General features: G+C 35.1%; 4 protein-coding genes across 15 annotated transcripts in view; all 4 read left to right on the top strand.

Annotated features, from left to right (window-relative positions):
• The first annotated feature begins 6,171 nt into the window (after nucleotides 1-6,171).
• LOC105338455 (leucine-rich repeat, immunoglobulin-like domain and transmembrane domain-containing protein 3) lies at nucleotides 6,172-7,522 on the top strand. The gene has a single exon (XM_066076667.1). The coding sequence runs from the start codon at nucleotides 6,172-6,174 to the stop codon at nucleotides 7,321-7,323; it is 1,152 nt and encodes a 383-aa protein (XP_065932739.1). The 3' UTR covers nucleotides 7,324-7,522.
• Nucleotides 7,523-14,164: 6,642 nt separating this feature from the next.
• On the top strand, nucleotides 14,165-24,305 carry LOC105338461 (peroxidasin). Its single transcript, XM_066076636.1, has 3 exons — nucleotides 14,165-15,035; nucleotides 23,383-23,497; nucleotides 23,801-24,305. Exons 1-3 carry the CDS (start codon nucleotides 14,165-14,167, stop codon nucleotides 24,303-24,305), a joined length of 1,491 nt encoding a protein of 496 aa, XP_065932708.1.
• Nucleotides 24,306-33,300: 8,995 nt separating this feature from the next.
• Nucleotides 33,301-48,670, top strand: LOC105338457 (protocadherin-11 X-linked). Of its 3 annotated transcripts, none has more exons than XM_011443588.4 (5): nucleotides 33,301-33,622; nucleotides 39,483-42,474; nucleotides 47,141-47,291; nucleotides 47,561-48,032; nucleotides 48,259-48,670. In XM_011443588.4, exons 2-4 carry the CDS (start codon nucleotides 39,781-39,783, stop codon nucleotides 47,851-47,853), a joined length of 3,138 nt encoding a protein of 1,045 aa, XP_011441890.3. In that variant the 5' UTR covers nucleotides 33,301-33,622; nucleotides 39,483-39,780; the 3' UTR covers nucleotides 47,854-48,032; nucleotides 48,259-48,670. The 3 variants fall into 3 exon arrangements, with proteins under 3 accessions (XP_011441890.3, XP_011441889.3, XP_034303886.2); XM_011443587.4 differs by lacking the exon at nucleotides 33,301-33,622 and adding an exon at nucleotides 39,123-39,281; XM_034447995.2 differs by lacking the exon at nucleotides 33,301-33,622 and adding an exon at nucleotides 39,166-39,255.
• Nucleotides 48,671-56,785: 8,115 nt separating this feature from the next.
• LOC105338458 (protocadherin-9) overlaps nucleotides 56,786-72,089 on the top strand; it is a 29,076-nt gene continuing 13,772 nt past the window's right edge. For 3 of the 10 annotated variants that reach the window (XM_011443599.4, XM_011443589.4, XM_011443600.4), the window contains exon 1: nucleotides 69,064-69,196. The gene's annotated coding sequence lies outside the window, so the exon portion shown is untranslated. Of the gene's footprint in view, nucleotides 56,963-57,141; nucleotides 57,239-57,664; nucleotides 57,714-58,281; nucleotides 58,471-65,737; nucleotides 65,757-68,933; nucleotides 69,197-69,419; nucleotides 69,782-70,360; nucleotides 70,382-70,957; nucleotides 71,373-72,089 lie in introns of those variants that run through there. The other 7 variants (XM_011443590.4, XM_020071499.3, XM_034447993.2 and 4 more) reach the window with 7 other exon arrangements.

Here is a 72,089-nt window from a genome sequence, read left to right as displayed (position 1 = left end):
AGAATTCATACTTGGGGCCCGCTTGCCTTATATGCAATTGAATAGTGAACTGCGTTCTATAGAACGCCCTTCGCAATTCAAAATTTAGTGCGATTAAATAGTGAACTGCGTTCTATCTAGAACGCAGTTCGCAATTCAAAATTTAGAATTCATATTTGAGGCCCGCTTTCCTTATATGCAATTGAATAGTGAACTGCGTTCTATAGAACGCAGTTCGCAATTCAAAATTTAGTGCGATTAAATAGTGAACTGCGTTCTATCTAGAACGCAGTTCGCAATTCAAAATTTAGAATTCATATTTGAGGCCCGCTTTCCTTATATGCAATTGAATAGTGAACTGCGTTCTATCTAGAACGCAGTTCGCAATTCAAAATTTAGAATTCATATTTGAGGCCCGCTTGCCTTATATGCAATTGAATAGTGAACTGCGTTCTATCTAGAACGCAGTTTGCAATTCAAATTTAGAATTCATATTTGGGTAGTTTTTAGCTCACCGAAACGAAGTCGGGGGGAGCTTATGCTATACCCTCGGCGTCGGCGTCCGAACCTGGTTAAAGTTTTTGTTGCAGGTCCTGTATCTAAGTTATTACTTGTCCTATCTTCACCAAACTTGCATGGATGATGCATCTTGACCTACTCATGGACTTGAAAGACCTGAATGCTGAATCAGGGCCATGAGTTTCAGATGCTGGAGGAGGTTAAGGTTTTTGGAGCAAGTTAGAGTTTTTGGTGCAGGTGCCCTTTGATAGCAATTTATAGGTTACTACTGGTCCTAACTTTACCAAACTTGCATGGATGGTGCATCTTATGATACTGATGCATCAGACATGCTTTAATGCTGAATCTGAGCCTTAGGTTTCAGATGCTGGATGAGGTTAAGGTTTTTAGAGCTGGTTAACGTTTTTGGAGCAGGTGCCCTTTGATGATTATATCTTAGGTATTACTGGTCCTAACTTCACTAAATTTGCATAGATGGTGCGTCTTATGATACTGATATACCTGGCAGGCTTGAATGCTGAATCTGGGCCATAGGTTTCAGATGATGGATGAGGTTAAGGTTTTAAGAGCTGGTTAAAGTTTTTGGAGCAGGTGCCCTTTGATGATTATATCTTAGTTATTACTGGTCCTAACTTCACCAAACTTGCATAGATGGTGTGTCGTATGATACTGATGCCTCTGACAGGAAGGAATGCCGAATCTGAGCCATAAGTTTCGGATGCTGGATGAGGTTAAGGTTTTTAGAGCTGGTTAAAGTTTTGGAGCAGGTGCCCTTTGATGATTATAACTTAGTTATCACTGGTCTTAACTTCACCAAACTTATATGGATGGTGCGTCTTATAATACTGATGCACCTGACAGGCATGAATGCTGAATCTGAGCCATAGGTTTCGGATGCTGAAGGAGGTTAAGGTTTTAAGAGTTTGTTAAAGTTTTTGGAGCAGGTGCCCTCTGATGATTATATCTTAGTTATTACTGGTCCCAACTTCATAAAACTTGCATGGATGATACGTCTTATGATACTGATGCACCTGGCAGGCTTGAATGCTGAATCTGAGGCGTATGTTTCGGATGCTGGATGAGATTTGTTTTTTTGGAACAGGTCACAAATTTTATAGATAATAGCTTGCAAAGTTGATTTAACTATAATATTAATGAACTGCAGAGGTAGCTTCAGATGCAGATCTCCATTATCAAAGTTGCTAAAAAAAATTATCCTATCTAAAACCTGCTTGATAGATGTGTTCGTTGTTAAATGATATAATATGATTCCTATGATATAGTATTGTATGATATGATACACTATTGTTTTATATGATACAATATTATATCATATATTATATTGTAAAAAGTTATATGATACGATATGATATTGTATCAATTTTTTTTGTACATAAGATATGATATTGTATTGTGATATTGTTATGTATAGTATTGTTTATTATGATACAATATTGTATAATATGATATTGTATAATATGACATATATTATATTTTATCACATGCTATTTCATATGATATTGCATCATAATATAGTATCATATGATATGATATTGTATAATATATATCATATCATATGATACGATATTGTATAAAATGAGATTGGTTTATATAATATATAATTATATCAATATATGAAAATGTATTATATGATATTGTATAATGTGATATTGTATCATATCATACAATAAAGTATACTATGATATTGTATGATATAATATAGTACTATATCACATGATATTGTATCAATTGATATGATACAATGTTGTAGCTAATTTTGTTGTATCATATGATACAATATCCTACATTGTATTAAATATGATACAATATCATACAATGCAATATCATGCTATAATATTATACAGTATAATATTGTGATGCATTATGTGATATGATATTGTATCATATATTATTATAATGTATCATATCATATCAATATCATAATATATTATGATAGTGTATTATGTGATCAAATACAATAATGTATAACAAGATACAATGTCATATCATATGTTACAATATCATATTTCATCATTATTTATTACAGTATATATTTTATTGTAATATATGATATATATTGTACTGGTATCATAGGATGCAATATAGTATTTTATATTATCGTATTGATAAACATTGTATCATATAATACCCTATGAAATGAACATATGATTATTATACAATTTTTATTTATATGATATTGTTATACGATATTTTGTCAAAACAGTATCCATGTATATCCAAGATCATTAACTATGATTTTCAAATAATATGATAAAGGTGGTCTCATAAAGGTGATTCCTCAAAAAGGTGATCCCTCGTCTCGGTGAGCTTTGTAATCTGTTATTACCTATGTTTAAGAATCGGACTTATATGCAATTGAATAGTGAACTGCGTTCTATTTAGAAAGCAATTTGCAAATCAAAATTTAGAATTCATATTCGGGACCTGAATTTTTCAGGGGCATCTACTAGTGGTATTTCACTACCACAGTGAAAATATGGTGATGCAGTTATCTATAGTTTCTGAGAATCGAGCTTATATGCAATTGAATACTGTAGTTTCATTGATATTCAAGGGCATCAATTTTCGTGGATAAAGTGAAAATCACAATATCAAGTATACGTAAATTAGTGGCCAATGAACCTATCAATACAAAATGTTAATTAAAATTGCACTTCAATGAATATTTAATTTCGTGGATCAACTAAACAATGATCCACGAAATTCATATCCTTATCTAGTGACACACTAGTAACTATATCTTTATTCATATGCACTGATAATAAATGAAAATAATATATATATTTCAAAGTACATTTTATTTATTTTTTATCCATGCTTGCGTGCATGCATATTTCAGCATGCGCAGTCTAATATTTCCGGACACGACTTCCTACTAGACTGTGAAACTTGCAAAGTTGCGTTAGCGCGACGGCGTGTTAAGCAAAGTTGTGTTAGCGCGACGGCGTGTTGTGCAAAGTTGTGTTAGCGCGACGGCGTGTTGTGCAAAGTTGCGTTAGCGCGACGGTGTGTTGTGTACATGTGTTAGCGCAATGTCTCGTTTATCTGAACGCGATGTCGCGCTAATGCAAATGGCCCTATCCGGACACCATACAGATCTCAAAAACTATAGATTACTGCATCACCAAATTTCACAGTGGTAGTGAAATACCACTAGTAGATGCCCCTGAAAATTTCGGGCCCCAAAAATGAATTGCGAACTGCGTTCTAGAACTATTCAATTGCATATAAGGCAAGCGGGCCCCAAGTATGAATTCTAAATTTTGAATTGCGAACTGCGTTCTATAGAACGCAGTTCACTATTCAATTGCATATAAGGCAAGCGGGCCCCAAGTATGAATTCTAAATTTTGAATTGCGAACTGCGTTCTATAGAACGCAGTTCACTATTCAATTGCATATAAGGCAAGCGGGCCCCAAGTATGAATTCTAAATTTTGAATTGCAAACTGCGTTCTATAGAACGCAGTTCACTATTCAATTGCAAATAAGGCAAGCGGGCCCCAAATATGAATTCTAAATTTTGAATTGCGAACTGCGTTCTATAGAACGCAGTTCACTATTCAATTGCAAATAAGGCAAGCGGGCCCCAAGTATGAATTCTAAATTTTGAATTGCGAACTGCGTTCTATAGAACGCAGTTCACTATTCAATTGCATATAAGGCAAGCGGGCCCCAAGTATGAATTCTAAATTTTGAATTGCGAACTGCGTTCTATAGAACGCAGTTCACCATTCAATTGCAAATAAGGCAAGCGGGCCCCAAATATGAATTCTAAATTTTGAATTGCGAACTGCGTTCTATAGAACGCAGTTCACTATTCAATTGCATATAAGGCAAGCGGGCCCCAAGTATGAATTCTAAATTTTGAATTGCGAACTGCGTTCTATAGAACGCAGTTCACTATTCAATTGCATATAAGGCAAGCGGGCCCCAAGTATGAATTCTAAATTTTGAATTGCGAACTGCGTTCTATAGAACGCAGTTCACTATTCAATTGCAAATAAGGCAAGCGGGCCTCAAATATGAATTCTAAATTTTGAATTGCGAACTGCGTTCTATAGAACGCAGTTCACTATTCAATTGCATATAAGGCAAGCGGGCCCCAAGTATGAATTCTAAATTTTGAATTGCGAACTGCGTTCTAGATAGAACGCAGTTCACTATTCAACAATTTGAATTGCGAACTGCGTTCTAGATAGAACGCAGTTCACTATTCAATTGCATATAAGGCAAGCGGGCCCCAAATATGAATTCTAAATTTTGAATTGCGAACTGCGTTCTATAGAACGCAGTTCACTATTCAATTGCATATAAGGCAAGCGGGCCCCAAGTATGAATTCTAAATTTTGAATTGCGAACTGCGTTCTATAGAACGCAGTTCACTATTCAATTGCATATAAGGAAAGCGGGCCCCGAGTATGAATTCTAAATTTTGAATTGCGAACTGCGTTCTATAGAACGCAGTTCACTATTCAATTGCATATAAGGAAAGCGGGCCCCAAGTATGAATTCTAAATTTTGAATTGCGAACTGCGTTCTATAGAACGCAGTTCACTATTCAATTGCAAATAAGGCAAGCGGGCCCCAAGTATGAATTCTAAATTTTGAATTGCGAACTGCGTTCTATAGAACGCAGTTCACTATTCAATTGCAAATAAGGCAAGCGGGCCCCAAGTATGAATTCTAAATTTTGAATTGCGAACTGCGTTCTATAGAACGCAGTTCACTATTCAATTGCATATAAGGCAAGCGGGCCCCAAGTATGAATTCTAAATTTTGAATTGCGAACTGCGTTCTATAGAACGCAGTGCACTATTCAATTGCAAATAAGGCAAGCGGGCCCCAAATATGAATTCTAAATTTTGAATTGCGAACTGCGTTCTATAGAACGCAGTTCACTATTCAATTGCATATAAGGCAAGCGGGCCCCAAGTATGAATTCTAAATTTTGAATTGCGAACTGCGTTCTATAGAACGCAGTTCACTATTCAATTGCATATAAGGCAAGCGGGCCCCAAGTATGAATTCTAAATTTTGAATTGCGAACTGCGTTCTATAGAACGCAGTTCACTATTCAATTGCATATAAGGCAAGCGGGCCCCAAATATGAATTCTAAATTTTGAATTGCGAACTGCGTTCTATAGAACGCAGTTCACTATTCAATTGCGAACTGCGAACTGCGAACTGCGTTCTAAAAACCGATTGCCTACTTATTGTTGTGAGTTTTGGGAATGTTGAAACTTCTTGTCCAACACAGTGCCAATGTTCCAATGTCTCTGCTATTTGCAGACCAGGATTAACCAGCTTTCCGTCCGGATTCCCAAGTCATTTCACTGCATTACAACTGAGTGGTACCTTTTCCTCTCGAAACCAGATTCCGTCGATTGAAAGTAAAAATCTTAATTCCTTCCAGAAACTGGAGAGACTTTATATGGCTTTCAGTAATGTGGAATCCATAGCAAGCGCTTCATTGCCACCAACGTTGATCACGCTGGATCTTTCTTTCAACAAAATTGGCGAAATAGCACAAAACACGTTAAAGGGGTTAACAAGACTCAAAGTTTTGAATTTGTCTGGAAATAATGACACTGAATTACAATTGTCTGCTTTCAACGATTTAAGCAAATTGACAGAATTATACCTTGCAGAGATGGGCTTAAAGAAACTGGACAAGCGCTTATTAGACAATCTTCCAATATTGAAGGTCTTAGACCTTCATGGAAACAAACTAAAGCAGTTGGACTGGAGCTTCACTAAGACACTTACAAATCTGGCTTATATCGACATTTCCGGAAACATTCTTACAGAACTTTCCAATTCATCAATAATGACATTACCACACATAAAGAGTGTCCACTTAAATGACAATAATTGGAAATGCACCTGTGCCTTGGAGTGGGTAAAAGTGCTTCCTAGTCCTATACCGGAATCTGTGACGTGTAGTACACCAGAATATCTCCAATACATGTCCATTGTAAATGTCCCATCCTCCCAGCTAACCTGTGTACCGGCATCTGTAAGTTGCACTTCAACTTCAAGTACCGGCAAGTATCACTCCAGCCTCAATATTTCATGTACATTCGGAGGAGACCCTTTCCCTGACGTCATATGGACAAAGCCTGACAAGACGGAGTTGAGGTATTATAACTATGATTATCCAAATTACGAAGTATCTGAGACAGGTGTCCTTACCATAAAGTCATTGGACGTTGATGACGACGGTCAGTGGACGGTTCAGGCCAACAACGTGAAGAAACATAATGTGGTCAACATGCAAGTGACCGTGACCGATATTCCAACCACCACTACAACGACTACCACCACCACTACTACCACTACCCCTACCACTACGACGACCACAACCACCACCCCGACAACAACAACCAGTACCCCCATCACGACTACCACCCCTCCTACCACCACGACTACCACCACTCCTACCACTACCACTGAAAAACCTACTACAACATCTACCACCAAACCCACCACCACAACCACTGTTAAGCAGACGACAATTAAAAATACCACTCCAGTTCCACCTGCAGGAAACCAGAAGATGCCTAAGCCGGCGGAAGGGATGTTCTCCATGAATACGATTTACATGATGGTGGCGGCTGCCGGTGGGAGCGCGTTTATTACCTCCATGATTTGTCTGGTCATTCATTGCTGTACACGGAAGAAGAAACCTCCTCCAATGTCGGAAAAGAAACCGAAGCAAGACCTTTTCGATACGGTCCGGAACCTCACTCCGAGACGAACACGAAGAGTGCATACTATTGGGAGTTATGAATTTTACGAATAGCGGGAAATTTTGTAGAGTATAAGAGAACGGAATCTCATGGGAAAAAAACTACCTTGTAATTTATGGCTATTTTTTTCGTGATTCAAACACAGACATCAATTTGACTTCTCAATTTTCTAGGTATTTGATTCACGAACGTGTCATTAACGACTATCAAAGACTGCATGTATTTCTTGTTGCTTTGTTTTGTTAAAACAGTATTTATCATATCGCAATGTTTTTGAATATATTATTTAATGCTTTTATCAAACATATCCTTCTGTAGTTTGTTTGTATCATATTGATTTGTTATTTATTACGATTTATGTTTGTTTGATTTACATCGATTTATGTTGATAATGTCATATTATGGAATAAAATCTCCCTAAATCAGATTGATTATTGTGTGAAATCACAATATTAAGAAGAGGGGGTTGTCGCGAGATAAACCATCAATAGCACAGTAAAAATTAGCCGAGAATATAAGTTTATCTCTTATTATTGGAAAATATACAGTTTTATGGTGGGCTTTGGCCACAGGCACTGTTGTCTTATTTGAAATCCACCAACCAACAATAAAGGGACAATATCGAGTTTTTATCTCTTGAAACATGTTTACGATGATGAGATGGGGGTGGATGGGTTTAGAAAAATGCTACTGATTTATAGGCATAATTGCAATTCAAAATTATATTTTGTTTAGAATACTAAATGGAATATTTTTCCAACGGGTTTTACATTGTATGTTAAGCTAGCGTGAAATTGAATTGCTTTTAGTTTCACATTAAATATATAATTATTGATTGTGTCAATTATTTCTAGATTAGTCGCTATTCATTATGTTTAAAATATAAAAGAATCTTTGAGTAATTTATTTGTTAACGAAACATGGCGCAAACATTTTTGTTATACTTTCATGTTAAATACTGAAATCTGATTGGTTAAGACGCAGTTCATAATCTGTTCTATTACCCTCAGCGTTAGCAACGCACTTAGCAACGGGTAACATTATAAATTGTTACATGCGCAAAAATTATGCGCGTACGGTTTGCTGTAGAATTCATGTTATTCCTTTATAAAAACAGTAAAATTTTCTTAAATATTAAGACATTCAGTATAACAAAATAAATAGTGCCTATTTCGGAGGATAACAGTTGAAATTGACACCCCTCGAAAACCATTGTCAACCTTCGATTCGCGTCGGTTGACAATGGTTTTCGAGGGGTGTCAATTTCAACTGTTACCCTCCCAAACAGGCACTATTAATATAATACCATAACAAAGAATTATTATTTGGCAACTCAACGATCAACATTCTAAAGTTAATAATACAATTTGTTATACTTTCATGTTAAATACTGAAATCTGATTGGTTAAGACGCAGTTAATAATATTTACTATTGCCCTCAGCGTTAGCAACGCACTTGGCAACGGGTAATATTAAAAAATGTTACATGCGCGAAAATTATGCGCGTACGGTTCGCTGTCGAATTCACGTGATTCCTATATAAAAGCAGTAAAATTATCTTTAAAATTTTAAAAAAGACATTCAGTATAACAAAATAAATAGTGCCTGTTTGGGAGGATAACAGTTGAAATTGACACCCCTCGAAAACCATTGTCAACCTCCGCTTCGCGTCGGTTGACAATGGTTTTCTCGGGGTGTCAATTTCAACTGTTACCCTCCCAAACAGGCACTTTTTATATAATATTAGTAATACTTGGATAAGCATTGCAAGTTGTAAACACAAAGATAAAGTAAAATAAAATTTGAGAAATTCAAGACCAGTTCGTGACAAAGACACAACCTATTTATTTCCTATAAGAACCATTTTGAAATCTTTCTTTTTTGTTAAGATATCTTCTAGAGAGATTGATTTCATTAACTGATATCATATTTTACTCTATTGAATCCCTAAATATGCTAATTATAAGTTATTCACGAAAGGGGGGGGGTTGATATTTTCCTCTTTTCAACATGCCCTGTATGAACATACAACTCTGTATAACATAAAAACACAATTCCAATGCTATCAATCAACATGTGTTAGGACTCCTTTATTTTAACATAGTCTCATATCACATGTAGAGCATATTCTGAAATTTGCTTGAAGTAAAATTATCATCATGTCTATGTTAACATATGCACGAAAACTGAGAAATCGCGTCCATAGCAAATTCAGAATTTCAGAACCGATTTTCCAGAAATGAAAACAAGGATATAACTCAAGTTGCATCATACTTAATAAAACACAATTAAACTTTCGTCACACTTACCACTGAACATTTTATTTCAAATGAAATCAAGGAAAAATTCCCTAAAACTTGAGCTTGAAAAGTGCAAGGAGAACAAGTTATTGCGTGTACGTACGTTCTCGATTTGCCTTTAAACGTCAGTTAAAAGGCGATTCATCAGACGTTTATCTACGTTAACAACGCATGTAATAAGTGATAGAATACAGGAAAAAGAATATTAAATGTGTGTCAACTCTCTCTCTCTCTCTCTCTCTCTCTCTCTCAGAGAATTAATAGTGTGTAGGATGTATAACATGTTGGCTGTGCCAAATTAAGTTGTACGTGTGTATATATGTACATTAGCAATACATTAATTAAAGACAATCATTTATTGATGAGAGTTTCAGCTATTTGTTTTTTTAATCTATAAACTCATTTACGTGATACCAATGAAACATGTGCTCATTTTGAAACCAACCTTGCTCAGATTTTCAACCAATTTGAATGAATTTCTCTATAGGTATGCAATATAGGTATGCAATGCAAAGGTATGCAAAGCCTACAAAATAATAATTACATTTTGATCAGGAATTCAAAATAAATCATTCATGATTTTGTTTTTGTCGTACTTACTGTTATATTATTTTTAAAAACACCATTGTTTTATGTCGATGATATCAATAAATAAAGGTCTTGGTAGATAAATAACATTTCTTAGCTTACTTCTTATAGATAGTTTGAATTAAGATAATGTCTCAGTCATATGTAAAACGTTATTCTTCAGAACTTAATAATTGAGTGGGGCCATTTTCCAGACAAATTAGATTCAAGTTGCATCTTGTTTATAAAAAAAACCCCCAAAAATATTGTTTGGATTGTTTAAATGTTGATAATTTATGATAAATGTTATTCAGATTTAAGGATATGGGTGAAAAAGGTCATAGCTTTCGGAACTAGAACAGGATTTTTTGTCAATTTTGTGAATTTGAACTTCTTTCTAAACTTTAAAGAATGCTCTTAACAAGAACTTTAAGTGAAAGGGAAATAATTCAACCCAAATTTTACTTAGTTTAAATATTCGTAAATATCTCGAAAGAAAACACGAAGCTAAAACTAATGAAATATTGCATCTCTCTCTCTCTTTCTCTCTCTCTCTCATGATCTTTCAGTGGTAAAAAATTAATAGAAATTGTAACCTAGAAATGCATACTTAATTTGAACCACGTCTCGTGTGTCCTATGTGTTTTAAAGGAATATCTTTATACTGAACGACCTAAATATACAAATCTCTAGCATCACAAACTACCATCCAAGCTGTTTCTTTTAAAATGTTAAATGTTCTTGTAGTTCCATTGCATTATCGACGTTTTCTGGTAAAATATTTATCATGGATCAAATAACTTTAAACGGAAAACTATGAATGGATCAACAAATTGAAAATATGATTACGTGAAATACAATCATATTATTAGCTCATATTATGAACTTTTTTATCGTTCCTTGATTTCCTGAATAAATGGTCTTTACTATGTGTATAATAAGAGACGGATAGAAAATTGATATTCCAATAGAAGAGCCGAATGAGAAAAGTTATAAAGAACGAAAACATGTTGATAATTCAGTATCAGTTTAAAGGGGCATTGTCACGATTTGGGTCAAAAATTATTTTTTCGATTTAAATGTTTACAATGCTTTGCTTCAGTAAGGTATTTTTAATAGGCAACCATAATTTGAGTGTCATTTGATGAGTTATAAACGAGTTACAGAGCTTACAATTCTTCGCTATGTAAACAACGCGTTTGTTTACATTTTGAATGTTGAAGTGAAAATTCCAGTTTTAGACCTAAAATGAATGTGTTAATCGTGAGGAACCGTTTATTTATGCTTAAAATCAATAATAAGATAGACAAACCATCTTTAAAAAGATTTTTACTGGTATATTGAACATATATAAACAAAAACAGGGCACGAGCCTTGTTTACATGACGAAGAATTGTAAGCCCTGTATCTTTCTTAAAACTCAACGACTGGCACCCAATTTTCATTTGATCATTAGAAATGCATTTCTAAAGCACTGCAAATCATAAAAACAGAAAAATAAAATTTGACGAAAATCGTGACCATGCCCCTTTAATTTCAATTATTCATCGAAACAATATATATTACATATGATACATGTATAAACATACACATCGTTACATTTAGACAATAGATACTACTGTATCACATTGCATTTATTGTACACTTATCTTTATTTTACGCTTATATAAGTTAAAATAAAAATACGGAGCATATTTTTTTTTGGGGGGGGGGGGGGGGTGGGGTGAAGATATAAATGAACTACTCTATACAAATTAGAAGTTCCGTAAATGAAGTGTTAAGATGCCTAATTTTATCATTGTAAACACAAATATACAATTAAAATTCAGGTAAGCTTCAGGAGGAGCATTATTTCCACGTTGGGACGTCTATTATGTAATGAACCGAAATCAAACAATTCTAATCATTGTTTTCTTTTTTAATTTCTATCATTGTTAATACATCCGTATATGGACTCTTGCTGCAAAGAGGTAGGCATTGTCGTAAATCTAATTGAAATAATGAATTTTCTTAGTTTAACCTCTGCATGTAAAAATGATTATGCATTACAATTGGGTAAGCATTAAATTACAAAATGGATTTTATAATAGTATTAATTTTTTTATTAAAACATTATTACAATTTCACATGTATGGTAAAAATAAATAAATTAAAAAATAATGTAATAATAGTTTTGTTTTATCTTATCTTTTCTTATGCTACCTAAAATAATTCACATATTGTTTTCCAATCTTTTACTTATCATGAGTATTTGCATTTGTTTTAAACATCATCAATTTCTTAACAAGGATTTTGTCAACTATTATTTGACTGAAACTGAAAACATTCAAATTATTGGACAAATTTGAATCTACAAGAAAAATATATTGTTTTACGGTAAGTATCAACATATTTGGAACTCTGTTTAAGTGTTTATTGTTTTATTTACCAATTAATATGCTACTTTTGAGAAATAACATCTGGAACATTAGTAGATTTATGCCGACATATTCATACTTTAAGCAGAGAGTGTATTGTGGAAAGAAACTATAGCTAGACACATTGCTGGTTTTAAAAATAACTTTTTCGATGCACGTGCGATTTTAACAATTACACATAATCTACAAGTAACCTTAACCCAAACACCCAAAATCGTTCTTTTCCTTATTAAAACAACAGCCAATGAACAGCGGCTCTTAGAACAGTTTTTTAAAGGGGATTCACACCTTTTCATATAGTAAGTACATGAAATCATTCTTGATTTAGCATAGCCTTTAAAATTGTTGGTTTTAAAGTTTATTGCATCTAAAAGCAAGGCATAGGTTTTTGTGCCTAACGTATAAAGCCCCCTTCTCTCTCTCTCTCTCTCTCTCTCTCTCTCTCTCTCTCTCTCTCTCTCTCTCTCTCTCTCTGAAACTGGTTGTTTTATTCTTATTAACGCATGTAATAAGTGTATATTTCAATAAATTGATCAAAATTTTAGTTAACAAGCGCCGTAAATTTTTTAAAAGAATGAGGAAGAATAAAACAACCATCAAATATATCTATTTGGATGTGTTTATTTTGTTATTTATTTGTATTTGAAAAAAAAAAGACATAAATAAACATTCAATGTACATATATGAATTTGAATACTACATGTATATATCACAACAATATTACTATATCATTTATCATTTATTATATACTTGATTATATTTCTAAATGCATCACCAGTAGAGGACTAGGATATTGAAAATTGTGTCCAATCCATTTGACATATGCAAGTAAAATGTGTTTAAATCAATGCCCTTTAATTGATAGAAATGTTAAATATCTAAAATGTCTCGTTACCTGTGGTGATCTTGTGCATATTACATGAATTTATGAGCTTTTTGTTTTTTAAACATGTCCTGGTCAGGTGATCAAATGTTTTGAATAAATCCTCGAACCGTATTATCACTCCCCATATCAACCCTTAACAGGACATGCCGTCACACTGAAGCCGCAACACTCAGTGAAAGGCACCGGTTAAAACAGTTGACATAATTTGGGAATTAATGAGCCTTCGAATTTTTTCTTAACAAAGATGGAAAATAAAAGAAAAATAACAGCGATTTCATGTGTACTTAATGTTGTGAGTTTTGGGAATGTTGAATCTTCTTGTCCAACATCGTGCCAATGCTCCAATGTGTTTGGTATTTGCAGACCAGGATTAACCAGCTTTCCGTCAGCCTTCCCAAGTCATTTCACTTCATTACAACTCAGTGGCACCTTTTCCTCTCGAAACCAGATTCCATCGATTGAGAGCAGCCATCTAAATTCCTTCCAGAAACTGGAGAGACTTTATATGGCTTTCAGCAATGTAGAATCCATAACAAGCTGCTCTTTGCCACCAACGTTGATCACACTGGAACTTTCTTTCAACAAAATTGGCGAAATAGCACAAAACACGTTAAAGGGGTTAACAAGACTCAACGTTTTGAATTTGTCTGGAAATAATGGCACTGAATTACAATTGTCTGCTTTCAACGATTTAGGAAGATTGACAGAATTATATCTGGCAGAGATGGGCTTAAAGAAACTGGACAAACGCTTATTAAACCGTCTTCCAATATTGAAGGTCTTAGACCTTCATGGAAACAAACTAAAGCAGTTGGACTGGAGCTTCACCAAGACCCCTACAAATCTGGCTTATATCGACATTTCCGGAAACATTTTTACGGAACTTTCCAATTCATCAATAATGACATTACCTCACATAAATAGTATCCACTTAAATGACAATGATTGGAAATGCACCTGTGCCTTGGAGTGGGTAAAAGTGCTTCCTAGTCCTATACCGGAATCTGTCACGTGTAGTACACCAGAATCTCTCCAATACATGTCCATTGTAAATGTCCCATCCTCCCAGCTAACCTGTGTACCGGCATCTGTAAGTTGCACTTCAACTTCAAGTACCGGCAAGTATCACTCCAGCCTCAATATTTCATGTACATTCGGAGGAGACCCTTTCCCTGACGTCATATGGACAAAGCCTGACAAGACGGAGTTGAGGCATTATAACTATGATTATCCAAATTACGAAGTATCTGAGACAGGTGTCCTTACCATAAAGTCATTGGACGTTGATGACAACGGCCAGTGGACGATTCAGGCTAACAATGTAAAAAAGCAGAATAAGGTCAACATGCAATTGATTGTGACTGATGTTCCAACTACAACTACCATCACCACAACCAGTACCACTACCATGAGTACTATCTCAACCACAACAAACAATAATACCACCAGGAAAACCATTCCTCCTACAACCAAGACCACCACTCCGACTACAACCACCGAAAAAACTACCATCGTTAAGCAGACGCCAGCGAAAAAGATCGCTCCAGTACTATCTACAGGAAACAATTTGAAAATGACATCAAAGACGGTGGAAGGTATATTCTCCATAAATACGATTTACATGATGGTTGCTGCTGCAGGTGGGGGCGTTTTCATTACCTCAATGATTTGCCTGGTAATTCATTGCTGTACATGGAAAAAGAAAACCTTCTCCAAAGTCGGTAACGAAACCGATGCAAGATCGTTTCGACACGGTCCGTAGCCTGATTCCGAGAAAAACACGAAGAATGCATAATATTGGGAGTTATGAACATAACAAATATCAGGCAGCTTTAAAGAGGATATAGATTAAGAGACCGGAATCTCATATTGAATTTACAATATGTACGGTATATGATTAACAAACGCTTAATCAACAACTGCAAAAGAATGCATGTAATCCTTATTGCTTTGTTTTGATCAAACAGTCATAATTGTTTTATGATGTTTTTGAAAATGCCTACAACTTAATCTTTGGTCGTTTTGTGTAAATATTTACATATTTATTACGATTTATATTGTTTTTGGTTTAATTTGATTTTTGATGAAAATTTAATTTTATGAAATCTAAAATCTCCTGAAATCAGAAAAAGGGGTTTGTTGCAATATAAAACATCCCTAATACAATAAATGATAACCGATAATTTAGGATTGTATGTGTTATTGTTTTATTGTGGGCTACGGCCACATACACTGACGAAAACACCTTTGCTTGTTGGTGTTTTTTTTTCGGTTTTCTACCATCCTACAATAAAATGATGGAACCAAATGATTGGTATTTCTCATGGATTTTAAACTACATACTATGCTTACCTGGCATAAATATCGGTGTTAGTTTCACTTAATCAAGTTTTGATTAATTATGTCAATCAGTATTGTGCTAGTTGCTATTAACTTTGTTTAAATTAAAAAAAAATCTATATAAAAATTAAATAGTACATAAAATTTGAGGGTTTTGTATCTACTCCACCTGAGGATGCTTCTGAGAGAGCTTCAGGTCCCTATGGTTTTTGAGAAGAAGAATTTTGAAAAATATCAACAAATGTTTATCTTGTTCTTTATCATCCCCATTTTAAAGAGTGTGTGGCAATTCATTTGAACAAATTTGAAATTTCCTTCACTCAATATTGCTTTGTGCAAAATTTGGTTAAAATTGGCTTAGTTGTTTTGATATAGTAGATGAAAATGTGACTAGTTTATGCAACGACAACAACGCCGACGACAGACAATGGACAAATTTTGATGAGAAAAGCTCACTTGAGTCTTTGGTTTGGGTGAGGAGACATTAAAATAGTAATACCTTTTAAAAAATCATTGCAATTTGTAAAAACAAAGATAAAATACAAAAATAAAAGATAAAATAAAATATAACAATTTCGTGACTCCTATGCAGCTAGACTTGTTTTTAGCCGAAAACAGAGTCCTGACTGTAGGCAGACATATCGCCAATGTTACTATAAATAGCACAACTTCAAAAGTAAACAAAAAACCAAACAGCGTCGAAGCAAAAGTTTCCGCTATACCAAATAGTTTTGTCAAAAGTGTTGGCATTTTGTTTCTTTTTTTTATTTTCCTATTAATAATGTGTTTTAAAAAACAAGACTGCATTTTGGACACATACAATGCGCATGAATTTCCATGAACTACTTTGCTGCGCGATGAAGAAATGGGGATTGAATATATATCACTTGTTGCAAAATTGAAAGCAGCAACTGTTGAACTTTTTTCTACTAGACAGACTTATTTTTGTTTATAGCCGCTTACAAAATTTGGTCGCTCTCTGACGCTTTGCCGACATTTAAATGCATGAGAGAGAGAGAGAGAGAGAGAGAGAGAGAGAGAGAGAGAGAGATTTTAAGTCTTTACTACACAATATGCATGAAGACACACCAAAAGAGCCCGGCTTTCAGTACTTCAGTACTTTGGTTATTATATGTATCTTGATACCAAGCTCCACATATGTCTGTCGCCAACATGTTTCTTTCCCATTTTTGGATAGAATATTTCTATCAAAATCCTCTTCTTGACAGATTGTTTCATGAACTGATACCCTGTTTTACTCTAGTGAATCTCTTGATACGCCGACAATAAGTTATTTACGTAGGAAAGAGAATCCGTATTATCTTTTCCTAGCATGCACTGTATGAACATGAACCTTTATTCAACAGTTCCAATACTATACATTAACACGTGCATAAAATTCCCTATTTTTAAAGAATCAACAGTCTTATTTTCTGTAATTTGTTTGAAGTAAAATTATCACCATGTCTCTATATGACGTATGCACCTGTAAAACGGAGAAATTGTGTTCATAGCTATTTCAGACTGAACGCTTCAACTGACAATATTTTCCAGAAATGAAAACACAAGGGTATAATTCAAGTTGCATTGTACTTATAAAAAAAAACCTTCTTATTTGTCATACTTACAAACAAAACTTGATTTTTATTTCAAATGAAATCGTGGGAAATTCCATAAAAATGCACTCAGAGCACAAGGGAAGCAATCAAAACAAACTTTACCCATCTTGAAGTAAATGCATGTATATACGTTCTTGCACTGGCTTTAAACGTCAGTTAAATCATCCACTTGTTAATTAGGTCTTGCAGCTGCAAGTGCAGATAGCAAATTAAAAATAAAGAAACTAATAAAAAGATAAGATATATTTTTCTTTACACACGTAAAATTTACTTAGTGATTTCAAGTATACTTCAGCCAAGGTAGAAAGCAATCGATTGATTTTACAACTAAATGTAAGGAGGTCGGGTAAAGATTAATAATAAAACATTTTATTATTTGAATATAATTCTTATGCAACCTAAAAAGCTCATGATATATGCTTCCATAGAGAAAAGAACTGTTATACAATTAAATTAAAACAATGCTGGAAAAACTGACGAATCTATTTATAATTACTAGTATTCTTTCAAATTCAAATTAAAACATCCTTGAATTTACGTCAATGTTGATTTATCCCTCCTTATCAATCCAACATGTATCTACTTTAACGACGTTTGCAACAAGTGATAGAATATAGGATACAGCAAGAAAATGAAAATGTGGCTTAAGTTTAGTAAAGTTAATTTGGAAGAATAAAAAATTTATTACATTTATCTACATGTATTTGAATTTGGGGTTTTTTTTTTCATTTATTTACATATTTTACAAAAATGACATTATTAAACATTTATTCTACGGATATTAATTTGAATACTAATTGTAAATATGACAATATTATACCATATTTCATTTACTATATACTTGTACTTGATTATGTTTTTGAATGTATCACTAGTAGAGGACTAGGGTATTGAAAATTGTGTCAACTCCCTTTGACATCTGTAATGAGCATGGAGAATAAATAGCATACATAACATGTTGCCTGTTCCCAAGTTATCTGTGTATGTATGTACCCGAGTAATACATTCATGAGAGAAAGATATTTCATTTTTGAGAGTTTCAGATATTTATTTTTAAAAAAATTCCGTGATGCTGTTATGGTTTTGGTAATTATATAATCCAGTGGGTTAAAATATTAAACATAAATTTTAAGGCTTCAGTGTTGCAAAGTGGCTTTTTATCTAATTACTTCTCTATTGAAAGAGGTTGTAGACAGGGAGACCCTTTTGCACCCTATTTATTCCTCCTTTGTGCTGAAATACTTTCAATTCTTATTAAATAAAACAATAAAATAAAGGGTATTACAATAAACAGTAAAGAACATTAAATAAGTCAATATGCAGATGACACAGCTCTTATTTTGGATGGTTAACCTACTTCACTATTTGCATCTTTAGATACTCTAGACTTTTATTCAAACATTTCTGGGTTGAAAATAAATAGTTCAAAAACAAATATTATATGGATTGGCTAAAAAAAATTCTCAAATCAGGTCTTTCACCACACGAGATGGAAACTAGATTGGGGCTCAACAACGTTTAGTTTACTGGGTATTAACTTTTCTGACGATCTTGAAAAAGTTACTGAGTTAAACTATTCTATACAAGTTCCAAAAATTAAAAGCATGCTTCAACAATGGAAAAGAAGAAACCTTACACCAATTGGACGTGTGACGGTAGTGAAATATCTAGTTTTTCCAAAAATCAATCATTTATTTATGTATTTACCTACTCCTAAAGAGGTAATCACCACATTGAACAAAGATATTTTTGAATTTTTTTTGGAATGCCAAATGTGATAAAATAAAACGTGCAGTGGTTATTCAAGTATATCAAAGAGGCGGTTTAAAAAAGTTGTATATTAACAAGTTTATTCTGTCATTAAAATGTTCATGGATTAAAAGATTAATTGTTGGACATAGGTCATGGACTTCCATATTGAAGGCCATTAATGGTGAAGACTTTGTCAACTTGTTACTTGATTTTGGTGATGCATTTATTACTGAATGTGTTATTCCCAAAAATAATAATTTTTGGAAAGATGTATTTAAATCAATGCTCTATGTTATAAAATCTTTTGATGATAATTATATTGAAGAAAACTTTTTATTTATGCCTATTTGGTATAATAGTCATATTAGAGTTGGTATGAAAACATTGTTTATAAAAAGTTGGTACAAAAAAGGTGTAAAGGTCATCAATGACCTTCTAGATGATATTGGAAATTTTTTGTCACATGTATGTTTTATAAAAAAAATTGATTAGCATATTTGTACAATGCAATACAACAGTATAGTTAGTGCTATATCAACATATCTAAAATCCTCTCTACCAGTATATATCAAATGTTTATTTAAGAGATCCTTTACTCCATATATTCCATTATATTACAAACCTTTTCTTTTGCAAGACAAATGTACAAAACCCATCTACAAACAACTAATTGCCTGTAAAATAACCCCAACTGCAATGCTTAAGTGGAATTCAGAGTTGGTACAATATGGGGTAGAAATTTGTGTTTATGATGCTTTTAATGTATGTTTTAAGACAACCATGACTCATCTTTTCAATGGTTACAATACAGATTACTTCATAGAATTCTTCCTGTAAATTACTATTTGAAAAAAATCAATGTTGTATCTTCTGATTGCTGTTCCTTCTGTGAACGGGATGTTGAGACAATCCAACATGTTTTTGTAAGCTGTGAAAAAATATCAACAATTTGGAGCAACCTAAGCATGCATATTTACCAATATACTTCTATACGAATTGATTTCAATGTTATCAATATTTTATTTGGTGAACTCCCATTGTCAAAAGACAATAAAGTTGTAAACTTTATAATTTTGTATACAAAACAATATTTATTTTGCTGTCTGAAAAAAGATATACTGCCTAGTCTATCAGGGCTGTTATTTTATCTATATAACAAATACAAAATTGAAAAATATAATTCCGTGATGCTAGTTAGATATATGATTTTGAAACAAACTTTGTTCAGATTTCCAAGTGATTTGAATATATCTCTGTATAGATATGCAATGGAAAGGTATGCAAACCTACATAATAATAAATACATTTTTTATCAGGAATTCAAAGTAAATCATTTGTGATTTTGTTTTTGTCTTAAAACAATAAAAAGTTACTTAAATTACTGTTAATTCAATTTTAAAGACATTATTTAAGCATTGAATGCTTATTTTTGGATGTCCTCGGTCCTATAACACACTAAGCGCGGCAGACAAATTGAATACCGCGCGATATTGAAAATTGTTGCGAATAGCTAGTACTAGTAATTGGCTAAATTCAGTTTCCCTGGTTTAAGATAACGAATCTTCACATGTTTACTTCCGCATGTAAAAGCTATTATGTTATACAATTTGATGTGCATAAAATTACAAAAAGGGTGTTTATAATAATACTGATTTTATTAAGACCATTTTCACGTACTTTTTTATCATTATGAAAATATCTTTTAAACATGTACAATTCCTTTTTATTCATTCTTTTCATAAGTTTCAAAATGATATTTTGATATTTTTTAAACCGTTCACTAGTATCCAGTTATCAATTTTTGGTGTCGTTTTTTTAATTAATGCGAATTTCAATTTAATTGCATTAAAACAACCATTCCCAGGTAATTATTTCAATGTGAAAATCACTTTTTTTGGCTTGATGAAAATAAAAAAATATCGAATTTCTTTTGTCGGTTAAAATAAACTTTGTGATACGTCGAACACGTTTGTGTCGTAGATTTATGTTGAAATATTTCAAACCATTATTGATTTTTAAGATTGATTTTTTAAAGGAATTTCGAATTTAACGATTGTATGTAATTTACTAGTAACATTAAGGTTCCTTGCACCCAGTCAAAATCCTTCTTTTTCTACCACCCTCACCAAACTTCCTCAAATAAATTGCGGCTTTCGAGTAGGTTTAAAAGAGGATTCACACTTCTTCACATATATTAAGTAATTGAAACCATTCCTGATTTATCACATTTATCAGAATTGTTGCCTTTTAAGTTTACTGCATTTAAAAGCAAGGCAATTCGGAACATTTCCTGACTGAACCAGTCTTTGTTTAGATGTATAATCAAAAGTAACACATAGGCGTCGGAACCGGGGGGAGGGGGGTTAGCCCCCAACTTTTTTCAAAGTTAGACCCAACCATTAGGCACATAGCATCATAGAGGGTTCAGCCCCCCCCCCCCCCCCGCTTTTTTCGCAGAAATCATAATTGTTACTAAATTTACCTTGAAAAGATTGAAATATTGAGTTCTTTTTGGAGTCATAATTATACTAGCCCCCCCCCCCCCCCTCTCCACGGATTAGGAATTTCATGATTTGGAAAAAGATTTTTTGGGGTTTTGGTATGGTAATAATTTTTGGGGAACTATGAGTACCCTCCCCCCCCTCCCCCCCCCCCCGGGATTAAGATTTTCATGATTTTGGGAATAATTTTTTTATTTGTTCCTTGCTTTAAAGATTTCTGAGGATTAGTCTAGCCCCCCCCCCCTCACTTTCAGTTTGCTTCCGACGCCACTGTTACAAATAAACCATTTGAAATGTGCCTTGTAATTGAATGAGGAAGTTTTTTATCATGTGTTTAAATTAGAGAAAGTTGCAGATTAATATAATATAACGTCCAAAGTATATTTTATTTGGTTGACCATCATGCATATTTACATTCAAAACTGAGATAGAACAGGAATTCTTATGTTTTTTTCTGTAAAATATTAGGTAATACACGTTATTAGTTACATGTTTTAATTTCATAAACAATTTTATAGCAAGACACTTATTAAATTAAGAGCATACTTTTGTTGTTTTTATTAACGTAATAATGTATTCGAAAATTTGGTGTAGTTGTTTCTTTTTGTGGGTCAAATTGCTAAAGATAGTAAACCAGTTCAAATTTTCTTAAAAGAATGTGAAAAATTGAAAAAGCATATCAGAATTTTATTGCTAATATTATTCAGCTCCTTTGTAAATATTTCCTTGCTTATTTATTTGTTCGTCCTAGTTGTTTATGTATACTTTTCATTTCCTTTTTAAAAATTTAATTGTGTATTTAAAACTACTATTTGTTTATTTGTTCTGAATATTAAACATGTAGGGTGCAAATGTAAGGTTAAATAATAGTTGTAAATATTAAATTAACATTCATGTGTATCACTAAGAGAGTTTTTGAAAATTGTGTCCAATCCCTTTATTAGCTGTACATAAAATATGTTCGAGGTAATGATCTTTGATACTAGTAAATAAATTTAAGCGATTTGAAAAAATCTCATTATCTCGGGGGACCTTGTGGATGATATTTGTAAAATTTGGGGAGATTTTTCTCTTCAACACATGTCCTGGTCAGGTGATCAAGTGTTTCGAATGAATCCCAGAAACGTATTGCTAACATAAGTATGTGTATATCAACCTTTAGCGGGACATGTCATTGAAGCCGCAATAGCAGGTGAAAGGCACAGGTAAACATCGCTATCCAGGACAGTTGACCAAATCTAAAGGAAAATTTCAGACGCCTTTGAATAATCATACAATGCAGGGAAGTAAAAGCCCCATAACAGTGATTTCATATGTACTTATTGTTGTGAGTTTTGGAGATGTTGAATCTTCTTGTCCAACAAAGTGCCAATGTTCCAATGATTCTGCTATTTGCAGACCAGGATTAACCAACTTTCCGTCAGCATTCCCAAGTCATTTCACTTCATTACAACTCAGTGGCACCTTTTCCTCTCGAAACCAGATTCCGTTGATTGAAAGTAAAAATCTTAATTCCTTCCAGAAACTGGAGAGACTTTATATGGCTTTCAGCAATGTAGAATCCATAACAAGCGGTTCTTTGCCAACAACATTGATTACACTGGATTTTTCTTTCAACAAAATTGGCGAAATAGCACAAAACACGTTAAAGGGGTTAACAAGACTCAGAGTTCTGAATTTATCTGGAAATAATGGTACTGAATTACAATTGTCTGCTTTCAACGATTTAGGAAGATTGACAGAATTATATCTGGCAGAGATGAGCTTAAAGAAACTGGACAAACGCTTATTAGACCATCTTCCAATATTGAAGGTCTTAGACCTTCATGGAAACAAACTTAAACGGTTGGACTGGAGCTTCACGAAGACCCTTACAAATATGGCTTATATTGATATAGCTGGAAACCTATTTACAGAACTTTCCAATTCATCAATAATGACATTACCACACATAAAGAGTATCCACTTAAATGACAACGATTGGAAATGCACTTGTGCCTTGGAGTGGGTAAACGTGCTTCTTAGTCCTATACCGGAATCTGTTACGTGTAGTACACCAAAATCTCTCCAATACATGTCCATTGTAAATGTCCCATCCTCCCAGCTAACCTGTGTACCGGCATCTGTAAGTTGTTCTTCAACTTCAAGTACCGGCAAGTATCACTCCAGCCTCAATATTTCATGTACATTTGGAGGAGACCCATTCCCTGACGTCATTTGGACAAAGCCTGATGGGACGGAGTTGAAGTACTATAATTATGACAATCCAAATTACGAGGTATCTGAGACAGGTGTCCTAACCATAAAGTCATTGGACGTTGATGACGACGGTCAGTGGACAGTCCAGGCTAACAATGTGAAGAAACAAAATGTGGTGAACATTCAAGTGACCGTAACCGATATTCCAACTACCACTACCCCCATCACCCCGACAACAACCATGACTGCCACACAGACAACAGCCCCAGCAGAAAACCAGACAACGTCCAAGCCTATGGGAGGGATGTCCATTTACATCACTGTGGCAGTGGTAGTGGGCATAGCTCTTATTATCCTCATGATTTGTCTGATCATATACTGCATAAAGCCCGCTTTCTGGAAACAAAACCGTTGCCATGCCTTTCCGAAACGGTCCGAGAGGATCGGAACCTAATTCGAAGGTGATCATGCAAACTGAATGGGATAAGTTTTTTCTATCGTAGCAGTAGCCGGTTTTATAAAGGAAAAAAGAGTAAAACAAATTAATATGTGGTGATAATTGCGTGAATCAAAGAAATGCATGCATCTTAAACGAAATTTCTGTTGATTGTGTGATTCATGTTTTATTAGATTATGTATTGAATAAATATATCTTCTCACTCAAAATCGAATTATTGGGTTAAAGAAGAAAACTATTATCTCATATTTATTCCGAAATTTATATTTTTTCTCATATCAAAATCATCCATTTCAATTGTGACCAAAAATTGGGTTACACACCTTTGTCAGTTGTATTAGCTAAAAAGAAATTTGGATACTACATGTTTATTTCTAAATCAAAAACACAGTTACATGTATAGTCTCATTCCAGTAACAGTGATAAGGGTTTCGGTTTCGTACGATATCTATGTTTATAATGCATATAAACATGTACTATATGATATTTATTGGTAAATCCTGTCTAAAAGTCGAACATACGCATACTTTAGAACTGATGTATCAAATCCCAATTTTTCAGCAATTTAAATACAGTTCAAGATCAATTGTACAAATAAAAACCAAAATATGTTTTTTTTTTCTACAGTGTAAATGAATTATATAGTAAAATGTGCACGAGTTCTCAATATTTCAATGCAATATATATATTCTTCACCTTTTAGATTAAATCATAATAAAAATCAGTACTTTTATTTATTCATTGATGGCTTTGATATCATAAATGAACACTTCATTTAGGATAAAGTGAATTCGTAATAAGCATTTTTTTAAATACATAATCTAATTTGAGGGAAATTATCACGATTTGATATGAAAATTTTCCTTTTCCATCATAGAGCTTTTTAATGGTTAACTTTGTATTCCGGCAATTTTAACACAATATCTGTGTCAGGTGTCAATTTATAGGTGAGGTACATAGCTTAGAATTCTTTGTAAATTAAGCAAGCTCTTGTCAGGTTTTTGTTAAAAAGGTTATATATATTGGTAAAGGTTTTAATCTTTATCTCTTTTTCTATTTTTACATTTAATCACAAGAACAATTAATCAGTTTCTGGCGTTTGCAGTTTGTCGTTTTCTTTTTCTTTTTAAGATCTATTTGTCAAATAAAATGGGGCACGAAACCGTAAAACTTGTTACTATATAACGGTATAAGCACTTTTGCTTTTGCAATCAAAGTGCTAAATACCAATACAAATGCGCAAGGTTTGGCGCGCGAAGACATTATTCTTTTTACAACACAAACATTGCAATAACTCTCAAACTGCATGACGTATACCTGCCCATAGTGAATGATGTAGATATAGATAAAGCACAGATAAATTCACCTTATTGGAGCTCCACCTCTGGCTCGGCCGGGATTTGAACTCATAACCCTGGAACCCATTCTCCTAGCAGTGAGGGGCCACTGCGCTAACCACAATCGTAACCTTTAAATCATCACACATTCCTAATTTATGAAAATCTTTTAACCTTTGAAAAACATAAAACAAAAAATTAATGCTTATGCTAAACAAACAAAAATTCAGCCATTAGGTGACCTAAAACAACGACATAAAAATGACAACTTGGAGTCGAAATAAAATTTACATAGATGTAGCAAGTAGTCCAAAAATCATTAATGGAACTATAACAGTTTAATGTCTTCTTGGAAAACTTTTAACCCCTTTTTGATTAAGAATTTAGCGCATTTGGTGAAGGTAGTGAAGTAATAGGAAAATTAACAACATAGACTCATTTTGTGCAAATCGAGGTGTTCTTTATACATTTAAACCCCAACCCCAAAAGTGGAGAGAAAACTGACATGTATAATTTTTATCCATTTGATTTGTTTCCCTTCGTACAATTTTCTTTCCATATTGTACATGTATATTGCTCTATATTGTGTATTTATTTCGTACTTTATAGTTTTTATTTGTATTGTATTTTTTTTAAATTAGAGTTATTTGTTTAAATTCAAAACTGTATTGGTTGATTTTCATTTGTATTATTAATTGAAAAAACTCGCATATAGTTTACTTTTCATTTGTATGTTAAGGTTTATGTAGTATCATGCATTTACATGTGTAGGATTTTTTTTACTAGTATTAGACTGCCTAACACCAATATGTGTTTTTAAATTTTCATTGCCTTTTTTTAGAGATTTTTTTAAATAATGGTTTGTTATATTGAAAGGATTTCATTGGTATAATTTAGTCCTACATGTAAAACAAACTGGGTTCAAACCAAAGTTTTTAGATGATTTGAAAGAGATGGTAAGTCGCCAGTATGAAGATTTCCAAAAGAAAAAAAAGTTGTGAATGGATCAAAATGCCTCTAAAACAATGAGTAGAATTAAGATTACAGATGCGCGGTGATTCATAACTATTGGTTTCATCGGTTTGTATTTAAATTTGAATTATTTGATATCTGTATTATACTTTGTATTAGTACAAAGAGAAAAAAATAAAGGTTCTTTTTCATTATCATTAGTCATAAGCAACAAGCTGGTTTCTAAAACCCTTTCAGCAAAACACATTTACTTCTGGCGAAAAAAAATGATTTTAAGGATCAGTACAATCGTATTTTTTCCAATACAAATAAAAATTTATATATTACAAGTGGAAAAACCCAAATATTGCGATATGTGACGTGCCATTAAAAACCACATTAACATAAAATAGACTTAGTGTCAACTTAATTTATTTGACAAGATAATTTTCTTTTGATTTGAACTTGTCGTTTTTCAAATAACCCTGTAGTATACTTGTAGTAAGTGAACCTTAAACTTCTTCTAAAACTACAACTTGATTTCTATTATTACAAGCCAATTATCTGAAATGTTGTTGCTTAACAATCTTTAATTTTTTTTTTAATTTATATGGTATTTCAAAAACTTTGAAATATGTATGTTACAGTATGTTATGGTTAAGATTTTGATTATGTTGACTATCATTTATAATATCTGTTTATCTTAAATAAACGTGTTTATATTCAATATTATCCAGTGTAAGACAAATGGCATTCTTATTTGGTAAATACATGTTTACGAGTTAAAAATTTGAAAGATTTATCCCTACAGTAGTTCTAAAACGTATCTTCAAAATAACGATGACAAATACAGACGTTTGAACAAGCACAGCGTATAAACTCTAAATATTTCAGAACAACGCGGTAGAATTTTCTGACACATCCGTATATTTGGTTTAATTTTTCGATCTTGAAATATTTTAACATGTTCAAAAGTGCAGGGAAGGAAATAAAAACAAGTTGAACTTAGCGAGAACTGATGTATATCAATAAGTACATTGTTGTAACTGTCTTCTGTACGTCAGCCTAATCATCTTCTTGTATATAAAACCTTGCTGTTGTAAGTGAAGACAGCTAATGAAAATGAATTCGAAACTAATAACTCATAAAAAGATACTTCCTTGTAAATGTAAACAATATATTTTGTAGATTTTCTGATTAGCCAAGCACGTAAGGCAGTCGATTAAAATAGAGTGGCGCCTGAATGAATAGATTTTCAGAGATTGGGGGTAGATTCATCATAAAACTGTTCAAGCTATTTTGAGCAAAATCATCTTGTAGTAACAATCTCTTGTTGAATCGAAACTATATTTCCCCCTTACGTTAAATGTGTTCTTGCTATATCATTGACTGTTTAAGACAATCAAACTATATCAACCACCTTTGAGACAATTGAATTTTTTTTATCATTTTCCCTTTTTTAATCTTTAAAACTCTCAAAACTGGGTCTTTAAAAACGAGTTACTTCTCTTTAAATATGAAAAATGTAAAAAATAATAATCAATTTACAACAATAATCAATTTGCGCGATACTCTCTCTCTCTCTCTCTCATATTATCTCTTAAGGATTAAATTATTATATGTCAACCCTTCTCTCTCTCTCTCTCTCTCTCTCTCTCTCTCTCTCTCTCTCTCTCTCTCTCTCTCTCTCTGAGAGAATGTCTATCGCATGTATAACTGTAATAAACATAAAAGTGTTTAAGTAATTCGTACCTGTGCATACCTCAGCAATACATTCATAAAAAGACGAAACACATGTATTTCATTGATGAGAAATATAAAATATCTGTTTCAGTTGAAAAATAAGACTCTCTTGATCTTATAGATGATATCCGTGAAATATATGCTCATTTTGAAACAAGTCTTGCTCAGGTGTTCCCATGTCCTGAATGAATCTCTGTAGGTAACGACCTTGATTTGCAAGTTCGTTGAACATTTGAAAAACTTCCCTACCCCCTGCCACCCCCCTCTCCCATCGGCTATATAATTACGTGATTAATAAAATTCCAAGGCATTATCAACATTTACAAATCAGAAATACATATTACATACAACTTGGGTTAAACATTGTAATATGCAGAAATGGTTTTATTTAACCAAGAGCAAATATTATGGTATTTGTTATAAATTTCAAATCTCAATGCTGTTCTGCATATCTGATTTATCTAAATGCAACTTATATAATAGAAATTTACAAGTACAGATCTTAATCATGAAATTGTCCGGACTGCAAATTAAGATATAATATAAATTGAATATTAGTCATGTATTATGATAGTATTATGTTCTTAGAAGTTTTTTACCCGGTTATATAACCGGGATGTTAATTGGAAGTCGACGAGGTAGATAAGGTACTGTATATATATCTACCCGATTAAAAGGATATTACCAAAAAGTTTCATTTGACGCCTGTCAAAATCTCCGCTAATTTTGCCTATTAGTACTCAGTACCCCCTTACTGCATGTGTATCCACTGGTATAGAGTATATTTGTTGAAATATAGTATTATCTATTAGTGCAGACATACATGTAATTGTTATCCCTTGAAGCTCAAAATCGGTGTATATATACACATATCAAATTGTTAGCCCATAACAAAAAATATTTAAAAAGCCGCAATTTTTTTATCTTTTCGTGTCAAACAAATTTCACAAGAAAAAGTGATAAACCCAAAATCCCCTTTCGTGATCTATCAGGCACAGTGTAGATTATTTTCCACTAAGATTTAATGAAAACGGTGTTACTGTTTACTGAATATTGTATGATTATACTCGAGACCGTCAGGCGATTACGAAACGGTGTCAGTTCTCCGAATAAATCATTTTTGTCTGGACAATATGAAACTTTAGAGCCTACAAAGAAATGATGTGGACGTCGATTGTTTTCTGGTCATAGCGTATTTATAAAAGAGATCTGCACTCACGTTATGCCTAATTTAATTGTAATGTCTTCCACAGTATCACAGATTATTAACATATTCAATAGCCAAGGGAGACAATCTTCTCGGTTTGGTCAAAACCAGATCGTCGCCTTCGGATGTCGTTTCCCATATCTTTCCATACAGTCAAATTAAATGAACATTTTCATGGAAAAGTTACTTAGCATCGGCATATATGTCTCTTTGGTGACGTATGATTATAATTATGTGCAGCCTCATTATTTCAATGGTGTAGTCATGTTGTAAATTTTGAATTTACTCGGTGGGTGTAAATACAAAATTTACAACATACAACTAGATGTCATGTGTATTTACACCCACCTAGTAAATTCAAAATTTACAAGACAGTGTGTTCGAATAGATTTCGAGCCACATTATTAGAATGACTCGCTAGTGAAAAAAAATTAAGGAAACTCTCCTCTGCTCAATAATTCAGCACCGATACCTTTGAAAATCACACCTTTAAGCCCTTAATTAAACTTGACAATTTTACACCACAAGCACGATGTTTTATATTTCAGACACTATATAAACATGTACATATAGTCTGTCATCTCCCATCCATCTACTTTTCATTCTATTTTACTCCGACCCTCGTCTGTACATGTAACTTGCAGTCTTATTGCGTTATATCAGGCCCATAGTAAGTTCTGCATCTGACTCAAAACTGAAGTATATGTGTTGCTTACCGATTTCGACAACAGATATTCCTCTTTCTTTTACTTAACATTTTAATCATACTCAAGAAAACATAACCAACACTTGTCTTCAAATAGGCAACTCTCATTTCTACTTTATTAACCGTGCCCTTTATCCAAATAGTATCTTACTATCCAGATATGAAAAGACGATGAGTTAAGCACAATATAATAGGGGCACCAATCAAATGAAACTTTCAGTATCAAATAGATGAAAATAGCGTTAAAAAATCTTGGTTTTCTTTTTAAAGTTCATTTAAAAGCAGGCAATGTGCTCCTTCTTCTATTTTTGAGTGATGCAAAAAGAACAAGAATGAAATCAACGACAACGAATCAATCAACTGATCACGTGATCACCGGTCTAAGATACTGGAGATAAGTACATGTCTGATTTAGACGATCATGAAGAGTTACACACAGAATCTCAGTCAATGAAACTCTGAGTCTGATGAAACAGTCTCAAGGAGTTCCTGTCTAAAAACATCAGTACCATTTCAACAGAATTATAACAAACGACGGGGAGAGTGCGTCTGATTGTGTACTAAAAACAGAACTAAGTCACTGATAACATTAGACAAACAAGCATTTCAATTTCTTTGCAGACTGACACTTCTGGTGAGACAGAATCTGGAACGGTTTTGAAAAAAAGTAAAAAGATAAAGGTTTTCCAAGTCGACGAGAAACAAACTGTTGAAGGACTTATACGATACCAGCCCGATTATAGAATATAAAATAGAGCTTTTCCAGTGTGTAGCTTCACGGTTAGGAAAGATCAAAGCAAGAAGTCAGGTGTGACGCAAGGGATGAAATGTGTGAGAAAAACAATGCACAGCAATCAGTCACCAAAACACCCAAGGAGACAGAAAGCAGAGAGGAAGTGAGAATGTTCGAAGTTTCCACAGATTCTTTATAAAAAACAAAACATTCCAGATATATAGACTGTCGGATGCCAAACAATCAAACCACGAAAGCAACGCAACGAGTGTCAAAGAACTGTTGAGGATCGTTAGTGAGGCAAACGGACACCTAACCCCTAACCTCTGGGTATGAAGCTGAAGTTTCCTCCATCTCCAACAAAAAGGGCTGTATTGACATCAAAGTCGCCGAGTATGCGTAAACGTCTTGAATATCTATAATGAAGCATGACTTTATGAAACTAGAACCTTAGTGCCCTAAGACACGATAGAAAATCCAATCATCTTTTATTTATGTTTTCTCAAAGCAGTCGACATGGCGTAGATTTTTAATATCGTTGCATTCAGACGACAGACTCTTTGGACGTATTTTACCTTCCGGTTAGGGTTTTGCGTGTGTCGAATTTGTTTCTTGCAATTATATGAAATATGGTTGATTTTTTCGCGCGGCGAGATGAAGAGTTCGGTTTAGTTTGATGCGTGTCCAGCGGGTCGATCGTTTGGACAGTTCTTACAAGGACACGCCTCAATGTTAGGTCAGCTGTAGACGGGCCTAACCAAGCGTGACGATCACAGCAGACGACAAGTACAGGTATCAGCCCCACCTGCTGAAACTGCCCCGTCATCGACAGCTCAAATCTAAATTGTTCAAACTACAAAAGTATAATCAATTTCAAATCTAGTATAATCCCCTTAGACCCACTGATCAGGGATTTAACAATTACAAAAAGATGATATCACATTCGACGAAAAACAAAATTCAAAAGACTCGGATGACCTGTCATTAATAGATATCGATACAATGGAAGACATCTTTATCTTGATGTTTGTAAACAAATATTATCCAGAATAAATGAAAAGGGGGGTTTAAGATTTAAATAGTGTCTTAACTTGTTGCGAAGTTTTTGTTACTAAATTCACAACTTTCGTAGTTTGTGTAAATGTTGTCAAAATAGAACCCGCTTTGAAAAGAATGATTAGTCAGAATTTCGGTTTTCATACTACAGAGCATTCATAAATTTTCTTTCCATACAATAGTTTTCAGTAACCTAGGAACATGATTTAAACTATTTCAAAAACAGATGTTATCCGACTCGATTACATCATTTGAAAAATTGTATGGATTTGACGTAAACTAGATAGACAGTATTTCAGCGAAAATAAGATGGGCTTTAGATAGAATCTGATATCGTTCCTGAATTGAGAGGGGGCTGTCAGGTTCCGATACACGCAGAAGATTAAGATGGATTGAATTGGTGAAGCTGGGATTTCGTTCGCAATTTACTTATAAATCCAAAGATATTAAAGTTTTTTTTCTTCTTTTGTTCTCTTGTAAAAATAAGTGAATCCGTCGATTTTATCGAAGCTCGTACCGAACTGCAGGGTAACATGTAAAAGTGCTGTTTCATTTTGTTGAATGACAAAGACCACGTGATATAAAAATTCAGCTCGCGTATACAGTTTCTTAATACTGTTTTCTTTAATTGAAATATCTGACTGATTATTTTCTCTCATTTTATTTATTTTTAGTCGTGTAATCGGTTTTTAATCTAGCTTGATTACAGAATCATTCGTAACACACGCGAAGAGTCAGGAATCAAAATTCCTTCCACGTCGAAAAAATGGCAGAACTCAGCATTAAACATAAGATTCCATTCCATCACATACGATAGAGAAAGAATAAAGGCATTGTTTGTGAAATGTCAAATTTGAACTAGATTATTTTACGATTAAAAAAACCCCATCCTTGTATTTTAACAGTTGTTTACCGATATCTGCGCCATATCATTATTTCATTTTTACCCCCCCCCCCCCGCTTCTTTTTCTATCCCCCCCCCACCCCTGCCAAATCCTTCTGAGCCGAGTACATGTAAGTATGAATCAGGGGTCCCGGCGCCAGTTCCTGTCCATCCCCTGGGTACAAAACAACCTTGCTTACGTACAAGATCGGGGGTGCACTTGTTTTCCTAGGTTCCTTATTCATACACATATATATGTATTCGGTAAACAGATAATGATTATGTGCCTATTAAGCTGTGTTATAGAGAGATTGATGTCCGTGTCAGCGCATCAATACTGTACTGTCAATCAAGCGTACACCGATCGCTCCCCCTGGGGCGCCCGACCAGCTCTGTACAGCCAGGACCACTGAGGCCCCGGGACAACCATATAGTTGTCTTACACTGCTGGGGTCTACTAACAGAGTTGTCTTAGTTTTTAAATCGACTTTTTTTACGGGTGTAAAAGTTATCGTTTGACAAATGGGGGTGTGACAATTGACACCCTCTGCGCGACCCGGGAAGATAAGATCATTGTGGGGTGACACGGGTGATTAGTGGACTCTGTTTTAATCAGTGACTTCTTGTAACTGACCAGGAAGCTGGTCTATAAGGATTCTTAAAGAAAGAGAACGAAAGAAAAAGCCCTGTTCTAAAAAGTAAGTACAAATTAACTTTGTAAATGAAGTCGAATTTTATCCGCAACTCGCTTAAATGCTTTTGCAAAGTTTTAAGTATGATTTTTTAAAAGACCTCTTTAGTGTAGTTTGTCTTCGTTGTAGAATTTCTTGGAGAATTTGTTGTATTTTTCATTTCCAAAAGATTTTGTGGGATGTGAAGGGAAAATTATAATTTTCATATGTAAAGTAGGTCCAGTATGATCATATGATATCGGAATAGAAAGTATTCTATGGGCCTCTGCTCCACTAAATACCATGGAACAGTGTATTCTTCATGCTCATTTATTAAATGTATAGTCTTTCTCAAGGATCCCATATAAATATACTAAGATTATCAAGCCAAACAAGTAGGATTTGTGTGTAGATGGGGAGAGTCGTGTCGTATGTCTCAACCATTTTGGTTTATTTTTGCGTTTATGGCCAACGTTTACCAGTAAGCCACAGTCTTCCCGCCAAAATCGCCTCGTTTATGTCGGCGATTCATTAATTTTATGGATCGACAACCCAAACCAGTAAAAAAAACTCTCATTATGTGGTATTGCGTTCAGTCAACAGACGAACATGTATCATCGCTTTATGTTTTCGATTCTTATAAGAATCTTCAGGTTTATTTCGAGTTGGCAAATGATGCGCTTTTTCTATATCTGCAAAGGTTTAGGTTAGCAACCTGCATAGACAAGACTGTGTTATCTGGAGTAATTTGCGTTTTGTCACTTTTAATGTTAACCAATGATGACATAACACGATATAGCATTTTCTCGATATATAGTACATGCATGTGTGCGTATCATGTGCAAGAAATATTTGCACATCTGTCCCCTTGGTGAAGGTAATAATCGATGGACAGACCTTTCTGCATGTTGACGGGTTTTATGAGCAGCACATCATGTAAATTACGACCCAGGCGTCAAGTAAATCTTGTCTTCCCCCTCAAGTCTTGTAGAAGACATGGCGAGGTGACACCTATAGTCCTACACCGTGTACGAGCTGCGACCACCATTATTTCCTTCAAACGACATGACAGCAGAAAAATCAGAGACACTGACCAACAGATTGATCTGTTTTATTTTGTATTTATCTTCTTTTTCTTTGGGGAATAGGGTTCCTTCTATTTCATTTTATCAAGAGGGCTGAAAGGTTGTGGCCATTATTAGACATTAATATGAAATCTCTTTGAGGTGAAGAGCCCTATATACAGTTATAGGAAAATGAAAATTTTAAGGCAGATATGATTTGCAATTTGTTATCCACCCAACTTCCTGAAATATGACAGACATTACTTTTCGTATTTGCATAATCATTTATGATTTTTTCATGCAATGGCATTTAAGTGATGCCATATTTTAGCGCTGTTCTTATATTCTTATACAAAAGAGATTCAAATGAGAGAGAAAGATATACAAAAACGTATAAAGGTCAATAATAGACCAGTCTGCATGTACAATGTACATCAAAATGTGGATTTCATTAATACCAATTTGAAACTTATTGGAATTCTCTGGGGATTCTGGCATTTGAAGGTTGTTGGACAGTGTAAGGAGAAGCCTTGTAGTGGATAAATTCTACTGGAGATTAGTGGCTAACGAATCAAACATGACATAGGAATGACTGAAATGAAGAACTCACATAATTAACTGGAGCTATCTAAACAAACTGATGAATTGCTTGTACTGCTGTTACGGTAGACATGAATTGGAAATCAGACTCGGTTTAAATCTATAGGCTCGTTGACACGGATTTAAGATGGAGGGGAATATTGGCGACTTAGAAGGCTCCGTCGCGAGTTAAGAAAGCCTCATCAAATAGATAACATCCGCCATAATTTCAAACATTTATAGAAAACGCCTTTGTTTTGAATGGTAACAGGGTCTATGGGTTAGCGGTTTACAACAAACGGGAACCGTATGAAAATATTTATGACTTCAGAAATGTACCACTGATCCCTTTATTGTTCTTCATTGATGTTTCAATGAAGTTAAATCTGATAAAGGTGTTAAGAATTGCACCTGATTTAATCAGTGTGCATCGCGTCCTGCTGCTCGGAACTGCCTCGGGGTTTTTCGACAAATTAGACAACTCTTTTGCCTCAGGTACTATTGTACAATGATCACCACTTTTTTTTTTATTTGTAATCAGTATATCAGATCATCAGATGATGGGTTTTTAGGAAAACAATCATAACAAATCGGTAGAGCTGACAACCATTCTTTTGTTATGTGTGACTCACAGAAAGCATGTTATGTAACATATTTTTGTTTCTTAGACAATCGCTTTATCAATATTTTTATATGATAAGAGAACAAAAGACATAGAGATCTATACTGTGGAGGTCAGAGGTCGTGAGCTGTTCCATTACTTTGTGTTCGTGTGATTTAAGAACATAGTTTATAACCCTCAGCTGAATTGCAAAAAAAAAAAACCAAAAAAAACAAAACCCAACCACTAATATATGTAGCGTCTTCAGAATGATTTACTGAAGAAAAAACTGATAATTCCCTATTTTACTGACATTATCAAAACAAACAGAGGATACATAGAATTCAATCTCTGCTATCAGTGACCGAGTCAACCAACGATTGACTTAATGAATACTTATCGTCCATTATCACCTTCAGCAGGCCGGAAGTGCAAAGTTTCTTACGAGGTCTTGTCATGACCAATGCATGGATAAAACGTCAAAAATAATTGGTCTGAATAAAGCAGAAAAATCCCCACACTAACGATCCAAACGAATCTATAAACAGCAGTAAAGTACGGAGTATACCGGAATTTTTTTTAAGTCCTTCAACTTTGCAAATAACCGTTTTATCAGATAATTATTACTGGAATTTTACTCCAGGGTATTTTTTTAAAATAATTTTTATATACGATTAAAATGGCAATATCATTCGAGGGTATATACTTGTTATTGTGCATGGTCTAGTTGCTAAAGAAACGTCAATTGTAAAGAAAACTTGCATTATCATGGTAACGGGAGTCGTTAAATTATGCAAATTATTTAACAGAATTGTATCCTTGTCAACCGACTTGTTATCATAGGGGAGTTTATGTTAAATAAACTGAAAATCGTCGCATTCACGGGGTGTAAAATATCTGAAGGTGTTCGTGGTATAAGAGCAACACTGGTACAGTTCTATTCATGCAACCGTGTAATTGGATCGAAATTGAAAAATATTTTAAGCTACCGTAATGAAAACAGTCTCACTTCTATTCTTGAGAAATTGAGGGGGAAATCGCAGTTTGTAAAGCACAAATATACTTTGACACCTGTTGTCTACCTGGGCTATCTACCTGTCTGAAAATTGAAAAGACCTGAATTATGTAATGGAAACTGTCACCCCTGACACGGATGGATGCACAAATGACTCTGGCGAGCGACCCTGCGTCCATTGCCCGATAAAATCAAAAAGAGAGGGCCGTTGTCTTGGATACCCAAAAGTTTCATTTACAATGAATTACATTCTCCAGGTGATTCTATATCAGATAGACATTGAAAACAATACGAAAATGTAATACCTGGATTAGAAATGTACCTGACATTTTGAAATGCAAACTGAAATTCTATAACTGTTATGAGTAAAATAAAAAGGAATCCACTCATGATGTATGGTATATAATTATACACTGGGCAGTCTTGATATGACATACACATTAATGTATTCTGAATACCAAATTATACCCCATGATTGAGACCAAAACTTGGGTTAAAATGTTTATTTCAGTTTTTTTGGTTGAATCGTGACCTTAGCTAGTCTTGGCTTTCTGGTTAATAAAGAAGATTGCAGTGCTTCTCAGTGGAGGTATCCCAGACCCCTTCCACAATCTTTGGCGGTTCTTTATCGAACAATAGGGTGGTGTGTTTCGCGTTATTCGAATAATTAACCAAAACAACCCCCTTCTCTTTTATCGATAATTAAAAGTGCTTTGTTGGGTATATTTCTAACTCCTCTAAAACGAACAGTAACCTTTTAGATATGGATATCAGTCGCGAAAACAAAGTGTTGGAAAATGTGATAGTATTAGCAATAATTCATTGAGGTTGTCAAAGGTTATTTATCTGAAGTTAAGAATGCTTAGAAGTAGTAATGCATCTGCTGAAATGATTAGACTTCTTGCATTTCATCTCAGCTTGCTCTCTGCTAATAAAATTTTCTGCACCAACCCTCGCGACATGGACCGAATTACGTGTCGTCTTTGTTTCTACAAGCACGTGCCCCCTCCCTGGAATTAATTTATCCCCCGTCATCGATTCTTCACACGGACAGTGGTCAAGGAATCCGCCGTGATTAACCATAAAATCTCCAGATTAATAATATTTGCATAGCCAAATTGGATTGACTGTAATATTTACTGACACAAAAGGATCAAGAACTTCTTTATTTTATAGAAATTTGCTGCAAAATCTGTTGAAAGTGGGACATCTTAATGTTAACCGGTGATATAAAACCCTTTTTGCTCGTTGAAGTCATAAGATTAATTATATTTGCACGGTAGAATTGATTTGAGCCCAATATTTACTGTCACACCGGGTTCGTAAAAAAGTTCTATTCAGAAAATCTTGGGAGATGACTAAGACTATCTAATCTCAGTTCGCCATCGTCACCTTTTTTTATTCTTCAACCTTCGAGCCAAAAAACAATGGACTCCCACAGAACGTGTTATCGCAAGCTGATGAGTTTTTAGTTGGCGCGTCTCCGAATCTTCACACGCATTGAATTCGGTAGTTATCAGTTAAAGTGTCAATTCCGTAAATTAAATGTATCCTTTTTATTATTAAACGGTCTAAAACAATGGTCTCATACTCGTTTATCCTGCATGCGTCTTAAATTACAGCGATAATTTTTTGATTCGCATGATCCAAGTCCGATTCTTAAAAAAATCGGGTGCTGATAAAGGTACATAAAGTTGGTATCTTTCCCGTTGTTTGGATAGGTCGAGACCTCCCCATGATGATTTTGGGTCCTTTGTTTACGCTTATCCGGGCTTTGGTCATTCAAGATCAGATTTTCATCCTCTTATGAATCAATTTATAAATGATTTGGTCTAAATTTAATTCGTTCAAAGTGTTTAAAACTTGATGACAAATGCTCTATTCCCACCGCTTTAAAATCACCAGTGTCCCTGGGGGCGGTAACTGGGTCTAAGATTTAAAACATACAAAATTTAAAAATGTCCTCAAAAATTTCTCCTTTTATCTTGCAATATAACTGTTACTCATATGATGAAAATCGGATTCTCGATCGGCTTAAAAAGAATTTTAATTAGATGGAGCCCAGCGTTTCAAGCGAAAGGTAGAAAAGCAAAATGAGGAATTAGAAAGTTTTTAACAAATGGTGAAGCAAGTGCTGGTATATTTGTGAAAGGGGTATTATGATAATTGACAATACGATGATACTAGGATTAAATGTTCAAGATATTTATCATAGTAAATGCGCTGAGTGCCTCGTGCTTGAGAACCGCATCAATACGCCAGCGGGATTTCCCATTGGCTAGTAAATAGATAGGGGGCGTGACTAAGCCATGAAATTGCACTGCAACAAAAAGTTTGATAATGAGAAGAGAACTTTGATGTGTGGACAGTTGTGTTTTTCCGAGGGTTTACTGTGAATTAGGTGTGATTTTCTAGTACAATAGAAAGGTAAATTTTGGTCTGCTACCGTGGTGCGAAACAAGGAACTCATGTAAATTACTTTACGCGTTCGTGGGCCACTTGTTTGTATACAGTCTCGCAACCACATGCTAAATTTCTAACTGGCAAATATTTTGACTTTGTTGATCTGTTTTAAGTATTATTGCCTGCAATGTTATGTAAATATTTATGATTGCTTTCATTTTACAGGAGAGCAGACGATTCATTAGGAGAAAGAGGGAAAGAAAGAGAGGCACTATCGTATTTTTTAAAGTTGCGGGTAAAGATATTTTGACAGCTAAATGATGTGAGAGGTTATGAATTGTTTTAGTGCTACCATGTGTTTAAAATATTTTGATAACATCAGTGTCAAAGAAAACGAATCTCCATTGACAACATCAAAATGAAAATCCCCATAAATCGCTCAGTGTCTAAACGGACGTGTAGCATCAGAGCTGAAGAGATATGATTTAAATCTTTGCGCCTGGAATTTCAACAAATCGTAAAAATGCGGATGTATTCTGTTTTCCTAAGTGTCTCCATCTTCGCATCCTGTATCGTCGGGGAAGATATCAATGTCGTCTACAGCATCGACGAGGAAACTCCGAATGGAACGTACATCGGGAACGTCGCAATGGACTCTAATCTTAGATCTCAGATGACTGAAAGTGACTTTAAAACACTGAAGTTCAGTCTTCTGTCGGGGGAAAGCTATGTTTCTATGTTTACAATTGATGAGACATCAGGAAACCTTTACACTGCTAGAGTTGTCGACCGTGAAAAGTTGTGTCCCTTTACCGCCGTGTGCAAGATATCTTTCGAGGCTTCTGCAAAATCCACCATAAGAAGCTTTTTCACAAAAATCAAGCTCGTCATCTATATCCAGGACATTAATGACCATTCTCCGGTGTTTCCGAGAAGTTCCATGAGTCTAGAGATTCCTGAGTCCACACTCATAGGTAACTCGTTCACAATCGACGGTGCCAAAGATGCAGACACTAGCCCTAATTATACACTGAACTCTTACACGTTAGAACAATCCGACTCCCCGTTCTCCCTTAGCTTTGTCCAGAACCTCGACGGTACATCCGTTGTGAAGTTAGTGGTTGATAAAGAACTTGATAGGGAAGTTCAGGACTCCTATAACCTCGTCGTCATTGCTGCCGACGGCGGGAATCCCCCAAGGTCAGAGAGGTTACTCGTGAATGTCCGGATAACAGACGTCAATGACAACGCTCCGATGCTCAGCAGCACGATCTACAATGTGTCGGTGAAAGAGGATGAGCCGGTGGGATCTGTGATACTGACCTTGAAGGCAACCGACCTTGACAGCGGCAAAAACTCGGAAATAAGGTACCGATTAAGCAATCACCAATCTGAAAATATCAAACAACTATTTGAAATAGACGAAATCACTGGCCAGTTAAGAATTGCAAAGCCTCTACCTTATAACGACGGGAACCCGTATCGGGTCATTGTGGAGGCAAGTGACCTTGGTGACCAACCCTTGACCGTACAAGCTTCGGTCAAGGTCTTAGTCGAAGATTCTGCTAATAACCCTCCAGAGATTCACGTCACACTTCTGCCGACGTCAGACATTGCTCGTATTTCTGAGGACGCGTCCGTCGGCGCTGTTATTGCGCATGTCGTCGTCATTGATCGGGATTCCGGTATGAATGGTTACGTCACTTGCATGCTTGACTATCCGTATTTCAAAATCGATAGACTGGAAGTTAATGAGTATAAAGTGACTGTTGCTCAACCATTAGACAGGGAACAGTTGCCCAATCATACCATTACAATCGTCTGCAGAGATGCCGGGACTCCGTCCTTGACCTCAACTCACACATTCTCGGCAATTATCTTAGATTCAAACGACAATGCGCCAAAATTCAGCTCCAACATCTATCAAGGAAGTATTCCGGAAAATAATCGCAAAGGAACACAGGTCATACAAGTACAAGCAACCGATGTAGATCAAGGACAGAACGGCGAAGTCCAGTACCAGCTACTGCAAAATAACGTTACTCAGCAGTATGAACTTGCAATAGACTCTAGTACTGGCAAAGTGACTACCGGTATTACATTTGACCGTGAAACCACGCCCACATTTGTGTTCAAGGTCATCGCCTCCGACAAAGGTCCCACACCCCTGTCGTCAACGGCTACTGTTATGGTCAAGGTCATTGATGAAAATGACGTCGCTCCCGCTTTTCTGGAAAAAGTGTTTCTATTTAAAGTATCGGAACAGAAGGCAGCAGGTACTGTAGTGGGGAGACTAATTGCCAGGGACTTTGATGAGGGGGTCAACGGAGAGTTTGAATTCTACGCCGAGAGTGGGACTCAGCCCTTCGAGGTCGCTAAGGATGGCGTGGTCAAGACCACCATGTCTCTGGACAGGGAGAAGCAGGAGGTGTACGACTTTACAGTGTTCGTCACGGACAAGGGCCAGCCTCCTAAATCCAGCTCAGCTCGAGTCAAAATTACCATCGACGACGAAAACGATAACAGTCCTAAATTTGTTTTCCCTTCTAGTACAAACAATACAGTTTTGGTGTCTCAAAACACAAAACCAGGGGCGATTATTGCTCGCATACGGGCAGTGGACCCCGATAAGGAGCAAAATGGTGAAATAACATACAGCATCGAGGGTGCGAATTTTTCTGAAGTGTTTTATTCCAACAATCATACGGGTGATATTATCGCTAAGAAAGGACTGGAGGAATATTCCGGTCAAACTTTCAGCTTGGTGGCTGTTGCAAGGGATCTTGGGTCAGCGTTTCAGGCGACTCGCGTGGAGTTCTTTGTCCGAGTGGCCGGAGCTGATTATCTGGACTCCACCAGTCAAACAAACATTACCATAGTGATCGTGTTAGTGACCGTGACCTTGGCCCTCTCTGGCTTCATCATCTTGACAATCTGCATTATCCGATGGTTAGACCATAACCGTAAAAACCAAAAAGACATAGTAAAAGTAGAAAAGACATTTTCCTCTCCAAGTGACACCACTGAGGAAGTGAATAAGTTATCTATTGCAAATAGATACATCGAAGGGGCAGATGACACGAGTAGGAAAATATCAAACATTTCTAGATATGTTGATCATTCGGAGATCGAGAAACGGCCGAGGAATCAAGTGACCTTCGCCCCGTATACCAAGGACGAGGAAACCAACTTCAGTGTCCCCAACCCAGTATATGGGGTAAGTTCAAAAGCATTATTGTACACGTAACTTCATGTAAATAACCACATCTGTCATGGAACTGAACTACATGCATGTCTTATATATCAAAATTTAGGTTAAACATCAAAAGTAATTAAACACGAAAAGATCAAAACATATTATAAGATTATTTGTAGGACTCGTGTGGAGAGTATCGTATTGATTATACACTGTTCAGATGGCCGACTTTGTAAAAGCTGTTTCTATTAAATAAGACCAGGATGCGGTCATGTTATCCATATAGAGAGTTATACAGCACTGACAAAGGGCCATACACAGAAGTGTTTCAATTAATACCTGTTGTATTCATACCTGTCGCACCTGTAACGAGCAACCCCTTTCACATCACGAACCATTTCATCTAATTAAATCGAAGTTAAGCCATTATTGGGAGTGGACGTTGGCTGTTCGGTTGAGATGAATAATTTACATGTTAAGTCGGTTGGGGATAGGGGGCTGATATCTAGCTGTCCTTGGCGGTGTAAGGCCCTTATGTAACGCCCTGTTATGCTCCCTATAGACGAGGTGGTACTTTATTAACACGTATCAGCGATAATGATCAAAATGATTGACCAGTGTAAGAAACTCATTGTTAATATTTAGTCACTCTCTGATTATTCAGTAAATAAACATATTCATCATCACGGAATCAGTCATCTCTATGCTACAGAAGTAAGGCAATACCCCAGGGTCTCTATTAGGGCGTAAATCTTAAAATGGACATACATCGTACATTGAAATTTAAAATCTCTAACATCTCTCCCCTTCCATCCAATAATTCTGAAGGCAATTTATCCTTTGGCATTAGGTAAATCTGTATTTCATTATTTTAACCAGAATTGAAGTACTTCTTAATGTTTTTCGTAGTAGCTCCCGTCTTAGAACTGCCATTGAATGTGATTTTTCTTTCATTTAAAACAGAATAGAAAAGAACTTAACTGTTCTTTTTTCGGCCATTAGTGAGCTAAAATGAGATATTGAAAAAGTAGAGTCGAAATTGATTTTGAATAAGATCTGGCTACTAGAAATCTTGGAGGGATTCCGAACAAATCCTTCAGTGTTCCAGATCCCCAGGAAATAATTCTCGCATTACATATCCTCATTGAAATAAACTGTTTTCACACGTGAAACCAATTTCTAGCATTCAAACGGTGTTTAGACTTAAGCTTGTTTGTCGACAATGCTAGACAGAATTTGTTTAGACAACTTGAACAGTTTCAGATTGGGACTAACCCATACAATGAAATGCATCCTTGCAGTTCCTGTAAACCCGCTAACACGCACGCCCGCCCGGACGGGGGGTCGGAGGGGGGCTCCATGTCCCTCGTTTATTTGTGAATAGGGGGTACTTGAGTTTTTGCCTTGAAGTTTGGTTTTTGCCATTTCCGTTCATGATACCACGTAATCTTGAAAACATTAGAATCTACTTCAGTCGAAAATTGAACACGACAGAGAACAAGACTGCTGGTTTGAGATCAGCTCGATTTCTCTAGTTCCTCCATGTTTTCCCAAGCCTACAAACAGAATTTAATTAACCAAACTGAAATCAGACCGATCAAATTCATCGAAGGAAAAACGCCGGCGGTTGGTCATCCAAATAATTCATATCTTTATGAAAAATTAGAGAAAGAAATTGGCCCATTGTTTTAGATATGAAAGCACCGCTCAACATTATTAACAAATAGCACTGTTGGTAGGAGAGTTTAATCCCCTAGAACAAGTGGTTGTTCATTTTAGTAAAAACAGGATTTCATTTTTCATCATTTTATCAGTCAAACGTTTCACACCTCAAGATGAGTTATCGGCAAGTTAAATCAAGGGGGATCACTGCGAAATTAATGGTAAAACACGATGAAGTCGACATGGTGTCGAACTCCGATAAGATATCGGCCAATTTCCCCGCTATTTATCCCCCGATAAGCCACAGTTAAAATATATCGCATGTCAATATAATATGTATTAAAGAAGCTTGTTAAATTCTTGATAGACTCTTGCTCCGCTCCATCAAGAGCGCATGTGTTAAATTTAGGTGCCATGGGGTGTTGATGGCTATATGATGGACAACACCAAAGTTTCTCCAAAACCTTAGTTCTGGTTCTCTGGGAATGACCAAGATCTTTGATTATATCCGCAGTGGCTACAATTTTAGCTTTGTGTCTGAACAGATGTATGTATTGCTACCAAGGGTCAGTTTCTTCGTTCACCTTTCTTTGGCATCTGGGAGATCTCAAGGGACCGCATTACACCGTGTCACTCCGCGTTTTTTATAGTCTTTGTAGCCTCGAGAACAAGACGAAAATCAATTCTGCAAAAAGCCATCACGATTTGGAGTCCAGATCTAGAAAAATTATAATAAATGTCCATCACGATGCCCCGGATTTTGAGATGAAGGGATAAACCGGCATTCCTTTAACTATGCTTCTGCTAATAATTCTCTGATCTTTCGAAGTCATTAAGACGGGCAAATAAGCCAATAATAGAAAATACAGATTGTGAAATCCCAACATATGCAGTAACGCGAATGCAAAAGAAAACAAGCAAAGATAGTGTTAGTCATTAAACTGGATATATCTCTGCAACGGCAGAATTATGTAAAATAATAAATATAAATGTATTCTTAAGGATTTACACATTTTTTTGCACCAGCCGAATAAGTTAGCATACACAATGTATTAAAAAGGAGTGTTTTGACAAATTCTTGCCTATGTGCACAATTTTTAGGCATGCCACATATTTCATATGCTGTAAAGTTTCGTTAATTTGTGAAACCTTCAGGGTTAAGTGAACATGTTTTTGCACCGTTTGCAATGCAGGAATAACAAAACATTTTGAGGAGTTCTCTTCGAAATGATGGAACGTTAAAACGTCAATGGTGTTAAACATAAGATTTCAAATAAGAGGCAACCGCTTCATATGTACCATGAAAAGCCCCCTTTACGTCTTTTTGCCGGAAACGCGGTTACCTATTCCAAGAATTTTTTTTATTTTACAAAATTCTTAAAATTTATAAAACTAGTTCCATTAATGCGTGGGTACGGAAAGATTTCTTCAAAACACATATTCTGATCATGTTTACTAGATAACATACGATTTTCTCACAATGTATAATACATTTTGCTGGTTGAATTCCGTATCATATTTTTTTCAAGAAATAACTGTTTTGCAAATATGGCTTCGTAACGTTTGTGTAGTAGTCTGCCCATCAGACTGACATTCAATGCAGCAAACGTCCGTGTAACTTCTGGCTAAATTACTCGGAGTTCATCCATGATCATCTAACATTGTACATCAGAATTATGCATAAAAATGGGCCCCCGAACAAGTAAATCCTGGTGCATAGGCTGTTGATCTGTTTATCTAATACCTGATCTGATTTCTTCCTACCTGGGCTACAAGGTGAAGGGAAAGAAAATGTAGGCTATTTGCATAAATTATTCGTATGGAAAAGCCCGAGGAATATAGAATAGATCACAGAGAGAGATATTATATATTAGATGTACATCATTTTTTTTATCATCTCGTTTCGCCTATAATTTTCAAATCCGTGTATAATCTTTTCAGAATACTTCAGCAAAGATGTAGCAAAAGAAATCGGTGATTCTATATAGAGAAAATGTATAATTTTTTGTGTGTTCATCATCTACCACATGTTTAAAATGACACTGCTTGTCTGATTCTGGTATTTCATATTTTATCAGGAAAAAAAAGACGAACTGTTTTGTTGCGTTGTAAGTTTCGGTTTTCAATATGTTATCGCATTTCACACAGACTTTTAAAAAGTACTTGGCATAAAACATAAAATCCCCAATTCATAAATCATGGGATTTAACCAGAAGACCTTTTTAGAATCAGTAAAATCCAGAACATATGTGATTATACTCTTTACCTCTATTGTTTTGTGCGGAAATAAAACGTTCAAAATAGAAAACAACTCAAGACAAGGAATTCTTGTTATATCGCCCCAACTCCCCGTTTTCATCCTCTTTCTTTTCAAATCCCCGTGATAGACAGACTCTGGATACGGGAATTTGTAGAAAGGCAGTCATGCAGAACTACACGTGTCCATATTTTGTCAGTGCAAGCAGTGCAAAAAAGACCCAACAGGAACATAGTTAACAGGTTTAGAGCCAGGATCGCAGGCCTGTCAATTATACTGCATCCGTTTGGCATTTTTCTCCGCAATTCAATTTTGAAATTTTTGGGGGCATATGGAATCTTTTACTTCCGTTTACTATGCATGTATGAAGCAGTTTGGGTGCTTCATATTGTATTGTTTGGTTGTTTCAAGAGTCTTTACAACTGTTTTGGACTTGGGGAGTATATTGGTCGTTCCCTATTTCATTACGTCACAAACTGTCCGCCAATGGAAGCGTTTGTCACTGTGGGGATTTACCTACATCGTGGGTCATCCGGGTATTACAGTTGATTGCAAAAGCTTGTAGGCAGCATGTCTAGGCTACCAAATCATACAAATCCAATTTGCATGGCGCTCCGAATAATACTATAGTATGCCATTCAGTAGAGATGCACCAAACAATGAACATGTTTGTTATCTTTACATCATGCAGGCCCTTGGTCACAAAACTCCTGTCTAATTGAACACTTGATTTATCATAATATACATTGATTGCTTTCTCCATTGTAGGAGCCCCACCCCAGCTTCCCTAGCCACCAGATTGACGATAACCAGAGTAATTGCTCTATGAACTCCACCAACAGTGACAGTGGGCGGGGCCTAAGTGATGACGAAACACGTGACGGAGTGGGCAGAGGGATGCTGTACCACAGCAGGAAAGGTAGCACGTCACACTGAAACTCTCAACGCTTGTCATTTAATGAAGTTAATAAAAGGCTTACTTTTTTCTCTATTCTCTCACAATTGAAAATTATTTGAAACTCCGCAAATATGGTAAATTTTCCTGATAAATACAAAATTATTAGTTGTACAAATGAAATAGCACATGTAAATGTAAAAGTATATATTTTGATTGACTGTATTTATTTGTATATTCTTCTAAAATGAAGTGTTTTGTGATACTAACCGAATTTTTCTATTCATTTTCAGGAAAGGTTAGAAACAATATACCCTATCAGTTGAATATTCCTCATCAAGAAAGGTCGACCAACTTTTTTCCGGATAACACCTCCCCGGTATCTCCCATAAATCTTACGAGGACCGAAAGTTCGTTTGGGAACAATTTTAGATTTCACAATCGCCCCAGCACGAGTTATGACATTCACCATACGTTTAGTTTTAGTGACAAGCCTCGGCTTCAAGAACAGGACAGTGACGGAACTTCCGGAATTCACACCATGGAGGAAATTCCCTCACCATTCTTCTCGGGTAACGTCGTATAGGGCGTTCCCAACAAACAAAAGCATCTCTGTGATATTTCTATATTTGAATGAATGTTTGAACTTAGATATAGTGTATGACTAGCGTTATGCCGTCCCTTTGGATCATGCACTGATGCGCTTGCTGTTTCTGGACCAGTCAAAGACCCGCCACATATAAAAATTCAACTTTTAGCAAAATGGTACGTTAAATAAGGATGACATATATAGGATATCATAGATTTTTAAAGAAGATAAGAATTGTTGTTAGTTTATCTTAATTAAACATTAAAGAATTTTCAAAATAGAAATAAAACGCCGTATGTCTATTTTCCTTTGAAAAACAATTGTCTTTGGATAGTTGTCTTACAATGATGAAGTGACTAATGTATAATAATTGTTTTCATTTTGTTTTCGTTTGTCTGATAGATTAGAAGTTTCCTCTTGAGAGAACTCTTCTGTTCACGTGGATGCGGGACATATTTGCATGCAAATGACCCGGAAGGAAAGACTGTCTCCCACTCCGAACCCGACTCCTTATTAGCAGTTCTCGGAATCTGCCAATTAGACCCGCGGGCTGTCATTACCAATAGGAGAGCAGATTTTATGTCGTCGCTGGTCGTCGTTACAGCAGTACCATCATGTTAATAATCGTCTGCTTCTGGGCGCTCTCAGGAATCCGCAAAAGTGTCAATTTTAGTTCAATGTGTAGCGTGACGTTTACGGTTCAACAATTCTGAACCTTAGAGAAATCAGGTCTAATTTATGTCACTATGATGGTCGTGAATTATTATAATCTTGTCGCATTGTCTGTGATATCAATAAAAAACATTAAATCCCAGTATCTCTTTTGGTTACTTTTTTGCATGTAGTCACGTGATGGTGCATATCTACGTGATGTCTGGAGGAAGGCGGCACGCGCTAGACATGAGAACACCTATCTAGGACGGGTATTGTCCAGGGTTGAGGGTAAAAGTTTTATTTACCCAAATAAGGACAGACACCGCTCCACTCCTTTGCAACGATGATTACTTAAATGTTTTAAGAAAATATCATTTCTTGTAACTAATGCCAGTCGGTCACACAATATAAGAATGGTTGTCAGGAGAACGAACAAAAACTTCAAGTCGACCCTGGGTGTCATATATTACAATCCGCGAGCTTGTGCAACTATACTTGAAACTTAAAGGGTACCTGCAGTGCCGGTCAATTTTTGATATAATGAAGATCTATGTGTAAAAACATCATCCTGAAAATTTTACAGCGATCGCATAAGTAGTTTTCGAGATATTTGGGGAAAACCCGATTTCACACCTGAACGAGTTTTGAATCAAGCCGATTTGGCGCGAGATGAACTGTGACGTCACGGGGTCAACGCGACTGTATGAGAAACAGGACTGTTCGTTTTCTTACATTGTTTTATCGATATATGAACATTTTTTTCTGTTGTTTTATTTCCTTATTAACCCTGGATGACTAAATATACTGTTGTTTGAGTTTAAACCCGTTTTTTATCGAAAAAAAAATGCCGAAATCGAAAAATTGTTTGCTTCATGAATTTAGTCAAATGTGTAACACATTTTGCATATAAATGCACAGCATATGTAGCAAAATGGCAATTAATCAAACTTTTGTTTTAAGAAACATATTTTGTTAATATTGTCATTCTTTCGAATGATTTTCCCGTGACATTATTTACTGATTAATAATATTGATAACACTTATTTAGTAAAAGGTAACGCGGGGTCTATTCCTCGTATAAGGCATAAAATTACAAATGATTTCGCCCGATTATTCAATAATAATGATATAGGACTATTAACAATCAAAATAGTATGCATTCTTTAACAAACAAACACGGGATTATAAATGGATCAAGGCGAAAGTCCAAGATGGCTGCATGATTAAGTCTGTCTCGTATTCTTTTAAAAATACGATAATGGAATTTCATTTTACATTTATTTACATCCTTTGTCAAAATGTTCAAGTTTATTCAGATTTCATAATGCTTCGCTGTCAGTATAAAATTTAAGTAATATGGAGTTAAAGCGTTAACTAATTGCTGACCATAGCGCTCGAAAAAAATTTGCACTTGATTAAATAAGAAATTAAGACCTACGTAAATGTAATTACTTCCGAAATAATTACTTGATCACATAAAAAAAGGTTTAAATTGCTGATTTGTAAATTTGGTCATTATTTCAGTGATTAGATAAGTAACAATTAGGCATTTACTTCGAACATTAGTTTTACTATTTGATAGTCTTTAATCACTGATTGACGGACTATATACATGTATTAGCTTACGAATGCTTGATTCACACAGTCTAATTTATTTTTCTTTAATTCTTATTGTTTAACAATTGAGTAGCTAATTATACACAATTCAATTCACCAGTCCAGAGGTGTGAAACCCTCTCTTTGTTCACCAGACTCGTGTACCATGTGTATACATACCCCAGATACACGTGTGTCTGGAGCAGTGGCTTCGTTAGTTTACCTGGTTAAGTGTGTCATTGTCTCGGATCACTCGTGTGTGAAAGGATATTATGTAATCAAAGAATGAATAATGAACATAAATCTGCCCATGCAAGCGTTTTAAAATATCGTATTCATCGGTAAAAGGGCGACGAGAATAGCAAATTTTGAAATCCCTTAAAAATAAATCTGACTGTAATAAAATAATTACGGATACCAATTTCTAAATCTACATTACTTGAAATAACTAGATACGTCAAAACATCAGACCTATATTAATCATTTTGGCTGAAAAATCGAATTTAATTTGTATAGCTTTGTAAAGAAATTACCATCCTGTTGACCTCGTGACGTCACTTCCGCTGAAGCCTCGTTATCGCCTAATTCTGTTTTCTCTTGATTAGTTTTTCCAAAGCAGGTAAAAATAGCCACTTTGAAGCGGCGTAACTCCGTTATTTTTGCATCGATTTCGATGCGGTTTTTTGCATTAAATTTTGGTAATTAGACTCTTTGACATATGTTTCACATCGGCTTGGCTGCAGGTACCCTTTAATCTTTTCATGGGCACAGAACCTCTCAAATTTAGACCCTTCAAAACTGAGAAGACATAATTTGAGCTTTTAAACAATATAATGGTAGGTTTTCAGTAACGTTCAAAAACAACACTGTTGCATTCCATATGGTGTTGAAATTTCATGGTTAAGCTTTAGGCCCTCTGACGCAGAATTGATGATCATAATGGATGGATGTTTTTTCCTTACTTGCCAACAGAAAAAAAGATTCGATTAACCCTAACCTGGGTTGTGTCCCCTTAATGCTGAAAACAACATGAATTATATATTTCTAACAGAAAAAACTACAGATTTTTAATTACCTGCGCAAGGTAATGGCACCTGCCAATATTTTAAGCAAATGCTGAACGATTGAAAACTTTGCAACATGCTGAGAGAAAAATAAGTTTTCAAGTCGGGGGAAAATGTCGGAGAGATCCTCTCTACGCCGTGGGATGTAATTTTCTCCAATAAAACTTCCCCGAATATTTTCACAACTTTGTAACATAAGCTGCACCTCGATGGATGCTAATGAAAATGGAGCATGGAAATGTAATTAGCACGTGGGTCTCTTGACTACGATTTCTAATTATAACTTGAAACACGTTAGCTGGTTCTGGCGGTTTTCAAAATCCATCAGACGCCTGGCACTTTATTCCTGGTTTTAAGAAATTATATTTTCATCATCTTTTAAAGGGCGTGTCTTATATGACTTGCGGAGCTATTGTAAAGCAAATTTTGTTTATGAGAATCATACATAAAACGGAATCTTCAACAAATTGGACATGAAACCAACCCATAGATTTTCTCCCTCGAAACTGAACTTAAATAAATAAATGAAAAGAAAATACAAAACGAGGGTAGTTAATCACAATATGGAGAAAATGGCAATTTAGATACACAAATAATTGAAGATCCACACAAACACATCCATACAGTACAGTGTTATATTATACTATCAAAAGTGCAATTATTATAAATCATTTTTTTAAAGTATTATTTTTATAATAAAAAATAAACAATTTTTGTTATACATAGATATTTTCTTTTAAGGCATTTGGTTGTATCATGGTGATATAGATAAACAGATATACGTTCAAAATAAAATAAAATGTACATGTACTCTTGAAAACATTCTCTCTCTCTCTCTCTCTCTCTCCACGGATATAAATGTTTATATATCATAGAGATTTTTAATATATTAAAAAGCACTCAAAATAGTTTGTATATCTGTGATATCTGTGGAGAGAGAGAGAGAGAGAGAGAGAGAGAGAGAGAGAGAGAGAGAGAGATATGATTATTATCATATAGATTTTTTAATATATTAAAAAAGGCTCTCAAAATAGTTTTGTTCCTCTTGTCTTTTGATGATGTTTGTTCCTCTTGTCTTTTGATGATGGTAGCAGAATGGCATAACTAAGTTGCACGTTTTATATTCAGAAGTGAGCAGAGATGAATTGGAAGTAATTAAATGACCTTATTTTATTCAAAAGATTTTCAAGGAATTGCATATCATGAATCATATCAAAAATCCGAAACAGTTTTTCATTGATATATCATAAAATACATTAAATATACAAATCTTCAAATAACATTCTCTTTGATTTTGTACATGCTAAACTCGAAACTAACCCCAAGAATATCTTATTGCTAATATTTCTTATAAATCTGCAACGGAATTAATAACATTAGTCTACGAGATAAAAATCACTGGTGGGTCTGTTTTCAAGCGATATTAATTGGAATCTTTTCCTTGATGTTGATAGCATTTCCTACTGGCTTATTTGCTATTTTAACCTTCACAGCTTCGGGTTTCGAATACAGTTAGAGTTATTTCCCTTTGTACATACAGTTGAAAGAGTTTGCGAAATTTGGTCATATTACATGTATTTAAATAATAGTGTCCCTAACTGACCCTCCATTAGAATAAAATGTACCGTACCTTTTCATTTAAAAAAATTCCAATGTTATAAAAAATTATATTATCAGGAATTTTTAATTTTTTTACGGTTTATAGAGACAAATCAACCATTTTTTCCCCTCGTCTCTGTATACATGTAACTAGTATTCTAATCCTTGCCTTCTGGTCCGATAGTTGGAATAAACTTTTATCATTGTTGTCAGATGGAGTGGAAAACATGCTTTCCCTTCGAAAACTATACATTTACAGTCTATGATCTTCTTTTTTAAACTTTAGATTTCCTGTACAATATATTATCATTTCATGTGTAGTATCACTGTATGAATGTTTTTGTCATAGATTGAGAAGATCTTCAAATATTAGCGCAAATATTGCAAGTGTCGTATAATATTAGAGACAAATTTAAAGGTTTATCTATTTTATATGCATAAAGCATATTGCCGGCGAAAATCATGACAAATTAACTCTTTACATCATATTATACTTTAATAATATATTTAATTTTAAAAAAATTTATCTTAAATGTATTGAATGCCTTGCACTACCTTTTTCAAAAAAGTATTTTTTAGATAAAAGGAAAAATAATAGTTTTGAACTTTTTCACTTTTACTGAAGTGAACCATTACTCTTAAATTAGAAGTAGGAAATTGTTCATGTTCTTATGCCTCGTTAGGTTAAATCTGTAAAAATCGCTTCCTGTCCTGACGATATCACAGTAAAAATGTCTGCTCTCTTGTTGATCACAACCATCATAACAAAAAACCTGGTGTAGAAAAAACTCCACAACGCTGAGCCGTGTCTGTAGTCGGGTTCCGGACAGGATTACTGCCCTTTGATTGACAGTCTCCTGACAGGTACATATCCGGTCGCCTTGTCTGTCACAGAATATTCATTAGAGAGAACAGATACATCATCAATACTTACATAACTCACCCCTGTTAACATTCATACCTTCACTAATTGATTGTTGTTTCCTTTACAACTACTTTTTTACAACTCATTTTTGTTGCAGTTGTATTCTTAGTAGGGATGTGTGTATGAAGTTTAATTTGTCTTATAATAAAAATAGCTATTTTCGGAAATATATTCCCTGAATATCAAGGTAAGTAATTTTTTTTCCACTCCTAGTAAAATAAATGTTTAGAATAGTAGATTTAACTACCTCGGAATGCTAAATATTTACCATGAATTCTGCATATACCACACTGATATAAAATTATTTATTTATTTAAAAATATCGAGTATAAATTCTAAATAAGAAACATGATATTAAATTTTATTTTATTCCTTAAAAGAAAAACCATAATTGGTCCAAAAAAAATATAACTTCAGTATTGTTTTAGCACTAGGTAACCCATGTTTTAGCTATAATTAATGTTTGCTGAGGACTGAGGACGAAATAAAATCCGCGCCATTTCTTGCTCACAGTTTCCAAGTTATGACCATTTCGCGGTTGAGTTCTCTTGACACCTTCTGTGTTTATGAGAATTGCCGTAGACGTGAAACGTTTTATACTTCAACAGTAGAAGGGAAACTGAGTGTTTTACGACTGTACAAGTGGACGAGACTTTCTGAGTCCGTTTAGTAAAAGCATAAGTTACATTAATTTACAATTGATCAGTATAAAAACAAGGTTGATGAAATACATATGGTCCTGTCAAATAGCATAAATTTATTTTCTTCCCAAATAGTTGTGGTTTTTTTTTTAGTTTATATAAGGCTTATTAAATTGAAGTATATTTTGATAATTAGATATAAATATAATGAACAATTATTGACAAAATTGATAACCAATAAATGCATAACTATAAGCTTGAAAAAATGCCTAAAATATTTTATAGGAGGCTGATATGAGGTCCTTATCATAGACTGGTATACTTTGTAATTCTTTGAAATGTTCAAAATTATTTGGTCATTTGTCCTCTATTACTACATTGTAAATACATTATATATAATTTTTTCCTGAAAGGCTAGTTTGATAATGTAAATTAATGTTTATAATTGTAAGTCACATAAGTAATATATATTTATAGTGCACATGCATTTGGAAAACTGAACTTAACAAAAATGGCACCTGACCCATTGGGCCAATATGTCACATCTATAGAATATATTTGTACACATACAATGTCTGTATGCCATGTACATCTGTGTGTAACAGACTGTACCAATAGCGTAACTGTTAACTGTGTATGTACCGGTAATATTACAGTGATATATGCAGTAAAACATTTTAATACCATAATAATTTTGATCACTTGAAAGTACTTTATTTAAAAGTCTCTTGTCAGAGGCCTGAAAAAGCTTGAAATTGCCTAATAAGATGGGGCTGCATGGGTGCATGATTATTGCATTAGGAAATATTAAGGTGTAATTTATTTCACAAGGCAAGTGGGTACCATTCCTTAATTTCATGTATAAAAAGAAAATGGGGAAAAATTATAGATTGATTTAAAACATGATCCTAATACTTAACAAAAATATTTATATTTTGGCACAACAGAAAGATAAACAGGGCCATATGCTTATGTTTGCAGTGCTTTACGAGTTTCCTGACTAACTGTGAGTTTTTTAGACCTTAAAGTCAGTTAACAAATTTAAAAGCAGTTGTAAATGCTCTAACAAACGACATACACACATACATGTAATCTAGATCTGCAATAATTTAGGAAGACTTTTTTGGGGGACTTTTTCATCTCGTGTTGAGACAGCTTGTGTTTAACATCTGTAGGTTACCAAAGTTTAGAACTAGTATTTTCATTACAAATCCCTCCTTATGTTACAAAGTGCAAAGGCACATTCTCAAACTTTCCTGTTTATTTTAGCGATGTTTATAGTTTTCAGAAGTGCACGGTCTTAAAAGTGATTCCCTGTACATATAGAATGCTCAAATATTGACACAGTCATCCAATTAATTTGTCAAATCCCATCTCTCCACAAAAGCTAAATTGAAGTATGACACAACTTTTGTTTCTTCTAAACACATGACAAAACCATCAAAAAAGGTGGGGGCAAATTGTTAATGTGATTTACTGGTACTTGGCTCTGATTAAGTGTCGAAGAGCAAATAATCTGTTCAGAAATCCTCTCTCCTTTTAATCTCAAATACCCTTTTCTAGTCAGGGATAGCAAACACAGCGTCCAGTCATTCAAAATGTATGCCTTTTTCGGAATGGTCTGCAAGGTTGCTGGAAAATTTAAATGACATATGTGGAATTCATTTGATCAGGGTATTTTCTTGATTGGGCCTTTTTCAGGCAATGATTATGTGTAACTGAATATTCTTCTACTTGCAGATTAATACGGTCCATGGTAGGGATATTTCATTACACCTGACACTAAGTGTTTGATTATCAAATCTTCCAATTTACTTTTTGTTTACTGATTTCTCATGGGGACAGATTGAGAATGTTAGTATTTTTATTTACCATAACTATAAGGATTGCCTGCCCTCAGATCATTAAGGAACATCTTATTCCCTTTAAACATATAATCTACCTCTTATATACATGAACTTAACTGTCAACAAAATCTGAGCTGTTTATTTGTCTCAAAATTGAATTTTAAAAATAATATAATTTCACTTGTATTGAAGCTAAAAAAAATTTGACTGAGCAGATGTGAAAATTCTCATTATTGGACATTGACAACATTTTATGTAACCCGAATCATTATTTTTTGTTAGATATGCTCCACTTATGGCAATTTTCTTTATGTATATTTTTTATATCCTCCACTTGTTATTTTCTCATTTTTACTCTGACACAAATCCTGATTTCAGCACCACCTGCCCCCACCTTAAACCCCTAGGCTCTCACCTATAACGGCATGACCTCATCAAATTTTCTCACCTGTTACGCCATCTCGCATCATCAGTATTGAGTGTGTCCTTTAATCCTTAATGGACTAATGTACACATCTACATGCCTGCTTTCAGTTCCCCCATTGATATATAATATACTGTAATGATTTTTTGTTTCAGTGGCCAGACCATCTGTATATGCCAGACATTGAAGAAAATTGTCATTGTGGCTTCCACATATGCTTCAGATTCCGTTTCCTGTCCATTTCATTCAGATACAAAATCTGTGGCCAGTGATAATTCAGAAATCATTAATTATTTTCCGTATTTTCTGATGTTTCAATTCTTTTGGTCTCCATAAAAAAGCATTGTCCTTTCAAGGTAAGAAAAATTGACTTTTTGGCTCAGATTTAGTTTGAAGGTGTATACAAGAAAAAAAATTCATGAAAATAATAAAGATGTTATATATATCCTTATGTTATAATTGCGTAAGTTTTTAAGATTTTCCATAAATAAACATTCAGCGGATTATTTGACCCATTATCTGTTATCTTTTTCAGGACACTGGAAAACAAAAGTGGGATGTTGTTACAATCTTTGAAGTCCAAGAAAAAACACCTTGTGTGAACCATTTACACCTTACAAAAAAAAATCAAGGTAAATTCAATGGACCTCTGATTTCTTAAGTAATTAGACTTAACAATGCATTAATCCAATTGTTACTCAAGGCTATGAAAGCATTCTCAAAAGGTGTGACTTTCCTTCTACTGAAGTTAATTTAGCAATTACATACAAACCTTATTTTCCTGTAACAAATGATGGGTCCATATTTGTCTTAGCAGTTTATTTAAGAAAAACAGTTTGTTTTGACCCCAGGGTATTCACATCTTTTCCCAAACATAGTCATAATATTTGTAGAAATGGGGGAAAAGTAGGCATTTATGAAGTGTCTGCAATTGACTCTTGTCCATTTCAGCCTGTTAATTTCACACTGTACATTTCCAGAGTGTGACTGGCCTTTTACTTGCACACTTCAGGCAGTTTATTTCATGATTGAAGAATGTTGTAATTTTTTACCTGCAGAAACCTTGTTTTACATGCATCAGACTGAAACTAACATCACCTGAATCAGGTAAGCAAAATATTTATCTATCATTATTTTTATTGAGGGGGGGGGTATATATATGATAATTAAATATTTATAATAATTTATAAACCCAAATGTTGAAGTTACACATTAAAAGAAAAAAAAATATTTGGATTTCATGTAAAAAAGAATGTAATAAGTCCTACTTTCTCTGTATTTTAACATAAGGAAACATTTTTTTCTTATAATCATTTTAAGAAATATATTCATCATATGCACACACATTACATTTTGTTTTTATATAAGATAATGAGTAGAAAAAAATAAGTCTGAAAACTGTTTGAATTTGGATATCTGATTCATGTATACTTTGAATGATCAGGAAATGTAAAGAAGTTGGTAAAAAAGCCATTTTTTTTGTATGATGGTACAAAAACCCAACATATATATTGATCTATGACAAGGGGAGAAATCTATTAGTACCACATAAACTGTATTCACCGAGTCGTAAATGTCATCAGCTGATCATAAAGTCAGTCTGTTCAGTTGTACTGGGCACCAGCTTTTATTTCTTCTGTCTTCCCCTCCCCACCACTGTCCAGGGTTTGTGATAGATGGTTCTGGCCCGTCTGGACAAGGGAGAAAAGAGTAGCTTCGTGTCATAAACATTTGTATTTTCACTTGTGTGTGTAATTGAATTATCTGCTGGGATAATGAGGGTGTAGAAGCATAGTGTAAATGGCCCTACCACAGGAACATAGAGCATTTCTCATGTTCTGGAAATCATTCACATGTCAGAGAGGTTTGTCATTTTTTAAAAATAATTTTTTTGCTCGTAAAATCTTTACTTTTTACACCCATTATTATTATCCAATAAGAATGTCTTGCGCAGAAAATTAGGATTTGTTAAACTTGCATGTAGTATGTTTTTAAATATGATAAAACAAGATTATCGATGGTTAATTAGCTATGCGGAAATGAATGCTAGCTATGTTCTGTATGTAATTGAACGAGCAACAGAGGGACCCAAGGTGTCACATAGGAAATTTACTTCAGAAGCTCGGTGTGATATGGCATGCACCAACTGATGGGCCGGTAATTAACAAAGTCTGCACTGCCACCATTAATATTTCATAATTTCACCACCCCGCTGATAACCGTTATTATGTTTAAGTGATGAAAAACAAGACAGACTTTCCCCCCAATTTTTTTCTTCTCTCTCCTACCGCTAAAGTACGCACAGAGGCCGAAAATAAATGACATTTGGCATTTATTGATTATTCACATCCTCAAAGACTGGGTTTCATTTTATATAATATTTCTTTTTTTTTTCTTGAGTGGTTAACTTCTTTTTAACTTTCTGATCATATGAATACCGGTGTCATATAATATTTTGAACCCCGCGATATATTGAACCCGGGTTCAAAATATCGCTGCGATATATTGAACCCCCCCATAAAATATTGAACCCAGGTTCAATATTTTATGGCCGCGATATTTTGAACCCCCCTCTATTTTTCATTGGTATTGGAGAGGGGGTTCAAAATATTATGGCTGCGATATATTGAACCCCCTACCTTTTTCCAATTCCCATTGGATAGGGGGTTCAAAATATTATGGCCACGATATTTTGAACCCCCCTTTATTTTTCATTGGTATTGGAGAGGGGGTTCAAAATATTATGGCTGCGATATATTGAACCCCCCTCCTTTTTTTATTGCTATTGGAGAGGGGGTTCAAAATATTATGGCTGCGATATATTGAACCCCTTCCTATTTCCAATTCCCATTGGAGAGGGGGCTCAAAATATTATGGCCGTGATATTTTGAACCCCCCTCTATTTTTTCAATTCCCATTGGAGAGGGGGTTCAAAATATTATGGCCGCGATATTTTGAACCCCCTCTATTTTTCATTGGTATTGGAGAGGGGGTTCAAAATATTATGGCCGCGATATATTGAACCCCCTACCTTTTTCCAATTCCCATTGGAGAGGGGGTTCAAAATGTTATGGCCGCGATATTTTGAACCCCCTCTTTTTTTCATTGCTATTGGAGAGGGGGTTCAAAATATTATGGCTGCGATATATTGAACCCCCTACCTTTTTCCAATTCCCATTGGAGAGGGGATTCAAAATATTATGGCCGCGATATTTTGAACCCCCCTCTTTTTTTCATTGCTATTGGAGAGGGGGTTCAAAATATTATGGCCATGATATTTTGAACCCCCCTCTATTTTTTCAATTCCCATTGGAGAGGGGGTTCAAAATATTATGGCCGCGATATTTTGAACCCCCTCTATTTTTCATTGGTATTGGAAAGGGGGTTCAAAATATTATGGCCGCGATATATTGAACCCCCTACCTTTTTCCAATTCCCCTTGGAGAGGGGGTTCAAAATATTATGGCCATGATATTTTGAACCCCCCTCTTTTTTTCATTGCTATTGAAGAGGGGGTTCAAAATATTATGGCCGCGATATTATGAACCCCCCTTTATTTTTCATTGGTATTGGAGAGGGGGTTCAAAATATTATGGCCGCGATATTTTGAACCCCCTCTATTTTTCATTGGTATTGGAGAGGGGGTTCAAAATATTATGGCCGCGATATATTGAACCCCCTACCTTTTTCCAATTCCCATTGGAGAGGGGGTTCAAAATGTTATGGCCGCGATATTTTGAACCCCCTCTTTTTTTCATTGCTATTGGAGAGGGGGTTCAAAATATTATGGCTGCGATATATTGAACCCCCTACCTTTTTCCAATTCCCATTGGAGAGGGGATTCAAAATATTATGGCCGCAATATTTTGAACCCCCCTCTTTTTTTCATTGCTATTGGAGAGGGGGTTCAAAATATTATGGCCATGATATTTTGAACCCCCCTCTATTTTTTCAATTCCCATTGGAGAGGGGGTTCAAAATATTATGGCCGCGATATTTTGAACCCCCTCTATTTTTCATTGGTATTGGAGAGGGGGTTCAAAATATTATGGCCGCGATATATTGAACCCCCTACCTTTTTCCAATTCCCCTTGGAGAGGGGGTTCAAAATATTATGGCCATGATATTTTGAACCCCCCTCTTTTTTTCATTGCTATTGAAGAGGGGGTTCAAAATATTATGGCCGCGATATTATGAACCCCCCTTTATTTTTCATTGGTATTGGAGAGGGGGTTCAAAATATTATGGCTGCGATATATTGAACCCCCTACCTTTTCCCAATTCCCATTGGATAGGGGGTTCAAAATATTATGGCCGCGATATTTTGAACCCCCCTCTCCAAAGGAAATTAGAAACAGTAGGGGGTTCAATATATCGCAGCCATAATATTTTGAACCCCCTCTCCAATAGCAATAAAAAAAGGAGGGGGGTTCAATATATCGCAGCCATAATATTTTGAACCCCCTCTCCAATGGGAATTGGAAATAGGTAGGGGGTTCAAAATATCGCAGCCATGATATTTTGAACCCCCTCTCCAAAGGAAATTGGAAACAGTAGGGGGTTCAATATATCGCAGCCATAATATTTTGAACCCCCTCTCCAATGGGAATTGGAAATAGGTAGGGGGTTCAATATATCGCAGCCATAATATTTTGAACCCCTTCTCCAATAGCAATGAAAAAAGGAGGGGGGTTCAATATATCGCAGCCATAATATTTTGAACCCCCTCTCCAATGGGAATTGGAAATAGGTAGGGGGTTCAAAATATCGCAGCCATGATATTTTGAACCCCCTCTCCAAAGGAAATTGGAAACAGTAGGGGGTTCAATATATCGCAGCCATAATATTTTGAGCCCCCTCTCCAATGGGAATTGAAAATAGGTAGGGGGTTCAATATATCGCAGCCATAATATTTTGAACCCCCTCTCCAATAGCAATAAAAAAAGGAGGGGGGTTCAATATATCGCAGCCATAATATTTTGAACCCCCTCTCCAATGGGAATTGGAAATAGGTAGGGGGTTCAAAATATCGCAGCCATAATATTTTGAACCCCCTCTCCAAAGGAAATTGGAAACAGTAGGGGGTTCAATATATCGCAGCCATAATATTTTGAACCCCCTCTCCAATGGGAATTGGAAATAGGTAGAGGGTTCAATATATCGCAGCCATAATATTTTGAACCCCCTCTCCAATAGCAATAAAAAAAGGAGGGGGGTTCAATATATCGCAGCCATAATATTTTGAACCCCCTCTCCAATGGGAATTGGAAATAGGTAGGGGGTTCAAAATATCGCAGCCATAATATTTTGAACCCCCTCTCCAAAGGAAATTGGAAACAGTAGGGGGTTCAATATATCGCAGCCATAATATTTTGAACCCCCTCTCCAATGGGAATTGGAAATAGGTAGGGGGTTCAATATATCGCAGCCATAATATTTTGAACCCCCTCTCCAATAGCAATAAAAAAAGGAGGGGGGTTCAATATATTGCAGCCATAATATTTTGAACCCCCTCTCCAATGGGAATTGGAAATAGGTAAGGGGTTCAAAATATCGCAGCCATGATATTTTGAACCCCCTCTCCAAAGGAAATTGGAAACAGTAGGGGGTTCAATATATCGCAGCCATAATATTTTGAACCCCCTCTCCAATGGGAATTGGAAATAGGTAGAGGGTTCAATATATCGCAGCCATAATATTTTGAACCCCCTCTCCAATAGCAATAAAAAAAGGAGGGGGGCTTCAATATATAGCAGCCATAGTATTTTGAACCCCCTCTCCAATGGGAATTGGAAATAGGTAGGGGGTTCAAAATATCGCAGCCATAATATTTTGAACCCCCTCTCCAAAGGAAATTGGAAACAGTAGGGGGTTCAATATATCGCAGCCATAATATTTTGAACCCCCTCTCCAATGGGAATTGGAAATAGGTAGGGGGTTCAATATATCGCAGCCATAATATTTTGAACCCCCTCTCCAATAGCAATAAAAAAGGAGGGGGGTTCAATATATCGCAGCCATAATATTTTGAACCCCCTCTCCAATGGGAATTGGAAATAGGTTGGGGGTTCAAAATATCGCAGCCATAATATTTTGAACCCCCTCTCCAAAGGAAATTGGAAACAGTAGGGGGTTCAATATATCGCAGCCATAATATTTTGAACCCCCTCTCCAATGGGAATTGGAAATAGGTAGGGGGTTCAATATATCGCAGCCATAATATTTTGAACCCCCTCTCCAATAGCAATAAAAAAAGGAGGGGGGTTCAATATATCGCAGCCATAATATTTTGAACCCCCTCTCCAATGGGAATTGGAAATAGGTAGGGGGTTCAAAATATCGCAGCCATAATATTTTGAACCCCCTCTCCAAAGGAAATTGGAAACAGTAGGGGGTTCAATATATCGCAGCCATAATATTTTGAACCCCCTCTCCAATGGGAATTGGAAATAGGTAGGGGGTTCAATATATCGCAGCCATAATATTTTGAACCCCCTCTCCAATAGCAATAAAAAAAGGAGGGGGGTTCAATATATCGCAGCCATAATATTTTGAACCCCCTCTCCAATGGGAATTGGAAATAGGTAGGGGGTTCAAAATATCGCAGCCATGATATTTTGAACCCCCTCTCTAAAGGAAATAGGAAACAGTAGGGGGTTCAATATATCGCAGCCATAATATTTTGAACCCCCTCTCCAATGGGAATTGGAAATAGGTAGAGGGTTCAATATATCGCAGCCATAATATTTTGAACCCCCTCTCCAATAGCAATAAAAAAAGGAGGGGGGTTTCAATATATAGCAGCCATAATATTTTGAACCCCCTCTCCAATGGGAATTGGAAATAGGTAGGGGGTTCAAAATATCGCAGCCATAATATTTTGAACCCCCTCTCCAAAGGAAATTGGAAACAGTAGGGGGTTCAATATATCGCAGCCATAATATTTTGAACCCCCTCTCCAATGGGAATTGGAAATAGGTAGAGGGTTCAATATATCGCAGCCATAATATTTTGATCCCCCTCTCCAATAGCAATAAAAAAAGGAGGGGGGTTCAATATATCGCAGCCATAATATTTTGAACCCCCTCTCCAATGGGAATTGGAAATAGGTAGGGGGTTCAAAATATCGCAGCCATAATATTTTGAACCCCCTCTCCAAAGGAAATTGGAAACAGTAGGGGGTTCAATATATCGCAGCCATAATATTTTGAACCCCCTCTCCAATGGGAATTGGAAATAGGTAGGGGGTTCAATATATCGCAGCCATAATATTTTGAACCCCCTCTCCAATAGCAATAAAAAAGGAGGGGGGTTCAATATATCGCAGCCATAATATTTTGAACCCCCTCTCCAATGGGAATTGGAAATAGGTTGGGGGTTCAAAATATCGCAGCCATAATATTTTGAACCCCCTCTCCAAAGGAAATTGGAAACAGTAGGGGGTTCAATATATCGCAGCCATAATATTTTGAACCCCCTCTCCAATGGGAATTGGAAATAGGTAGGGGGTTCAATATATCGCAGCCATAATATTTTGAACCCCCTCTCCAATAGCAATAAAAAAAGGAGGGGGGTTCAATATATCGCAGCCATAATATTTTGAACCCCCTCTCCAATGGGAATTGGAAATAGGTAGGGGGTTCAAAATATCGCAGCCATAATATTTTGAACCCCCTCTCCAAAGGAAATTGGAAACAGTAGGGGGTTCAATATATCGCAGCCATAATATTTTGAACCCCCTCTCCAATGGGAATTGGAAATAGGTAGAGGGTTCAATATATCGCAGCCATAATATTTTGAACCCCCTCTCCAATAGCAATAAAAAAAGGAGGGGGGTTTCAATATATAGCAGCCATAATATTTTGAACCCCCTCTCCAATGGGAATTGGAAATAGGTAGGGGGTTCAAAATATCGCAGCCATAATATTTTGAACCCCCTCTCCAAAGGAAATTGGAAACAGTAGGGGGTTCAATATATCGCAGCCATAATATTTTGAACCCCCTCTCCAATGGGAATTGGAAATAGGTAGGGGGTTCAATATATCGCAGCCATAATATTTTGAACCCCCTCTCCAATAGCAATAAAAAAGGAGGGGGGTTCAATATATCGCAGCCATAATATTTTGAACCCCCTCTCCAATGGGAATTGGAAATAGGTTGGGGGTTCAAAATATCGCAGCCATAATATTTTGAACCCCCTCTCCAAAGGAAATTGGAAACAGTAGGGGGTTCAATATATCGCAGCCATAATATTTTGAACCCCCTCTCCAATGGGAATTGGAAATAGGTAGGGGGTTCAATATATCGCAGCCATAATATTTTGAACCCCCTCTCCAATAGCAATAAAAAAAGGAGGGGGGTTCAATATATCGCAGCCATAATATTTTGAACCCCCTCTCCAATGGGAATTGGAAATAGGTAGGGGGTTCAAAATATCGCAGCCATAATATTTTGAACCCCCTCTCCAAAGGAAATTGGAAACAGTAGGGGGTTCAATATATCGCAGCCATAATATTTTGAACCCCCTCTCCAATGGGAATTGGAAATAGGTAGAGGGTTCAATATATCGCAGCCATAATATTTTGAACCCCCTCTCCAATAGCAATAAAAAAAGGAGGGGGGATTCAATATATAGCAGCCATAATATTTTGAACCCCCTCTCCAAAGGAAATTGGAAAAAGGAAGGGGGTTCAATATATCGCGGCCATAATATTTTGAACCCCTTCTCCAAGAGCAATGAAAATTCGAGAGGGTTTCAAAATATCGCGGCCATAATATTTTGAACCCGGGGTTCAATATTTTATGGGGGGGTTCAATATATCGCAGCGATATTTTGAACCCGGGTTCATAATATCGCATAATATATTGAACCCGGGTTCAATATTTCGCGGTATCAAAATATTATATGACACCGGTACTAAAGTCTTGATTTATTTCCCTCATGTTTTGACTGGTTCTTTTAAAATAAAACAGATTCTTATGCTGCGTTTAAAAATCCCTGGCTATAATGCACAAAGAAGATACTAATTAAATGCAAATTGAACTTATACAAATTTGGATGTTCATAAACGGATACTGCAGTCAAAATTGTGTTAATCTAAAATTTCTCATCTTCCTTCAAATGAGCCATTTGAATGTGCCTGGCAACTGGTAAGTTCAGTATAGCATATATCTTAAACTTTAATTTCTTAAATTCACAGATGTGAGAAGTTTAAAAATATACTAGTTTAATGATCCAAAAATTAAAATATTTTGAGAAAGAGTAAGCAGAAAACAATAAAAAAAAATATTTCTAAAGCTCTTTCTTGATATCTGAGAGTGATCGCCACTAGGAATGGCAAGAATATCCCTGAAATAGCAGCAGATCGGGGGTATCTATCAAGGAAATGTCTGTTTTATGGAAAGGAATAGGGGAAAGGTATGCATAGAGTCAGAAACCTGTAGAACAACAATTAGAGAACTGAGAGAGCAGGGGAGATTTAGAGTAGCTAAGGTTACCCTCCATCTGCCATTTTTCAGACAAAACTGGAAAATCCATAAAGTTGTCTTTCCCGATTTTCATATCTTTTAGCTTGTTTTACATTTTGATGCCAAAGTTGCAATAAAAAGGTCACTGTTTCCTCATTGAGATCTTTTGGCCAGAGCTTTAGCTTGTTAAGACTTTATGGTTTCATTTTTATTATGATCTTTGTGTTGTTTTGTTTAAACTTTTTTGTTTTGTTTACTCCACAATTTTTAAGTTTATTTCCATTGTTTGTTTACAATCAGAGACCTAGGTATTTCCCAAGCAGTTGCTCCTCAGAACTGTCATTTTTGGCAGCCAGTTAGCAACAAGTTGTAGAAGCATTTTGTTCTTACAAGCCACTTAAAATGCATTAGATTGGGCCTTCTAATTTGTAAAACAAGCAATTTTCAGTGAAGTATAGGGGGCATCAGTCTTTATCTTTGGAAATTAAAAGAAAGCAGAAGGGTTGTTTCTTTTCAATCCTGATTGGTTTTGCTGTGTGGTAACATTACCAGATTAACCAAAAGTATCAGTTGAGCTTTGATATGGCAGCCTGGCTTAACCGGGGAGAAAACAAAATCGGCAGGTTTAGGGAGCGTTTAATCTTGGTAAATGAAATGTTTGATGGCACAAATCCATTAGGGATTAACCTTTTTTCTAACTTTCCGTGATCACTTCACAGTATTTCTCCCGCAAACTATGTTAAAATCTATTAGAGAAAGATATCTAAAATAATTGGTTCAAGTTTTCTGGTGGGGTAAATTTCTTTCAATTGATTCATACTCTTAAAAAATTTGAGGTTTGTCAAAGTTTTAAGAAATGGCAATAATTGGGGTGGTAAATTTATTTTTGCCAAGAAATGTAATCTGAATTTTTTTTCGTTTTTATCCAAATATATTAATTCTGTATTTTTCGTACAGTAAAATTAGCAACATCAAATGAATAAATTGGCTATAACATGGCAAAGATCAAGTGATGAACATTTATTTGGCTGATAATTTCAGTACCGTTTGGCATGTAGCACAGTTTGAAGATTCAGAATAAGAACATCGGAGAAAGAAGTAATTTGTCAATGATCTGCCCCTTAGTTATATACTGGGTCATGTACTTTGTCTTACATAAGTGCAATGATACAGTTTCAGTGGGGGAAGACATATGTTTTAAAAAACATTTTGGAAATGAGTATTTTAATATTGTTATTCACAAAAAATATTTGAAGATAGTGTGAATCCTGTAAAATTGCATTAAAAATGCCCAAGGGACTTCTCTTCTTACTGAAAAAAGTTCTCAGTTTTAATATTTCAGTCTGAAGGAATTGTTTGCATTAATTAGAAATGTTTATTAGTACGTAGTTTTAGGGTCCTTTGCCTTGATTAGTACCATGTGTGCACTGTTGGTTTAAGAATACACAAGCATCATATGATAAACATGCGACTTTTAATTTTACTTCCTTTAATCAGAGACACTCTTTGATAAACATTTTCAATTTTAAGGAAATGGGAAATCGTACATCAAAGATCTTTCTCTGTTTTGTGATGTCCTCTGTGAGCTTGTATCATGTTTAATTCTCTGACTTCTTCAATGTAATCTTCAAAATTGTCTCCCTTATTGATCAAACCTAACCTTCTCCTAGTTTCCGTTTCAATTATTTTCTTCAAGTCGTCTCATTTTAAAAAGAAAATTATCACTTCTCCATTCACTGCAGTTAACTGGCAACATAGCCGATTTTAATCACTAGGACCTTAAATTGACCAGACGTATCTAGTGTTATGTATGATGATAGCTCCGTTTCTTTTGATTTCCTAACAATCATGAAGTGCTCAAAGTCAATGGTTACTGATAGCAGAGTGTTTTTCAGGACTCCCGTTTTCTCATCAGTGGAAGCTTCTACAGGTTTAGAGAAATTGATACAAAAGCATGCAATTTGTCTCATTCACTCCAGAATATATTATGTTCAGGAATTTAAAAAATGGGATGTTTTTCTTCTTGGCAAAATATCTTAATGTTTTGAGAGAAATATTTCCTTTCCAACAAATAAAACATTTGGTGATTTTCTTTTTTAAATCACGCTTTGTTGTCTTCTGTAACATTCTTAGTTTGTCAATCTTCACCTGCTATTGGATTTTCATACATTTGCAGCAGCATTTGATCTAAAGAAAAAAAATGCTCACCATTTTACCAAGATTTATATTTTTGTGAAAATTATCTTTCTGACTCAAATATTTCATAAAAACATATTTGATATAAATTGTTACCATTTGCTAGTATGTTTTTCTTTTTTTCAATTTAACCAAATGGAAAAAATCTTAATTTTATGCAGCAGTCGACTGAATCATGTTTTTACAAGGATTTACATGAAGTACGTCAGATACTAAAAATGTTGCCGATTAAACGATAAAATTCAAATTTATATCTATTTTTTGGATCAAAGTTCATATTGAACGTGATGAAAAATCATTTAAGGAAGTTTTTGAAAACCAGTCATTTGTAAAATAGATGAAGACTTATAAAATAGCTGATAGCTGTTAGAAATCTGTGTTACAATGTGGTTGAAACAAAAGAGCGTTAGACCGTGTGTCACACAGCGACGTGGCGATTTGAAAAGGGATAAGATAGATTAATTATTTAGCAAATTCAGAAACACTTAACCACAAAAGTTGGGCTACATTGTTCTGAAATCTGATGATGGCCCTGAATACATTGGACACGAAAATAATGATTTTATCAATAAATTTTTAAAGGCCGTAATAGATTCAGTAACACTATAAGGACTCAGTTGGCATTCTTGGTATAACGGAACATGCACCCAAACCGCTATGTATCCTATTATTGACAAGTTTTTGGGGTTTGAATAAAAAATTTGTCACAATGGGCTAGCGTTACAGTGTGTTATTTTACGCATTCTTAATCAGTCGTGTTCAATGAAGGAAGGACAAGAGATAAACTCTGCATCAAAGTATCAACTCAAGGTATTCTTTGTTGTTTTATTTTCGGGGTATATTTGAGCTTGTTTTGTCTTGATCAAGTTGTTTAGCCGTGCTCCCAATGAGATGAACGTGTCAGTGTGAGATGCTCAACAAAATCTGTAAGTTGCCTTTTTAATTTATTTTAACAAAGAATTTCATGATGAATATATTTTTATTGATTGATTTGAGAATCAGAGTAGAAATTTGAAGGGGCCATTATCTATCAGACATGGTTTTCAACATTTGTACAGTATTTATAAGGTTTCTCAAATCTTTAAAAGGACTCAATTAAGTAGCCCACTGTGGGAGCCATTGTTGGGTTTAATCACACTTGGAATTGATTAAAGCACATCAAAGTTTGGGTCAGTGATTAAGAATATGCAGCAATTTATGTCTGTAAGACGAGCATAGTATGCCATCCTCAAAGGCTTCTTGTGGGTCAGCTTGGGCCTTGTTCAAACTGACATGGGGGTAATTGGACAGTGACATACAGGCAGTGATGGAATGACTACAGAATTTTTTAAGTTAAAAAGTGATTTTTTCCTGAAGCTGTTTACTTTTGGTGGATGTTTGTTGACAGATAGAGGTGTGTAGTGATGCATTTTGGGAGAGATTGACACTTTGAGTTACTGATATATAGGACCTTTTTATCAATTGTTTGTATCATCTTTCTCGGGGATTTTAAAGGTTTTGGAGGTTTATAGGTAAGTTTAAAGTTAAATTTACATAATTTTATCAGATAATTTTTATTTTTCGTACAGGATTTCTTTTAGATATTGCAGGGGATAAAAAAAATCAATTTTTCATCTGAAAATTCAAAAAAAAAAAAAATTGAAATCATAAACCATGAAATAAAAAAAAAGGACTATGTTTTTGTGAAAGTTTAGATGAAGAGTTGCTAGAGAGTGACAGCAGCTGTCCTATAATTGGTCCTTTAATAATTACCACTGCAGAATATCTCCTGTACATATAAGTATTAAGTAGGCATATATTAAAACAGTTAAAGAGGAATGATAGCCATGTTCCTCACACCTCTGCACTATTTTCACACAGTTTTTAATCTGATAAACGAGCTATTTCTGGCCTTTGGGTACCTAGTACATGATGCGGGGCACTGTGAATGCCTAATGATATTATAGTTGCAGGCCAAATTTTTCTTTCATATTTCTTTTTTATCTTGTCAAAGATATGATCACATAAGAGGCTATGTTGTTTTATATTAAAGCAATCATTAATTTGTTGGAAGTTTTTGTGTGAGGTCTTTCCATGAAGGCACTGGTTTCTATATAATCCCTAATAATAAGGTAATTATACTTATTGAATAGTATTGACATTAACTCAAGTTAATTAACAGGTATATCTGGCAATATATATTCAGGAAAACTTAAATTATTTACCAGTATTTAGAATAGTTTCACACCTAGGAATATTGAGTTTCTGAAAAGGTAAGCTAGGATTTCATAATTTCATCACCGATAAACATCTGTTTAAAAAAAAGTGTATTCTCTCATAAAGCCAGTTTGATGAAAAGTTGAAATTTTCAAGTTTGCCTGAGTTTTTTTCCCTGAACTGATAGTAAGATTTTTAAATATTTCTCTGTAAGATTTCTGAATATTTCTCACCATTGACTATCTTAGTGTGACCCCCCAAGTTCTAGGGATAGATTCTGCTAGATAGGACCAAGCATTGCCTGCCATTCATGACATTTTCTGTCTACACAGGCTGCGTGTACACGATATACTTTTAAACTCCATTTAATTGTAATTTGATGGTACAATAGAAAATTGAATCGGATCAGACCTTGGATTACCCAGATGTGAAAGCTGAACTAGATCCATCATTGTGTGTGTATTTGCAAGAGGAAAAGATAGTTTTATTTCGGGATAGGTGAACATGAGCATATTAAATCCGCAAAAGGAAACAAACTCTACGCATCCTATGAATTGGATTTCATTCAAATTTTTTCCCCCTCGCTGGCCAAATGGTGTGAATATTGACAAAAAGAAAGAGAGCTGATAATGTCACATGGAATATCACTCCGATTAGCGTAACAATCGCGGGGCAGAATCAGGAGGGGGGACAGTTTTGTAATGAGATTGGGCGAGGGGACTGTCACTTTTGTTTGATTCCTAGATGGAAGATCCTGATACACTTCTAGGCGAGATATTGTCTGGAGATTTCCTACTGAGAGATAAAATAGGGAAAGTGTTTAGAGGAAGCACTTTATGATGTCATTTTTTCACAGTTTGGGATTTGGTGTGGAATAATTTGGGCTGTTAATATCCTGGTAATTCTGTAAGTAATGTTTCGAATTTACCAAATGTTTAAGTAATTGCCTCCAAATGATTTTCCTATGTAAATATGCAGTGATGATGTTTGTTTCAATATATCATTAACACTTTTGAATGTATCTGAAAAGTTTTATGACTTTCTTTCATTCAGTTTGATGATGAAAGGGAATGGCCATACTTCATGTTGAGCTGTTCATATAAATACAGCAAACCTAGAATATGTTTTTAAGTTCCTTGATTAAGGATACCCATTGAGACATCAGGAATTCATGATATTTAGTACTTCACACCAGAAGAAATTGATCCCCCCTTAATTCATGGTCTTGGCTCTGCCAGGGCTACAGGAAATATTTACCCCTATGTCGATAATTAATGACTCCTGCACCTAGATACAGAAAACATGTCAGAAAGCAATCACACTGGCCTGTTCAAAGTATGGGAATCATCCCTCAAATTCACTTTGAAGGAGGAGAAAAAGTAAATTCCTCCGGTAGTTTTTCTTTAGCGCAGGGATTCTAGGGGTGACATTTGATGGCCAGAGGAGCCCCGCTAACTGTCCAAGCCCAGTCTTGATATGTTGTTGTAAGATCAACAGGGGAGATAATCGTAGATGTATCACTAGCAGGTGACCAGGGAGAAATTCTGGCGGTGCATGTTGTACATGTTTATAATACAGAGGGTTCCCTTTTATCAGTGACTCCACTACACCTATACTGTGTTC

The sequence above is a fragment of the Magallana gigas genome, chromosome 2, assembly GCF_963853765.1.
Source record: "Magallana gigas chromosome 2, xbMagGiga1.1, whole genome shotgun sequence".
Taxonomy (NCBI): Eukaryota; Metazoa; Mollusca; class Bivalvia; order Ostreida; family Ostreidae; genus Magallana; species Magallana gigas.
Note: the sequence above shows the minus strand (reverse complement) of the source record. Positions and strands in the feature narration are given on the sequence as shown.

Bases quoted from the DNA above. Each gene is read 5' to 3' on its own strand.
- LOC105338455 (XM_066076667.1), top strand. From the start codon at position 6,172: ATGGGCTTAAAGAAACTGGACAAGCGCTTATTAGACAATCTTCCAATA.
- LOC105338461 (XM_066076636.1), top strand. From the start codon at position 14,165: ATGGGCTTAAAGAAACTGGACAAACGCTTATTAAACCGTCTTCCAATA. The intron at 15,036-23,382 runs GTATATTCTCCA...TCAACGATTTAG, and splicing joins GACATCAAAGACGGTGGAAG to GAAGATTGACAGAATTATAT. The intron at 23,498-23,800 runs GTTGGACTGGAG...TTCAACTTCAAG, and splicing joins CATGGAAACAAACTTAAACG to TACCGGCAAGTATCACTCCA.
- LOC105338457 (XM_011443588.4), top strand. From the start codon at position 39,781: ATGCGGATGTATTCTGTTTTCCTAAGTGTCTCCATCTTCGCATCCTGT. The intron at 42,475-47,140 runs GTAAGTTCAAAA...TCTCCATTGTAG, and splicing joins TCCCCAACCCAGTATATGGG to GAGCCCCACCCCAGCTTCCC. The intron at 47,292-47,560 runs GTAGCACGTCAC...ATTCATTTTCAG, and splicing joins GCTGTACCACAGCAGGAAAG to GAAAGGTTAGAAACAATATA.